The 60,948-nt window shown below is 44.7% G+C and overlaps 2 protein-coding genes across 3 annotated transcripts; one reads left to right on the top strand and one right to left on the bottom strand.

Annotated features, from left to right (window-relative positions):
• Positions 1 to 5,694: 5,694 nt before the first annotated feature.
• On the top strand, positions 5,695 to 23,233 carry ROM1 (retinal outer segment membrane protein 1). The gene is made up of 3 exons (XM_063438144.1): positions 5,695 to 6,434; positions 12,901 to 13,147; positions 22,571 to 23,233. Exons 1-3 carry the CDS (start codon positions 5,854 to 5,856, stop codon positions 22,757 to 22,759), a joined length of 1,017 nt encoding a protein of 338 aa, XP_063294214.1. The 5' UTR covers positions 5,695 to 5,853; the 3' UTR covers positions 22,760 to 23,233.
• On the bottom strand, positions 23,222 to 48,009 carry B3GAT3 (beta-1,3-glucuronyltransferase 3). Of its 2 annotated transcripts, XM_063438146.1 has the most exons (7): positions 47,931 to 47,997; positions 33,511 to 33,617; positions 32,794 to 32,914; positions 31,315 to 31,450; positions 30,110 to 30,440; positions 25,002 to 25,292; positions 23,222 to 24,519 (listed from the first exon to the last, which is right to left on the bottom strand). In XM_063438146.1, exons 3-7 carry the CDS (start codon positions 32,873 to 32,875, stop codon positions 24,421 to 24,423), a joined length of 939 nt encoding a protein of 312 aa, XP_063294216.1. In that variant the 5' UTR covers positions 32,876 to 32,914; positions 33,511 to 33,617; positions 47,931 to 47,997; the 3' UTR covers positions 23,222 to 24,420. The 2 variants fall into 2 exon arrangements, with proteins under 2 accessions (XP_063294216.1, XP_063294215.1); XM_063438145.1 differs by lacking the exon at positions 33,511 to 33,617 and having other exon boundaries at positions 47,931 to 48,009.
• Positions 48,010 to 60,948: the final 12,939 nt, after the last annotated feature.

Below are 60,948 nucleotides of genomic sequence, written 5' to 3'. Positions count from 1 at the left end.
ATTTTTATTTTATTTTATTTTATTTTGCTTGGCGCAGCTTTTACCTTTATTTTATCTATCTGTGTTCTAAGGGTTTAGAGGGATTCCCTTTTTAAGCTGCTGCCTTGTTTTTTTCTGTTTTAAAGCGCTAACCCTCTTTCATTTATTTTAGAATGAGCACTGTGCCCATTCGCAAATACAGGAAGGGTCTAGGGCAACTTCACGTGCCATGGTGTCATCGACCATGTAAAATATCTGGACCAAAGGCCCTTTTTGTTCTACTTCTAGGAGTCACAACCAATGTAAGATATAAACTGGTTTCATGGCAACCTTTTCCAGAAAGAATGTGCCTTGGGCATGCCTTCCTCTCGAAGGGTTTTTGTAACTAGTAGTAGACATAATGGGCTAAATGATCAGGAAGTGCTCATTCCAATGATAATCCGAGGATCAAATAGGTGTTATCCACTCTTGTTGTAGAATTATTAACCCCTTATAACCTATATCCATTATTAGGCCCCTTATAAACTATATACCGTATTTTTCGCTCCATAAGACGCACTTTTTTCCCCCTCAAAAGTGAGGGGAAATGTCTGTGCGTCTTATGGAGCGAATATGAAGCTTTACTTACCTGTCTTGCAGCGTTGGCCGGCAGCACAGGGCGCACCGCGGTAGTGGAACTTGAATTTCATGTTCCGGTTTCCGGCGGGACTGAAAGGAAGTGTGCACAAGCTGAGTGCGCACTTCCTTTCAGTCCCGCCGGAAACCGGAACATGAAATTCAAGTTCCACTACCGCGGTGCACCCTGTGCTGCCGGCCAACGCTACAAGACAGGTAAGTAATTATGGGACAAGGGGAGGGGGACAGTATGGGAGAGAAGAATATGGGGAGGGGGATGAAGTCTATGGGGAGGGGGGGATGAAGTCTATGGGGGGATGAAGTCTATGGGGGGGGATGAAGTCTATGGGGGGGTGAAGTCTATGGGGGGGTGAAGTCTATGGGGGGGGATGAAGTCTATGGGGGGGATGAAGTCTATGGGGGGGATGAAGTCTATGGGGGGGATGAAGTCTATGGGGTGGATGAAGTCTATGGGGAGGGGGTGGATGAAGTCTATGGGGAGGGGGTGGATGAAGTCTATGGGGAGGGGGTGGATGAAGTCTATGGGGAGGGGGTGGATGAAGTCTATGGGGAGGGGGTGGATGAAGACTATGGGGAGGGGGTGGGTGAAGACTATGGGGAGGGGGTGAGTGAAGACTATGGGAGAGAGGAGAAGACTATGGGAGGGGGGGACACTATGGGACAGGGGAGAAAAAAATATTCTGTACAAACTGTCCCATAGTAAGAAACACTATGGGACAGTTTGTTCAGAATATTTTTTTTCTGGGTTTCTTCCTCTAAAAACTAGGTGCGTCTTATGGTGAGGTGCGTCTTATGGAGCGAAAAATACGGTAATCCTTACTGGGCCCCTTTTAATACTATATTCTCATATTCAGCTCTCATGCCTCGTAGTTTAAACTTTACAAGATTCCTTTGTTCGTAGAAACAGCATGTCAGCAGAAAATGCTAGAATCTTCTGATTCAAAGAACACACTGTAGCAGATAGTATTGATAGAGTGTATAATTGCCAAAGAGGCCTTGAGAATACTGAGGATACTAACCTTGAAAGACTAAAGGTACCAGCTACTCTTTATGGATAGCTGCCAAAATGCCCCCTCCCATCGAGAGAACTCCTCGTGCTAGCAAGATGGCGCTGAAATCTGGAGGAGAACTTTATGACGTCAGTTATGATGTAAGACGTAACACCCAACAGGGAGGGCATTTAACTAACCACTTCTTCTCTAAGCCAATTGACAATGTTTCCTTACTTTTTATCTTGATTTTACAATGATGTAATTTTGCCTTTAAAAGAGCTTGCAAAGCCTGCTTTTGTTGAGATGCTAATAAATTTCCTGAAGTGCTTTTAACCTGAACTCCGTGTGTCAGTGTGAATTTACTTCTGCGTATACGCAATTTAAACATCTCTAATTTGGACAGGAACAGATAGTCATTCAAACTTCTTTGTTTGCTTAAAAGATTCCCTTATCACTCTCATCCAAGAAAACCTGCTTTTCAGTAAAGAAAGAGGATAGCTGTGAGTCGCCGAGGGTATGAGCATCTCCCACCATTGATTCTTTAAAAATATGTGAAGTCCTTGTATGGATAATCATCAAAATCTAGGTCCACATTGAAGCAGAGTGGTTCTCTTCTCTCCATTCATCTGTGATTGACAAGGGTGGAGGACTCTCGTGTGCCTTAAGCATTTTGGTGTGTAGCGCTTTCCAATGGTATTTGTGTGAGACTGCTGCAATGTTAATCATGACCTGAAATTCCTGTAGCTTATTTACAGAATCCTACATGACCAGGGAACATCACATGTTGCAAAACCTGTCTAAGGATTTTTGATTATGAGTCAATATATAATGGATTATGTTTAATATAATGAACTTGCATCTCTCAGGTACTATAGAGGCTTGTCAACACAGCTGCAGTAAAAATAGGACAAGTGAAAGGAGAACAGAGGGAAGAGTCACATTAAGCTGGAGTGATGGACAGTAGGAGAGAGCACACTAAAAATAAGGCAAACAAATAAATGATAAAGGAGAAAACACTGTTCTAATAAATCATGTTCAAATGTAATCACATCAAGTCCTTGACACCATCGCATCAGAAGAACTGTCTCACTATCTTCAGAGACTGGTTGCATCTATCCTCCCACCGAATCAAGCTAAGAAACTGAGCTTTGATTGGGGGTACTGCTTTGCCAATGTGTTATGAGATGTAGTTGCCAGATTCCCGTCCTCCCACACCAAAGTTCTCATCATGTCTGTCCTACGGGGCAAAACCCCATACATCTTCGAAGATCTTTCCTTCACTTTTTACCAGGACCTCACTAGGTCTACACTACAATGGCACAGAGCTTTCATTTCTGTCCACAAGACAGCTGCAGTCAGTGGGTCTGGAATATCGCTGGGGTGCAACTAGATCCCTCAGAGTCAGCAAAGACGGGAATGTCTGTAAACTGACATCGGCATCAAAAGTCACCACTTTCTTCAATGTGCTAGATCTCCATGACCCTGACACAGAGATAGCCACACAAACCCCAACCCATACATGGGATCCTGCCGTAGTGATGCCATTTGTCCCGAGAGGGGATGGGGAGGCCCGGGGAGGAACCTGGCTAGGGTTATGGACCAGGATGTTCAAAATGTTTGATGTGCACCACATCTTATGCCATGTTACTTGACCTGACTACTACTTTATTTTTGTTTTGTTACATCTCTACTTTACTTTTTTTATTTCTCAGGTTATCTTGTGTGGCACTCCTAAGAATGCCTTGGGGATGAGGGCTCAATACCTCTTCATATAATGAATATTCCAGCCTCTCTGTGATCACTATCACTGATGAAGTTTCATATAAGATGGCGCCAGTGGACACTGATACGAAGAGGTTATAGTGTCAGCCTTTAAAGGGCATCTTCTGCTTATTTAGATTTGGGTATGACGTCTGAAGCATGATGTCTGTCTGGATTCATATGAATGTCAAGCTGGGAACTCTGGGATAGTTGTGGAAACATGAGTTCTCGAGATTCCATGTCCAAAAATTACTACCCAAAATCCATCTTCAGATGTCAAGGAGATGCATAATGGTATTTTTTGTGTTTAGGTTCAACAATATACTACATTCTATGCACACACAATGGGTGTTAATAAAGCGTGTAAAAATATTTAAACATTAACTGCACAGATTTAAAAAAGTGACATTATGTAGTCAAAACAGCAAGAGAGAAAGTGATAGTTTAAGGGGTGTGTTAGAGATGGGTGTGAAACTGACTAGCTTTTAACAGGGTCATTAAGGAATTAGAGAGCTGGCATCTGTTAACTGGATTGTCTCTGAGATAATCACAGAGGAGATACCTGTCAGGCAAGAACTAGATTCTAATAATTGGATGAGAGAGGTGGGGAGTGGAGAGAGCATAAAACTAAATGGAGAGGGATAGCAGATGGTAACTGCATTCAGTGACTTAGATAGAGACAAAATACACTCTATTTATAGGTTGAAAGAACAAAAGTGAAAATTTAATTCTGAATAATGGAGTATTTTATTTCGATTACCAACATTTTTATTGAGGCACGCAAGAAAGATATACATGAACAATACAAGCACAATCATGTCTGGAACTGTTGTTAATCTATATCCTTTATTTCCTCTTATAAATATACAGGTATAAACAATTAAAACATTTCAAAACTCCCTTTCTCATGAAACCACACATTTTTGCAGTGAGATCATTTTATAAGGCAATAAGGGTTTGTCTCAACAACAAACTGCAAAGGATGAACTTTTTAAAAAAATGTTTTTATTTATTTTACATTCTGTGAATTCTAGGATTGCAAGATCAGTGAATCACAGTCATGTGCGTGCCGAATATTGTGGTTTAATTATGGAATGCTTGGTCCAGTTTAGAAAAGATCCAGGGTCTTATTTATACTTCTAAGAGCATACCAAGATGTGTCCGAAGACCACTATTTTGCTAGCTGCTGCTTAATTCTGCCTTCACTCTGAATTTAACTCCTGCCAGATCAAATCGATTATTTAATACAGGTTGCAATTCCACGGACATTTATTATTTTCTCTGGGAAGCATGTGAGTGCTACAGACTTATGGACATGTGGGACTGATTAGATGTTCATGAAGGAACACCTGGCCAAGGTGTTAAGTCTCCGCACATCTCATACCTTCTAATATAAACCTTTAAGTTATGTCTTGTTTACCGATAAATGTAGTAAATGTAGATATGTACAGTCACAATGTTATTTACAAAAGTGTGAATTAGCAGGAATTCAATTTGTGTTCACGTGTGTTGGAGGCTGGTGAAGGTTTTGGATGGTTGGACATTAGACCAACCCCTCTGGATCTGGCCTCACTCCTATTCTTGTAAACCAATCCTAATTCTTGTAAATTGCCCTTCTTTGGGTGCTACCCCAAGATCCTTTATGGAAGGGCCTCTATTTATGATGCTTTTGAGTGAAAATAGAATGTTGACTGGTACCTTTCTACTAACTGCAGTCTACAGAATGCCACCAGTCTAACACCACAAAGGATGTACATGAGACAAGTGTTATATGGCACACATCCAAAGAATATGTGATGTGACAAATGGGCTTCTTAAGATAAATAAAAATATATATCTTGCACTCCAGTTACTGGTATTAGTGCCCGGTGCTTGTCAGATCCAAATAGGTAAAGAGAGCACTCCAAGGACTACAGGATAATTAAATAAAACGTTGCTTTTATTTCTCAAAGTTTGAAAGATCAACGTTTCAGTTTGCACTCCAAACTTTCATCAGGATAAAAGCTAAGTTGTATTTCATTATCCTGAAGTCTTTGGAGTGCTATCTGTACCTATTTGGATATTAAAAGAAAATAACTAATGTATTTTATTAAACTACTTTATTCACGCTACCTTATATTTGATAAAAAAAAATGAGAAAAGATAAATAGAAACATGACTAGGAAGATGGATGGTAATGTAGATACAAAAAGTATATGGAGTGAGAGAACGCCTGCCAGGATAGAAAGGATAGTTTTTGCGAAGAAGGACAGAAGGTGTGAAAGGGGCATGCAGGGCTAATGAGCGATTGAGAGGAATAGACAGATGACTGCAGGATTATTCTCTGGTTAATCTGATTTTCTCTCCACCTCGCTCTCTCTCTCTGCTCCCTTCTCCTGCACCGAAAACGTCTGGATCTCTGTTCCTTCGCTAACCCTAGGTCCCACCCCTGCTGGGGTAACAAAAAGGGGTTCCTGGCTCCCTTTTCCTTGCCCCTCCAGTCAGGATGGTTCTCATGAAGGCCAAACTCACTTTCCAAAAACGTGTAAAGCTTGCTCAAACCCTATGGCTACTCTCCTGGCTCAGCGTTTTGGTAGGTTGCCTAACCTTTGGAATGGGGATCTTCCTAAAGGTGCAACTTTGGATACACAATGAAGTGATGGATAACACGGCAGCACATGCTGTCCCCAATACAGTAATAACAGCTGGCCTGGTAGCTATCCTGCTCAGTCTTTTTGTGGGAAAAATCAGCCAGGACTCACTGGATATGACCAAGTACCCACGCTGGAAGCCCTTCATGACTGCCTATTTCGTTATCGCTGTCCTGAGCTGCTCAGTCTGTTTAGCTGCTCTAGTTCTTAGTGTGGCAATGCGAGGAAGCCTGGAGGAGTCACTGAAGATTGGGCTTCGGAATGGTATTAGATTCTATAAGGACACAGACACCCCTGGCCGTTGCTACCAGAAGCGGACCATAGACAAGCTACAAATGGACTTCCAGTGCTGCGGGAACAACCATTACAAGGATTGGTTCGAGGTACAGTGGATCAGCAATCGATACCTGGATTTTAGCTCCAAGGAAGTGAAAGAGTGAGTCCCAATTTCACTATGCAAACAAGCTATATAATGTTTCTCCTAATAGGAGAAAACAAAATGAATGTACGAATAAGTATATGAAAAAAAAAATTAAATAAAAATATGGACTGGGGTTTATTCACTAAACAGGACGTTGTGGTGAGTAAACATCTAATTTTGTAAAATGTAGGACAAAATAGCAGGAAAAATTATCCTACTCTGAAATTGGCCTCAAGTTTGCATCATAGTTAATAACTGTTTAAAAATAACAATTATAATAATTTGAAAGAAAATAACAACCCGATGATTAAACGTAAAATTTGAAAACCCTTTGAGTAAAATCTGTCTTTTGAAATTAAAGTTTTAAACCATGCTGTATACCAGATGGTATGCAGCAATGGGAATGTATACAAAGCATCATACGTCATATTGGTTCCATGTACTTCTCTTCATTCTGTTGTTCAAAGCATTCGAAAGTATGCTGGTAATCATAAAATAAGCACCTAAAACATAACATATGTGATTACTTTAGATAATGTCAGGCATGTGTTGTTTACTAAAGTAGGGAGGGTCAACTGTCCTTTATATTCTTCAGGAGGCAGCAATATAGTATTTGCAGAGCGAATGCTGTAGAATATATTATGTTAAAGGAAAAACTGGTATACATGTTAAAATAAAATAAAAGATATACATGTGATATAACGTTGCTACATATTATTGTGAAATTAATACATGTACATTAAAATGACTCTATAGGCACCCAGCTGATTCAAGTAGTCTGGACACTCTATCCCTGTCCCCTTAACCCTGCAATGTTAATTATTGCAGTTTCTGAGAAACTGCAATAATTACATTGCAGGGTTAAGATTGCCTCTAGTGGCTGTCAATCAGACATCCAGTAGAGGCACTTCCTGGTGGTTAGGCGACTTTTAGTCGCCTAAGTGACGCTGGATGTCCTCACGCTCTGCATGAGGCCATCCAGCGTCAGTCAAATCCCCATAGAGAAACATTGCAGCAATGGGGAGGGCCTAATGCACTTTCGGCGCTTGCACATTAGTGCCCCCAGCATCAAGGGAGATCGGCACTGAAATCAGGTTAGTGCAGTAAGGGTTATTAACCCTTACATTGATAATACAGGTTTGCTATGTGGGGGCTGCCATCTTTAGCCTCTTTTATCATAAGCACAGTATATCTGCTGAGATATCATTTGAAAGTCTGAAACCATCCCAGAGTGCGTTTTTGGGATGCCCAGTGCTTGGGAGGGATATCAAGTTTTGGTTGGTTAAACAGAGCTTCTAACCAAAGAGGACTTATGTTGCTTGCCACATAGAGAAACGGTAAGCCTTTAGATGCACTAAAATTATATATTTATTTCTATATAAACAATATAAAATAATACACACAGAGGGTATAATACATTATTTTATGTTAAAGGAACACTATAGTACACATTTGTATTCCTGACCCTATAGTGTTAAAAAAACCTATTACGCCCCCTGACCCCTCTTTTCCTTTAAATATAGTAAAAACTCACCTTATTTCTAGCGCAAGTTCCGTCCTTCAGAATTGACGATCTCAGCCAATCACAATGCTTTCCCATAGAAAATCATTGGATTGACTCAAATAGTCAATTCTGATTATCTCAGCCAAGGAGGTGGGGTGGGGGCAGAGCCAAATGCCATGCTGGCCATTCAGTATCTCCTCATAGAGATGAATTGAATCAAAGCATCTCTATGGGGAAAGTTAAATATCTTAGGCCTTAAGGCGCCCTGTGCGAAAAATCTTCACAGTGCCCCCCCCCCATCATACCCCTTTATCCATGTACTGTGTGTGTAGTGTCTGTATATAGGATTTATTAAATTAATAATTATTTAAAAACAAAAATGATTCCCCCTTCCCTGTTATTACCTTGCAGGGAGGTGGGCATGCTGATCTCTGGTGATCCAGTATGCTGGGAGTCTGGTCGGCGCCTCCACCGGGTGCAAGACCATGATTAACTGTCTTGTGAGATCAGGCACTTACAGTGACAAAGCTTTCCTGTGGTAATCCGTGGCAACTTTCTCATTGGCCGGAGCTCGGAGGACAGCTACATATTGTATTTTGTATGAGAGAGCTCTGCTGTAATAAATCTCATAATAATATGATGTAGTGTGTGGTGTCTGTGTGTGATCTGTATGTATTTGTTGTATTGACTGTGTGTATTGGATGTGTGTGATATGTTTGCTGAGATGCAGAGCAGAGGTCGTGTACTGGTAGGTGGGGAGCAGGAGGCATAGTGGAGGAGGGTGGGGGAGCAGCGGTAGTGTAGTGCTAGGTGGGGGAGCAGGGCAATGTAGTGGTAAGTGTGGGAGCAGGGGCACAGTGGTGGTAGGTGGGGTCACAGTGGTGGTGTATTGGTAGGTTGGGGAGCAGGGGCCCAGTAGTGGTAGGTGGGGGAGCATAGGTAGTGTAGTGGTAGGTGGGGAGCAGGGTTATCAGTGGGGGAGCAGCGGTAGTGTAGTGGTAGCTGGGGAGCAGGGGCAGTGTAGTGGTAGGTAGGTGATCAGGGGGCACAGTGGTGGTAGGTGGGGTCACAGTGGTGGTGTATTGGTAGGTTGGGGAGCAGGGGCCCAGTAGTGGTAGGTGGGGGAGCATAGGTAGTGTAGTGGTAGGTGGGGAGCAGGGTTATCAGTGGGGGAGCAGCGGTAGTGTAGTGGTAGCTGGGGAGCAGGGGCAGTGTAGTGGTAGGTAGGTGATCAGGAGGCACAGTGGTGGTAGGTGGGGGACCAGGTGGCACAGTGGTGGTAGCTGTGGGAGCAAGGGTAAAGGAGTGGTGGGTGGGGGAACAGGGGGCACAGTGGGGGAGCAGGGGTAGTGTAGTGGTAGCTGGGAGCAGGGGCAGTGTAGTGGTAGGTAGGGATCAGGGGGCACAGTGGTGGTAGGTGGGGGACCAGGTTGGCACAGTGGTGGTAGCTGTGGGAGCAAGGGTAAAGTAGTGGTGGGTGGGGGAACAGGGGGCACAGTGGGGAGCAGGGGTAGTGTAGTGATAGGTAGGAGAGCAGGGGCACAGTGGGTAACTGGGGGAGCAGGGGTAGTGTAGTTGTAGGTTGGAGAGCAGGGTCACAGTGGGTAACTGGGGGAGCAGAGGCACAGTGGGAAGGTGGAGGAGCAGGGGACAGAGGGTAGCTGGGGGAGAGGGGGCACAGTGGTAGTACCTGGGGGAGAAAGGGCACAGTGGTAGTAGCTGGGGGAGAGGGGGCACAGTGGTGGTAGCTGGGGGAGCAAGGGGAACAGTGGGTAGCTGGGGGAGCAGGGGCACTGATAGGCTAGGTGGGGGGGCAGGGGACACAGTTAGGCTAGGTGGGGAGCAGGGGAACTGTGTGCAGCGGGGGGAGCAGGGGCACAGTTAGGCTAGGTGGGGAAGCAGGGGGCACAGTGGGTAGCTAGGGAGCAGGGGCACAGATAGGCTAGGTGGGGGAGCAGGGGGCACAGTTAGGCTAGGTGGGGAGCAGGGGCACTGTGGGTAGCTTGGGAGCAGGGGCACAGTTAGGCTAGGTGGGGAAGCAGGGGGCACAGTGGGTAGCAGGGGGAGCAGGGGCACAGATAAGCTAGCTGGGGGTGAGAGGGCACAGCAGTGGTAGCTGGGGGCATGGGGGCACAGTGGTGGTAGCTGGAGCACAGTGGTGGTAGCTGAGGAGCAAGGGGCACAGCGGGTAGGTGGGGGAGCAAGGGGCACAGTGGGTAGGTGGGCGAGCAAGGGGCACAGTGGATAGGTGGGGCATAGTGGGTAGGTGGGGGAGCATGGGGGCACAGTTAGGATAGGTGGGCAGCAGGGGCACAGTGGGTAGCTGGGGGAGCAGGGGCACAGTTAGGCTAGGTGGGGAAGCAGGGGGCATGGTGGGTAGCTGGGGCGCAGGGCACAGATAAGCTTGCTGGGGCGAGGGGGCACAGCAGTGGTAGCTGGGGTAGAGGGGGCACAGTGGTGGTAGCTGGGGGAGAGAGGGCACAATGGTGGTAGCTGGGAAGCAAGGGGCACAGTGGGTAGGTGGGGAAGCAAGGGCACAGTGGGTAGGTGGGAGACAAGGGGCACAGTTAGGGTAGCTGGGGCACAGATAAGCTAACTGGGGGTGAGAGGGCACAGCGGTGGTAGCTGGGGGAGTGGGGGCACAGTGGTGGTAGCTGGAGCACAGTGGTGGTAGCTGAGGAGCAAGGGGCACAGAGGGTAGGTGGGGGAGCAAGGGGCACAGTTAGGCTAGGTGGGCAGCAGGGGCACAGTGGGTAGCTGGGGGAGCAGGGGCACAGTTAGGCTAGGTGGGGAAGCAGGGGGGCACAGTGGGTAGCTAGGGCGCAGGGCACAGATAAGCTTGCTGGGGGGCGAGGGGGCACAGCAGTGGTAGCTGGGGTAGAGGGGGCACAGTGGTGGTAGCTGGGGGAGAGAGGGCACAATGGTGGTAGCTGGGAAGCAAGGGGCACAGTGGGTAGGTGGGAGAGCAAGGGGCACAGTTAGGGTAGCTGGGGCACAGTGGGTAGGTGGGGGAGCAATGGGCACAGTTAGGGTAGGTGGGGAAGCAGGGGGCACAGTTAGAGTAGGTGGGGAGCAGGGGGGCACAGTTAGGGTCGGTGGTGGGCAGGAGGCACAGTTAGGGTAGGTGGTGGGCAGGGGGCACAGTTAGGGTAGGTGGGGAGCAGGGGGCACAGTTAGGGTAGGGGGAGCAGGGGGCACAGTTAGGGTAGGTGGGGAGCAGGGGACACAGTTAGGGTTGGTGGTGGGCAGGAGGCACAGTTAGGGTAGGTGGTGGGCAGGGGGCACAGTTAGGGTAGGGGGGAGCAGGAGGCACAGTTAGGGTAGGTGGGGAGCAGGGGGCACAGTGAGGGTAGGTGGTGGGCAGGGGACACAGTTAGGGTAGGGGGAGCAGGGGGCACAGTTAGAGTAGGTGGGGAGCAGGGGGCACAGTTAGGGTAGGTGGTGAGCAGGGGGCACAGTTTGGGTAGGTGGGGGCAGGGGGCACAGTTATAGTAGGTGGGGAGCAGGGGGCACAGTTAGGGTAGGGGGAGCAGGGGGCACAGTTAGAGTAGGTGGGGAGCAGGGGGCACAGTTAGGGTAGGTGGTGGGCAGGGGACACAGTTAGGGTAGGGGGAGCAGGGGGCACAGTTAGAGTAGGTGGAGAGCAGGGGGCACAGTTAGGGTAGGTGGGGGCAGGGGGCACAGTTAGAGTAGGTGGGGAGCAGGAACTCCCTCCTGCTTCCCCTAACTTACCAGACAGAGGGTTCGCCTACCTGAAGCTCCGCCCAGCTTGCCATGTAGCTCCGCCTCCGATCGCCGTTTAACCCCGCCCCCTTTCTCTCACTGAGATCCGAGTGGGCAGTCTGGGGACTATCAGTGAGAGCAGCGTTAAGAGGCAGGGCAGCGGAGCGCGGCCACACTACACAGCGCAGCCTGTATTAGGGGAGAGCTCTGAGCTCTCCCTCACAGGCTGTTACTAGGAGACAGTGCGAGCTGTGTCGGCCACAGGGCGCCCCCTGGTCCATGGCGCCCTGTACGGCCGCACAGCTCGCACACCCCTAAGGCTGGCCCTGCCTACTACTGTCTGAAAGTGGCAAGAGATAAGCTGGTTTAAAAACAGCATTGTTTAGTTTCAGGGCTGGTGGAACCTAAAATTATTGCCAAAAATGTGCTTATGTTAGGGGAGAGTCGACTCTACACAGTACTAGATCAGTAGGCATGGTATCCATCTAATGTGATCACAAATATTTATACAAAAATGTTCATAGTCTGTATAATATTAATTAAAAAGTGGTCTATTTTCTTATCTCTAAATTAAACAATTCTGTGAAAGCTTAAACATCTCGAAGGAACGCTTTTAGAACTGTATTGTTTTGTTTATATAAACGTTAATCCCCCTTTTAAGTACATCTTTGCTTGGAAACACCATATGTCTCAAGATCACGGACAATTTGAACAGCTGACGCAGCACAGAGCACATTTTATGAGATTCCTAGCGCTGTAGGTCTTGATTGTCTGCATGGTCAAGTGGTTCTTCTGACCAAAGAAACTTAAAGATGGACATTTCTACAGAGCAATTGTAGATGTGGAGTGGATATGGAATGCACTGAATGATATTATTTATATATTGATAAGTATATCAATATACACAGAGAAGATATAATACATCTAAAATTTAAATCACTTTACTTTATATCTTGTATTTTTAATAAATACTGATGATAGTTTTATTTTATTTAACGCTATTGCATTTTTTGAGAAAACCCAATATTGTTCGCTTTCATGCACTGAAACTTTACAGAGCCATCATTTAGCTTAGCTGTAGAACTAGAGCTTTGTTGATATTTATGGACATTAATGTCCATGAAGTTCTACAGACTATAGAGAGCTAACTGTTGGCTACACCTGTAGGAAAAACATATTAGCATTTTGGTTTTCTTCCTGAACCTTGCAATTCATCTTCACTTTTCTTCTTTCTCTTTGTCATTCAATCTGTAGCCGTATTAAAAGTAATGTAGATGGACGGTACCTTATGGATAGTGTTCCATTCAGCTGCTGCAATCCAAGCTCTCCTCGGCCCTGCATACAGGTCCAGATTACCAATAACTCGGCCCATTACAGCTACAGCTACCAGACGGATGAACTAAACATCTGGGTGAGGGGTTGCAGAGAAGCACTGCTGAATTACTACACAGGAATCATGGCAACCAATAGTGCAGCTGTCTCCATGTCTTTAATTCTGCAGGTGAGTGATGTCACTAGTGTTGCATAAATTAAACACATTTCTGGAAACCCCACAGTCACCTGAGCTGTGTCCTCACATGATGGACCAAGCCCATGGTCCTTCAAACAGATCTTGAACATTTCATGATTATGGAAATAGATATCTCTCTTACGTAGGTAATTTACTGGTCTATGAAGACTATAGTTCCTAGGTGGTTTATTTATATAACTCCCACTAATTTCTCAGTGTTTTTTTAATTATATGGAGAAGATGTATAACAAACTATTTGACAGACAAAATAAATGTTGACAGATACAAGAGATGAAGTGGGGCCTGTTTAAAAGAAATTACAATGTTCCACCAGCCTTAAATGGACACTATAATCACCAAAACAACTTTAGCTTTATGAAGCAATTTTGATTTATAGATCATCTCCCTGTATTCTCACTGCTCAATTATCCTGCATTTAAGAATTAAATCACTTTGTTTATCCATCCCTAGTAACTCCTCCCTGCATGTGACTCACACAGCCTCCCTAAACACTTCCTGTAAAGAGAGATCTAATGTTTACACATTCTGTTTAATTTAGAATGTATTATCTATTGCTTTGTTAATAACCTTCTTTGTTAATAACCTTTCTTAATAACCCTGCAGGAGCCACCTGTATGTGATTTAAGTGAAATTTACAGAGCAGAATATAAAAACCTCTACAGCATTTGATTAAAAATGAAACCATTTATTATGTAGGTGGTGTCAGTCACAGTCAGTGGAGATGTTGCTAGGGCTGTGTAAACAGGTGACTATTGTGTCCCTTAAAGGATTGGTAGAGCACAGTGATGGCTGGTAAAGTTTAAAGATGATGGGGCGATTTAGTGAAGGTGGGATTTGCTATGCGGAAGCTTAAGGCAACACACTACGCCCAGGGAAATAGAGCGAGCAAACTGCTGGCAAGGAGATTATGTCACAGAAACGCACAATCAAAAATCCCATTTATTATAAATTTGAAAGGGGAAAAAAAGGGTTCCGCCCAAGGACATCAGTGATGCCTTTGCTGAATATTATGAGACACTGTACAATCTAGGTAAGGACCCGACTACCCCCCAACCGTCACAAACGACCATAGAACAATACTTAGAGGGAGTAACTTTGCCTTGTCTAGATGAGGCACAGATAGGGAGCCTACAAGCTTCCATTACGGAGGAAGAAGTCCTACAAGCCATTGTACACCTCCCAAACGGGAAAGCCCCAGGACCTGACGGGCTCACCAATACATACTATAAACAATTTGCATACTATACTTGCACCGCACCTAGCTAATCTATTTAACTCAACCACCCAAAAAGCAGAAGCACCGGCAGATATGTTAGGGGCCCACATAATAACGCTTCCCAAACCAGGGAAACCACCCACATGTAGCCAAAATTTCAGGCCAATTTCGCTACTCAACACAGACACGAAATGATATGCTAAAATTCAGGCGACTAGACTAAAACATATCATTCCTATATTGATACACGATGACCAGGTGGGCTTTACCACTGGTAGGCAGGGATCGGACAATACGAGGAAAGTGTTAGACCTCATGCACAGCCTACGCAGGGGACAGGTAGAGGGCGTTCTGCTCTCACTGGACGCAGAAAAGGCCTTTGATTGCCTCAACTGGCCTTTTCTGGAGGCAGTACTCCAGAAATACAAATTCCCCAGGCAATTCATAAACGCAGTGAGAGCATTATATTCACGTCCCACAGCGAAGGTCCTTAACGCGGGGTTTGTATCCAAACAGATCACGATAACAAATGGATCTAGGCAGGGATGTCCCTTATCCCCGCTACTGTACATTTTAGCATTAGAACCGCTGGCTGCATCCATCCGAGCAGAACCATCCATTCATGGCATCACCCTAGGCGACAGAGAGTATAAGCTTAACCTCTTTGCCGATGATATTCTGGTCACATTACCACAACCCCTGATATCCTTGCCAAACCTGATGACGCACATAAATACATATGGAGCGGTTTCCTACTACAAACTAAACGTAACTAAGACGCAAGCATTGGGGATGCACATAGCAGAAGATCTCATGACCAGACTAACCACGGCGTTCCCCCTGGACTGGAGACACTATTACCTGACATTCCTGGGCCTTAAACTTACAAAAAAAAACTCCCAACTATTTCACCACAATTACGCTTGTTTACATAGGGAATTCACAGACTCCATGCAGGCATGGAAGGGGAAATTCCTATCGTGGACTGGCCGCATAGCAGCGGTAAAAATGTCGCTTATTCCCAAAATCCAATACCTTTTCCGTATTTTGTTGGAGGTGTGGGAGTGAGGCGGGAACGATGTTAAACATTTGGTGGTCGTGCACCATACTTGATACATTCTGGAAGGAGGTAGCCCAACTACTACGTAAAGTATTGCCATCTCCACGGTTAGACAACCCACAAACTTGCGTCTTGTTCATGTTGCCGAGTGGTACACCGAAACACATCAAGACGATAATATACCACACCATTGTATCAGCAAACTTGCTGATATCTAGACTGTGGAAAACAACGACACCTCCCTCTGTGGAGGGTCTGATAAAACAGATAGAACAAAATTGGGAGTATGAACTTATGGCGATGACGCAATTCGGAACACGAACACATATTCACAAGGCACACGAAACATGGGTTGCATGTATCAAGCCCAATGTTACAGAACCGGTGGCCACTAATATGATTACAGGATAGCGGGTACATCACTTGACAAGAGATACTGCGAGTAGTATCGACAGAAACCACCAGGTGTGAGGGCTCACACCCCATTTAGCATGGAACATACCATAGAGCGAGGTGTGGGAATAGAATTGTGTACTCCATGCTCCTAGATAAAGGCAAGGGAAACCACTAACACCACGCATCCATAAATGAACATCCAATGCAACCAGGTAAAATGCACTTATGTGATATTCTGTAAAATGCTGTAGAAAACTGGGTTCCGGGCACTGAAGACCCCCAGTCGGCAGTAAACCGTGTAGACAAATGTTAAAAGTACCCAGCTGCATATGTATAATTGTGACTAACTGTAACCTGTCTTTTCCCCTACCCATGCACCCCTTTTATTTCTGTACCCCAACCTTCCCCAACGTTAATTGCCTCTGAAAAAAGTAAATAAACTTTAAATAAAAAAATAAAAAAAAGATGATGGGGCACTGCCACCCCCCATGAGAAACCAGCCATATTACCAGTCATCAACAAAGGGGTAAATGGAAACTGCAGATATAATCATGGCATAGTCATGTCTTTTCTAACACACACTTATCAGTAGTCCTTGCCTTTAGCCTAAGTCTTGTGACACTGCATATATCATGGGCAACAATGCAGGTAAAGGCATAGTGATTTTACTTTCCTGATACTACAATTTTCAATATATTGCCCACATGAAACTCTTCCTCCAATAAATAAAATTCATAATAACATCTACATCAATCTCATCTCTGTATGTATTACTGTTATCTGTCATCCCCAATACCATTATCTCATTTTCCTTAATCACCTCTAAGCTTGCCTTTCCCATGTCCATAGTCTGAATTTACTCGGTGACTACAACATCCCTTTATCATCTCTAAAATCTCCAATTTTTTCTTTATTACACGCTCATTTGGTCTTTTTGCTTATCTATGCAACTTACGTCTTTATGTGCCCGTCACCAATCTTCATAAAACCAACCCAACACCACATAGAATAAAACTGAACTTTATCAGTCTGTGACAATACTTACTGGTCTACAGTTTGTCTCATCCATATTTAAGGGAATCTACAGTGCCGGGAAAACAAAGTGACGGCTGGTCAAACTGACAAAAATTGAGAGTGGTAGCTCCTACTTTTGTTAAAGGACCACTATAGTGCCAGGAAAACATACTCGTTTTCCTGGCACTATAGTGCCCTGAGGGTGGCCCCACCCTCAGGGTCCCCCTCCCGCCCGGCTCTGGAAAGAGGAAAACTTACCCCTCCCGCCCGGCTCTGGAAAGAGGAAAACTTACCTTTTTTCAGCGCTGGGCGGGGAGCTCTCTGCCTCCAATCCTCCTCCGTTCCGCCCCGTCGGCTGAATACGCACGCGCGGCAAGAGCTGCGCGCGCATTCAGCCGGTCGCATAGGAAAGCATGTACAATGCTTTCCTATGGACGCTTGCGTGCTCTCACTGTGATTTTCACAGTGAGAATCACGCAAGCGCCTCTAGCGGCTGTCAATGAGACAGCCACTAGAGGATTAGGGGGAAGGCTTAACCCATTTATAAACATAGCAGTTTCTCTGAAACTGCTATGTTTATAAAAAAATGGGTTAACCCTAGCTGGACCTGGCACCCAGACCACTTCATTAAGCTGAAGTGGTCTGGGTGCCTAGAGTGGTCCTTTAAGTTTTGTCAAACGTAGGGAATATCCTAAAGCAAAATAGTCCTTACTTTGTCTTAGTATATCTTTTAACCACGTTGGAATTTTCAGGGAAATTCCAACACAGTCAATGTGAGTGTTTCGTAAACCTTTTATCTTCATGAAATACTCATTTTGGAGGGAGTGGTAGATGACAGAGCCGCTTTAACTCGCATCCTCAATCTCTCTTTATCTCTCCCCTTTGATATTTTCCCAGCTGTCCTCAATATTACTTCCATGCTGTCCTAATATTCCTGGAATGAGGAAAGAGAATACAAATTTGTATAGAGCCTTTGTGAATCCAACAGCTCTAGCTACCATCCCCTATTTTACTGCCTTTAACCACCAAGTGTTTTGTATATAAATTACTGTCTAACTTTCTTGATTTGTACCTCTCAAACTTCCTGTAACTGAAATTTGCTCTAAGAAATGTGACCGCCAATTTAATCAATGTTAAATATAAAGATCATGACTATTTATTAATCTGTTGCTGCTTTCTACACTGCTAACCAGTTCATTCTCTCCCTTACCAACCTTGATCTTTATAACATGTTTTTCCTCATCTTTTCCCCAAAACATCCCCTTTTTATTTTTACTTTAAACTACGGTATGTCTTTTAGTAGCTGTACCTTTTTGAATGAAAGCAGCACTAATATGTTACGTCGCTTAAACTTTCCCTGATCGCTCTCCTTCTCTCCTGGCTCTTGACACTTAAAGGGACCCTCCAGGAACCAATACAACTTTAATGCATTTGGTAGATTTTGGCCTAATTAATATGCTGTATTGTTTGCATTCTCAAATCTTTTTCGTTTTTGCAAAAAAAAAAAATATATATATGTTTTGCAGAATGCTGCACCATAAGTCTGCATCTATAGCCAGACAAAATCAATTGTATCCTCTTGCCACCTGGAGGGATCTGGGGCTACAAAGCCCTACATTTTGGGCTTTAGCCCGTAAAGCTACCCCCTAACTATGCCTATACTGATTACCAGGGACCCACGAAGTCCTCATGCCAAAATTAGTTCCATTGCAGTCACGGCCAAGTACCGGTGAGGACCATTCGTGGGTTTGGTTCATGCGAATGGCCGCCAGGGAGCTAGCGTTCGGTTCCATTCGAATGAAGGGAAAGTGCTGAACCAGGGGCACCCATGGAAAGCGGCTAATGGCGGCTGTGCGGGGTGACTCCTGAATGGTATCACTAACCTGGACCATAGTCGGTGGGCCGGAGGCCAGCTTCCACACTCCTCCAGGAGTTTGGGGCAAACTTTCAAGGGAAGCAGCGTTTGTCACAGTGTCCCTTTAAGTTTAAGCTCAAACCTATTGTAGAAAATGTATGTTGATAGAAACTGTTTAATATAGAGGAATAAACTAACAAAATGGGGTACTGGCACTCAATGAACCCAGTGGTGCTGGTATAAGGGACACACACTCTAAAATATTGCTCTAAAAAAATGTATACAAAAAAACCCCAAAATAATTAATTTTGTTTCTTTAGGGTTTATCTAATCGGCAATTTGTAATATATATGGAAGCAGTTATCTGTATGATGTGAAAGTATATAGCGTATATATCAGTGTGAGACAATTTAGGGGTTAAACCTGTTTTTTTCTGATATTTTTCAGATGTTGGATATGTAAAGGTTGGATTTGGACCCAAACTATTTTGTTGGCGAAACTGTTTTTTTCTTTTTAATAAGGTGTCTCTAATACAAATCTCTTATTTGCCAAGTAATGAAAAACTACTTATGTCTTTGAGCATTTAACTTGTGAGTGTTTTTAATATAGAGGGTGGACAGGGACATTAGAAAGGAGAGCAGGAGCTGTAGAAAAGAGGGCAGGAGCTGTAGAGTAGGGGACATAAATTGTAGTGGAGGGCAGGGGCTGTAGGGGGGAGGCAGGGGCTGTAGAGTGGAGGATAGGGTCTGTAGAGGGGGAGACAATGCCTGTAGTTGGGGGAGAGGGGATGTAGTGGGATGTAGGGGATGTAGTGGGTGCGGGGGCTGCTGTAAAAAAAAACAAAAAAAACTAAAGTATATTCCCCCCCCCCTCCAAGGCTCAACTTGGGCCAATGAGGGGAGAAATCTAATCCTGGCAGTTAGGTAGTACAGGACAGGAGCTGGAGGTAGAATCTTGTCTGCTGGGGCGTCTGACATTATCAGTAGTAGCCGGCTGACTTCACTGCTTCACAGACATTTCACTTCACTGCTGTGTGCTGGCTGCAGGGAGAGTGTGGTAGGCTGCAGTGATTTAGAAAATTCGAGTGCCAGCCAGAAGCAGGTGATTTTTGCACCCCCCCTCTCTGACACCCTAAGGTGGCCATCTGTGCCACCTTATGGATGCGCCGGCCCTGCCCCTCACGCCCACCCCATAGGCGGCAATTTTGGGCTCTAATAAATTAAACCATGGATGGGAACCTAATTAAATAAACAATCAGATCACTTTTACTCAAATTACATATTGTGGGAAATTTTCCAAGCAATGTAATAGCTGACATAGCGTGGAAAAGCCTATAGAAGGTATTTCCCATGCTATAAAAAGCTCCGTCTGCACCTAACCCTTCATGGAAGAAGAAGGATTAATTAATTAACAATAAGCTATATATGGACATGATTAAATACTGTAAACAATGTCCAGATTTTGCAGGCCAACTGGCGAAGGGTTCTGCCCCATTTTGACTTTAGTAAATAACCCTGTATCTGTGTTTGGGGATAGGTCAGTGGTTATTATACCAGCTGCAGTTTCCTGGCTGGGCCAGATTTGCAAAGGTCCATAAAATGAATACTTCAAATGATATCCCTTCTAGTTACAAATGTACTATTTTTGGTATATTTATGTATGTTCATAGTGTCGTTATACAAACACAAATACTGTATATTTGGGGATTAAAACCATCAATAGCCTGAAATATACTTTAAAGCAACACTTTACTCACTGTAAAACCTTTATCTAATTGAAGTTTTTATAGTGCTTGCACCTTGTCTTTGCAAAGTTTTATTTTATTAGTTTGAAGGCTTGGATGTATGGCTTCAAGACACACCTCCAAACCCTCTAAATAGAGAACTGGGAGTTAGCTCTCAAGCTCAGGAATAATGTGATTTCACATGGGAAAGCACAATACTGTCATAGCATTTAATGGATTGGACCGTCATCTTGGGGGAACACCTCCAGGATGATATCATGTATGGAGGAGTGGACAACAGTGTTTATTTTGGTGGCAAATTTTAATTTAGTTTTAGTCGGTCTTTTAACTAAAAAGCCATATTAGTTTGTCGTGTTTTAGTAATCTTAATTGTTTTATTGTTAGTCTAGTTTTAGTTGACTAAATCGCCAGTAGATTTTAGTCGACACTACTAAAATATAATGGGTTAAGTTAAAGCCTCTATCTGCCTCTTTTGTCTCTTCTCCAGCCCTCTGTGTCTTCCCCCAGCCCCTCTGGATGTCTCCCCTCCAAGCTACTATCGGCCTCTTTTGCCCCTTCCCCAGCCCCTCTGTGTGTCTCTTTCCCTCCATAGCCCCATGGGTGGGTCTCTTCCCCCAGCGTCTTATCTCGTTCTCCCCAGCCCCTACATGTTGCTTTGTTCCCCCTTCCCAGCCCCTCTATGTATTTCATCTCCCCCAGATGTCTCAATTCCTCCCACAGCCCCTTCACATTTCATTCCCCCCAAGTGCTCATTTACCACCCAGCCCCCCCATGTCTCATTATCCCAGCCTCCTCAAGTGTCTCATTCGCCCAGCCCCCTCATGTGTCTTATTCCCCGAGCCCCCCCATGTGTCTCATTCCCTCAGCCCCCCATGTGTCTCATTCCCTGAGCTCCTCATGTGTCTAATTCCACCAGCCCCCATGTGTTTCATTTCCTATCCACCCCCCCCCCCCCCTGCCCACATGTGTTTTACTCCCCAGTGTTAATTTTGGTGGCAAGTTTCAATTTAGTTTTAGTCATAGTCTTTTGACTAAAAAGCCATTTTAGTTTCAGTCATATTTTTGTCATCTGAATTGTTTTAGTCGACTAAATCTGACTGAAATTGTTAGTCGACAAAATTAACACTGGTGGGCAAGAGAGACTCTGGGCATGATAAAAGGTAACAATGTATTTTTCTAGTACAGTGCACTCTGGTGAGTAGCCTGCAACAAGCTAGGGACATGGATACCATAAGTTGGGAATACAGATTTGTATTCCTTGCACTATGGTGTCCCTTTAAAACTAACAAATTATACCCCTTCTGGTTAAAGGAACATTGCAAGCACCATAACCACTATAGCATGATTTGACACTTTACCTGGGTTCCACCAGGTACCCATCAATGCCAGAAAATAAGTTGGGTACTCAGCTAACCCTAGGTAAATTGTTAAACCGTTCACAAACGGTCTGACTACTTACCCTTGGAAGGCACCATAACCACTACAGATGGGTGCAGTGATTATGCTGCATACATAATTTGTGTAACACCTCCTTCATTTTAGGAAGCTATGCTGGGTGATAACGGCTCTTCTGGCGAGTATCTTAAAGGAACACTATAGGGTCAGGAACACAAACATGTATTACTGACCCTATATTGTTGAAACCACCATCAAGCCCCCTATAGTAAAATCTTGCTTTTGATCCAGTCTACTGCTGCTTACTCTGCCTGCTTGGCTGACATCATCGCAAAATGCCTGAATGTAATGATTGTACTCAGCAGAACAAATACATTAAGCTGTAGTTGTACTGGTGACTATAGTGTTCTTTTAAGTTTAATCTACATTGTATACACTACAATGTAGTGTATTGTTTGTATGCACTTATTTGCTGATTGCACTTATTGTGTTTTTTCTTTTGTGTACTGTTGATTGTATACACTAGATCTACACTTACCTGAAGGTAAACTTGTAATCTACATAATTTGATGTACTTGGTATAGTTATATATAAATAATAAACTTATACAGAAGTAGCCCAACTTCATATAGCATCATATGAAGGCATCGCTAATAGGATCAATACAAAAATCAGAATTTCACTGAATTATTGCATCTTCTGCTCCCTTTCAGGTCTCGGTTCTGGTCAGTCTGCGATACCTTCAGACCTCTATGGATAAGATCACTGGTGTGGAGGACATGGAAACAGATTCAGAAGGATTCCTTCTGGAGAAGGGAGTGGGAGAGACCCTTAATAGCACAATAGAGAAAACAAAAGCCCTTTTCAAATCCAATCAGGTGGAGACAGAGGGGGGAGGGTAAGTTGGTGGCAAATAGAGGTAGGAATGAAGGAATAAAGTTATGGGGGGTATAGAGACTTTAGAGATATTCCAAGGCTGCTTGTATATTAAGTACCTGCCCTCTATAACCAAGAAACTGGTGTGCGTTATCCCTATGTGTCTGCCCTAAACACGTATGAGAGGGAGGACTGTCTATAGAAGGTGGTGGTATACCCAAATGTAGCTTCCATAATGTAGATTAAGCAGAGACATGAATAAAAAAGAGATACTGCTTCAAGTGTGTGTTGTACAGTGGGGAGTATGGGATGGGAAAGATACCCGGGATGTATTATGATGAAACACACACAAAGGAAGAAGTACAATGACATACACAGACATGGCTGTACAGACTGTGCAATGCACAGACAATGAAACCAGTTTTACAATAACCCTGCTTTAAATTGGTGTGTCTTCAATGTAAACATATTTAATAATGAATACAGAATTTGTTGTCACAGTTTGTTTATTCATATGATACACCTCAGCCTCCATATAAATAACCCTGAATTAAATAATGGAATACCATGAACACAGTTTCATAAAATAAACCCTTCCAATCCCCGAAGTAATAATGTAGTATCAATGTAGTAACTTAATCCCCATGTACTAAAGTTTCTCTTCTCCAAGATATCATGCCTTGACAGCACAGAAAATAAATGGAGTGCGTAACAAGGAACTTTCTATGAGAAGAAACCCACCCTACTGTCCTCATATTTAATTGACTTCCATAATAAAATTACATATGTACATCTGACCTCAATCTTAAGGTCATGTTATTCTGTTGTATTTTGCTGGCCTCTACCAAGACCATAACATTTTAATTAAGGATTTTTAATACGTGCAAGTCTGACCAATGTATTATGGCTTTATTACTTCTCAGACGTAACCTGTAATTCATAGACTGGCTTCTGCCGTATGGTTGATTGGGTGCTGTCATCACTATTTCACAAGTGGGATTGTACCTATTCATAGTCAGTACATTTCAAACCAATATCTGTGAAAAGATCACCAAAGTCTAAACTCTCCTTGAGGTCACCGCTAGTTATTTGGTCCTTACAGTCACGTTGAATTACTTTTTCAATACTGCAATGACTCTGAGTACTAGAGAGACACTTAATACTGCATACTTCTATGTATAGCACAGATAGGGAGGGATATAAGGGAGCACTTGCAGGAACTACTGTGGAAATAATGCCCGAAGAGTAATCCCCAAGTCTGTTTTCCTTGTGCTAGGGCTAGCTACAAACAATGGCACTATTCAGAAATCCTAGTTTTTTCCAATGTGAGGTTGAGAAATCCATTTGCTACAGAAGTTGAAATGGGGTAACTCTGCTTTGGAGCTGTCTTGGGTGAGAGCTCTGCAATAAAACATACAATGTACACTGGTGACTGACCCATGTGACTAGGTGCATAATTGTCCATGAACTATTTTTTACAGAAATCAGAGGTGATGTGAATGAAGATCATCAATGTACATTAGCATCTGACCTGACCTCAGTGTTAAGGTAATATCTGTACAGTAGGGTCTGACCTCAGTGTTACGGTAATATCTGTACAGTAGGGTCTGCACTACGATCATGCCGGCACATTGGGGTCTGGCTTCTACATGAAGATGATATCTGTACATAACATTCTAAATTAAGATCACACAAGTACATTGGGGTCTGATCCTCTTCCTAGTTTCTCCAGCGCTTCTTCCTGTTTGAGCTTTGGTTTTTCGGTTCTTGTGTGCCAGACCCAAATCTGTGGAGGAGAGAACAATACAAGAGTTACACGACAAGACAAGCAAGAGGAAAGATTTTATTATATATATGGTGTTGGTTTCGGAAAAGCATAAATATATCCTAGAAAAGAAAAAAAATGAATGGCAGATGAGGAAAACACAACCTGTTTTTTCTATCTGCTATACAAGGGCATTGAGGTGGGAGGTGATTCTATAAAACATTACAGTAAATTGCTAACTCTTCATGCTTCATGTTTTCATGATAAATCAGCACTGAGACCATTTGTATAATTAATAATTATTTTCTTACATGTTGGGCATATGTGGAAAGGGTTTCTGCCCAAGACTGACCAGGTATATGCCAATAAATGATTATATGCTCACCAAATAAACTATTTAGTTGCTTGAATGTGAGTGTGGAATTTACATGGTCTACTCAAATTCACATTCTGTTTCCCTAGTAATACAGAGTAAATGATTACTGAATCATATCAAAACACACCTTAGTACAATTATCTGCTCGAGGTTCCAGATCTTCCACTGATACTAGCTGTCCCAAAAGACTGCTTTCCAGAAAGCCCCTCTCTGCATTGGGGTCAAACCGAGCCTCTGGATGCATTAAGAGCAGTGTCAAAGACACTGCAAATCCCGCCATGTCTATGGGAAATGGTCTGTGTGTCTTCCAAGCGGTGTGAAATCCAACAACTCTGCCTTTATCTACCAGTGGCCCCTCGTACCGCAGGCCCCCGACCAACCCAACTGGCCAGACAGAGACTTTCTGCGTGTGACGCATCTGTAATAAAGAGGAACAATGTCTGTAAAATGGCTTAACGACTAACTTCGTCATAATAACTTTGTTAAAAACAATTAGACACACAATTAAAAGACAAGAGATGGATGAACCAGTTGACTCACAGTATAGAAAGTGCACACACATAAACCACGAGCAAGGGCACAGACAAAGCATTAGGATAGACAAACAAGAACCTGGACATAAGAAAAGATGTTGGCAGTAGACACACAAGAGCTTGTAAATTAAAGGGACTTTCCATAACAATTTAATCGAAATTAAGGCGTTATGGTGTGAAGAGGTCCCTGGGCACAGACTTACATCAAGGGGTTAAACTGTTAACGATTTAACTCCAAGTCTTGAATCTATCTCCTGTCAGATCTGCACAGCTACTTCGGTTGCAGACTGAGGCTTGAATCGGGGATCCTCTGACTGGAAATCACTGACTGTAACATGTTCAGCCTCACCTTGCGGTATTTGCAGTAGTTGCCTTCCTGATAAATGCAGAAGTGCCGCTCAGCGGTCATGCGGCAAGATATCTGACTCCTGCGACATCACCAATATGTAGCCCCACGTCCACCCACGCTACTGACGATGTCGACGTGCGTGTGACGTCACGTAAAGGACGTGCAAGCATGTCCTGGGGGTCAAAGGCCGGGTACGGTCAATCGGATCTGAAGGAGGCTTATTTAAACTATTTTTTTCCTTTTACTCATTGCCCTGGCGTGGTTTCCCTTAGTGGTTGTCTCTGAGCGTTTATTTCTTGTTACTGAGTTTGGCTTCGTTTTGACTTCCCTGTATTCTGGTATCCCTGCCTTTTGGTTTTCCCGCATCGTTGTGTCTCTTTCTGTGTCCCGGACCTCGGCAAGTATTCTGACTATCTCTGGTACGTTAAGTCCGGCCATTCTAAGGCCCGGTAAGACGTTCCCTTTAGTCCTAGGTGTGATACAGTTCTGCGTGCTGGATCAACTAGTAATCCGGACACTGATTTCAATAAAGTTGTTATGGTGCACAGAGTGTTCCGTTATAGAATACAGACAAAAGAGAAGGTAGACACTTGGGTCTGAGAATAGTCGAAGATGTCTGCTGTAGAGACACCTGAGGTTGGGAGTGAAAGTGTCAGGATTATAATTGATCCAGCACACAGAACAATATCACACTTAGGACTAAGGATAACGTTTAACGTCGTACTCGCTGGGGACCGGAATGGAAGGAGGTCGGGCAGCGGTTTGCCGCGACCAAGGTAAGTATACAATATCTCTGTCGGCGTGGCCGCTTAGTTTATGTGCAGCCACACCGGCAGAAGAACGGGGAGCCATGACAGAAAGAAGCTGATGGTATACAAAGTTAAAAATCTGCTAATTAGTAGGGACATGATGAAGACAGAAACATGGCGAATGGGAATGAAAAACAATGCTAGAAAGAAACACATGAACTGGGGAAGGAGTGAGTGCACTCAAAAAAATACAGAAGTTGCAAAATCATCTAAGAAAAAAAGAGAAGATATAGCCATAGTCTAAAATTGGCATACAGGAATCAGAAGGAGAAGAATTATGTGGTAGGATATCGACACTTGCAAAGGAGGGTAGCACTGAAAATAAAGAGATGTTGCATAGATTATGGGCAGGGTGGGGGGGGGGGGGGGGGGTTTAGTGGTCTGGAAAGAGAGCAAATGGGGAAGTATAGAAGATTTTACGATAGGAAAGCAAAAGACGGTTGGGGACAGCAAAACCAAAGCTGAACAGAGTAAATAAAACAAGATTAAAGAATTAAAAGCAGCTAAGGGAGATGGGTTATTAGAATGAAGACAGAATCTATACAATTAAGAAACAAATTAAACAACAATGCTAATAAATAATGAATTAGGAAGGAGTTGAAGGAGGCATGTAGTGAGTAGCTAGAGATTAAAACAGAAGATAAAATTGTTACAATCTGATTACAGTGAGGTTGTGGAGACATGTAGAAGTAAGAATAGAAGTAAGTAAGTGAAAGTTAGGGAATGGAAGAGGCGGAGAAAACATAGTACGAATGAGTCAGATAAAGGCAGGTGTGGTACCCAGAGACATGCACAAATTGAAAAGGAATGAGGTAGGAGCTCAGGATGATCAAGCTTCTCTCTAAAAAATCTCACAAAGTCTGATGCTTGTTTAGAAAGTTGCATTTGATAGGTTTTGGCCTCATTCATAGTATATATATATATATTCTGTGAATGAATATATACTATGAGTGTCTACATTCTTTAATTTCCATTATTTGTCAAAGCAGATCTCTGAAGTCCTCCTAGAAGCCCTGTCAATCATAGTGCTGCAATGTGAAAGAGACCTTGAGCCAATGCTTCCCGGAGCATATGTTTGCAAATCCCAAGACTGGGGGTCCCAACGCATCAGCACTGATGTACCAACGTATGGAATGAGAGGTGAGAAGTGTTGAAAATCAAGTTTTATGACAAAAAAAAAAAATGTGAGAATACGCAGAGAATGCATTCCCCAAAGCGGTCCATATTCATATTAAGACTAACATCAATCGCTAGCATATGGCGAGGGTTATCCTCACAATTTTAAAGCTTAAAATTAGACTGATCTACTAGTTACTAATGTCCACATAGTCTCAGGTAGGAAAGTGGGTGCATCAATTTATGAGTCGTGTGGTTGGCCCACCACAAATGGGGCTGTGAATCAAAGCAAGGAGAGACAATAGATATGAGAACCAGGGTGGTGGCTAAGGTTTTGTGAAGGGATACATTATCAGTAAAGAAAAGAAGTTAAAGAGAGGGGAAAAAATAGATAATAATAAAAAAAAAAATACAAATCTCTCCAACTTACATGGGGGCCATGGACAAAGAACTACTAACTTATTTGGAATTAGAGTTTTGTAATAGTGGGAGCAGCTTTAGCTGCATTCAAAAGAGGTTTCATTAAAGATTTCTTGTACTCTTTTTAATATCACTTCAATGGACTGGCTTTACAACAGAAAGTTGCATCAATCAGCACAATAACAATAAAATGTTGCTAGACAGACAGTTCCTAAGTTGTGGCCTCCCCACTAATGAACTGACACCAAACAGACACTCCAGTGGTGTCTTGGGGCTTAACCCCTGTCAAAATGATAACAGTAGAAAACACATAATCTTCTCTCCATTTACTATTACAATTTACTACCCTTGATTTAGATTAAAGAGATAGCTCTCTCTGTATTACGCTGCTTATGCTAGGAGCTACCTTCTGGGGATAGGGGCTTATTGATTAGTACTGTCTGGACATTCTTTTCTCTGCTTACACACAGAATATGTTTCCACTTCAGACATTGACCATATTTATGTTATTAAAGTCTATAGTAGAGTCTGGTGAAAAGGGGAACTACTAAGCGGAGCAATAGGAGGATTAGCCTTTTGGCTTTGGTTATGTTTTTTCTCTTTTCTGTTCTTGACCATCACATTTGTTATAGAATGAGTTTGATAAGAATTTATCCATTTATTTTTTCATTCAATATTTTTTCTAAGCGATTAATAGGATATCCAGTTATCACTCTCCTGCTGGGTCATTAGTCCAGCAGAAAGAGTGTTTTCTACCGTTATCAATAACAATAAAAGAAAACAAAATATCTTTAATTTCTTCACACAGAACTCCTACTAAAACAAAGAAGGGGGATGAAGCACTGAGCTGATGATGTTTAGTTGTTTTGTGGTTTAGTGTCACTTTATGAGAGACTGGGGAAGATACTGACCGTTAAGTGTTATTCCCGGCACTCTGATTCAGTAACGAGATTATACCCCAACACGCAGGATCCAGCTAAACAGAAGACAACACAGAGGGAAGATACGTCTACCGGTCCTTAGAGTGGCCGGACTCGACGTATAGAGGAGAAGTACAGAGTCAGGAACGATCCGAGGTCAAGGGCACAAAGAGACAGCGTAAACTAGGACTAGCCGGGGTCTGGTACACAGTAAACAGCAAGCCGGCAAACAGAACAGATAAGGATAAAGAGAAAACGAAGTCAGAATACAAAGCCAAGGTCAAATATGAAGGAACACAACTGAACACCACAAGCGCTAAAGGGAACTGTAGCAGAAACCACGATAGGGCAAGGAACTAAGGGAAAGAGGTAAGTATAAATAACTAAACATCTATTTTGATTGGTCCCTGTCATATCCACCCCCCCCAAAAGGTAATTGTATGGGGAGTGTGGCATGACAGGGACCAATGGGAGACCTTTTCTAATTTAGGCTCCCACTGTCCCTTTAAGAGCGCGCCCGAGACTCGCCGCGCTTTTAGAGTCAGGCGGGACACGTGACCGCTTCTCGCGGTCACTGCCCGCCTTCCAGTTCCAGCCGTCGGATGAGCCGCGCGCGGCTTGAATAGAGGACCCCGGCCGGCACCCGGAAGGGTAAGTACCGCTACAGATTCACAAGGCTTCCAGGCCTGTTTTTTTTTTTGTTTTACCTGACAGAGGTCCTGGCCATCGAACAATTCTTACAGGGTGAGACTGGAGTGAATTGTTTAACTAGTGGATATAACGTCTGTTTCCAAAGAGCCTACGTTTATCTTCTACTACAGCGAGTTTGGGGTTCCGATCGTGGAGCACCAGATCAGTAATTCTGATTGCGAGTATCCTTCTACATTTGTTCATTGAACAATTCTAGACAGCTTTGATGAGGACGTTCTGAACATTAGGATCTCTAATCAGTGACTTTCATTATAAAATAGTATGAGGGATATATAAGACAACTATTTTTTTTTAAACAGTGATCCTCACGTTATCCAAAGGGAATTCATATAAATCATGTGTGTAAAGTATATAAAACAAAGTTTTTGTTTTTTTACCTCTTTGAAGATATTGACACTGTAGGTATTGTCATCATCAGCAAAATATACAACTCCTCGGTCCATGGGTGACTGGTGCACCCTTAGCCAGCGGAGAGCCTCATTACGCTGCTCCACACCCCGGGGCTTTAGCCAGTTTGGCTCTCCTTCCTTAAGCTTCATGGGTGGTGGAGTCTGGACATTTAAGTGAGTGTAATGTAAACCACTCTGCGCCAGCAAATCTGCTACTAAAGGTGAGCGTACTGAAGAGTCTTCTACAAGGATCCAGTGCAGAGCAGGTACCAGAAGCAATGTTTGAGACAAGCGGGTAAGTTCTGCTCTTTGGTGGGGACTGGAAAGGAGACAGGAGATAGAAAAAGTGAAGGGAACAAATGTGGTAACAGGAAACATAAAAAAACAAACAGAAGAGAATTCACAATAGTACACCATGAGATGTATTGTTTCTCAAATGAATGGAGGATTAATAAGGACTATATAGAAGCTATTTCATGGTGGTTATGTTAAGTTTTTTTTAAAAAAAATATTGAAATATTGCTAACCATAAAGAATCTACCCCTGTAGTGCAATGGCAGACATACACAAAATCCTAGTACTGCTCACATATGAGAAATATTTATCACCAGCACCATATATTTTGTTTTTAATTTAAACCAGGGGTTTCAAACTCAGTCTACCTGAGGCCAATACATCTTCTCTGCCCTCTGGCCAATACGTTGATCCCTACTCCCCGATGGAGACATTCACCCATGCAACCTGAATGAGGTCTTCTAAATGATGAAAGCCTATTTTTGGTGAATGCCAGTGTTTTGGGAAAGAACTAGCTTGACTATATTGAGCAGGTAAACAGTCAAGTTAAATTTGTTTTGGCTCATGTTACTGGAACATTTAACCAAGTTTGTCAAAAGCCAAAAGTTAAAACCAACACATGAGGGTAAAGAGTAGAGAAAACCAAGTAAAACCACAGGAAGTGTTGGCACATGTCATTAGATAAAGGCAAACAGTTTCGGGAGGAAGGTAATGCATTAGAAAACAAGCAATAAGTACACACACATATGTAATTATAGTTGAAGCAAAAAGAAAGATGAAGGATGTATGAAGAACCATATCTGCATAGACATGTGATACTTAGCACATATTGGAAGAATTTGCTGCAAACTACAACAGCAAGAAGATATGAAACTTGATTATTAAATGATACTACTAACCGTTCATAGGTTGGTGTCACTACATATATAATGGGCAGTTGGTCTACTCCACCTTGGTTTCCAGGTTCTTTGGGGCTTACAGGATTATGCCGCCCCCTGCCTTCCCGCAAAATTTGTGAGCAATTACATGGCTGTCCTGTCACAAAAAAACAATATATATATTTGGTTAAATATGATTACACCCCTTAAAACCTTTAAGAGTCGTACAAAGCCATCTCACTGACTGACCCCTGCACTCCAGCCCAAATTCCGAATGACACATCTGATCCCTTCTGTTTCTCAATGCTACGTTTTTCCACATCCACCTAGCCTTTCTGTACAAAAGGGTATCGCAACATGCAACCTTCCAGTTGCTGTAAAATGCAATACTCAGCTGAGGGTTCATCAATCTGAAGTCCTCAAGCTGCCACAAAGCTAGAACATGCACTCGCACAGCACTGGGTTAAAGGAACACTACAGGCACCTAGACCAATTCATCTCAATGAAGTGGACTGGGTGCCATGTGCTCCCACTTCTAAACGTAAAGCTGAAGACATTGCTGTTCTGCAAGAACAGCAATCTTTTCTTTGCCTGGTTAACCTGCATGTAGTGGCTGTCACTATGACAGCCAGAAGAGGCGCTTCTGTAAAATAACAGGGTAAAACTCTGCTATTTTAGTCCGATGGTCTCAGAGAGTCTTACAAAGCTTAGCTATGGCAGCTACATCAAGGAGAGCAGGGCATGGAGGGGAAAAAAGATGAGTTAACTACTTTTGTTTTTTACCTTGGAAGTATATAGAGTTAGGAATACAAATATCTATATTCTTAACACCACAGTGTTCTTTTAAAAGGATACTCTAAGCACCAAAACAACTTTAGCTTCATGAAACAGTTTTGGTGTATAGATTATGCCTATGCAGTCTCACTGCTCAATTCTCTGCCGTTTAGGACTTTAATCACTTTTGTTTCTGTTTGTGCAGAACTAGCAATACCTCCCCTGCCTGCGACTTACGGTACACAGACTGCCTGAAGAAATTGTTTCATTTTCAATCAGATCTGACAACACTGTTTGTTTACTTTAGAAGTGGTCATCTCCTGCTCTGTTAATTGCAATTTAATCACACACGAGGCTCCAGCAGGCTCTTAACAGAGGAGGAGAAAATAAACTCTAAATGAAACAGGATATTCAATATAGGAAGTTTAAACATTAGATCTCTCTTCAAAGAAAATGTGTATGGAGACTGTGTAAGTCATATGCAGTGAGGTGTTCCTAGGGCTACATAACCAAAGTGATTTAACTCCTAAGTAGAAGAAAATTAAGCAATGAGACTGCATGGGGCATGATCTATACACCAAAACCACTTTATTAAGCTAAAGTTGTTTTGGTGTTTCCTTTAATCCTCTCTACAGAGCCCTGACTAGATGACATTTAAATAAACGAAAGGTGGAGGGATGCAGATTGTCTAGCCCTACTTAGAGACCATGACCCTAGATCACATACCAAGTTGCAGAACAGCATACAGGAGACCAAAAATGGAGACCACAAAGTAAACCAAGAAGATATTTCTGAGCTTCAGCCTCATGTTGCTGAGAAAGAGGGAAAGTGCTCAGTCAACGAACACCTGCCAGGGAGAGAAGGAAAAGAAAAGATGATGTGGGGAATTCCACTTTGTAAAAGGTCAATTCATGAACACATTTACTGGTTTATAAGACTGATTGGCTGACAGTAACATATAATGAGAAACAAAGAGAAAAAAATCCCAGAAAAGACCAGATTAGCTCTGGGCATCCCAGCTGTTTTAAAAGAGGTAACAATCAAGAATTAGCAACCCCAAAAGATCCCAGACACCGGGGAAGGCTCCCTCTGGGAAACCTGGAGCCCTAACAAAATTGTTCAAAGAGTATGCTGAACGTATACCGGAGAACACAGATTCCAATATGGCGCCGGCGGCCCTCCTTCCCGAGTCCGCACCCTCTGAAAGTGCCTCCAACTATGCAGACCCAGACATTAGAGAGATCCTGAAAAATCTCCCCTCCCGGTCTGATTTTGGTGGCAATGCTCGGCAAACTCGAGACCACCTTCCAGACCAGGCTAGAAGGCCTAGAAAAGGAATGCAGCCACGTGGGTCACCGGGTCCAAGACTTGGAAGAAGATAGGGATCTGATCCACTCACAAATACAAATGCTGACTTCCAAGGTAGAATCACAAGCAACTCACCTAGCACACTTACAGAGATCATTGGACGATATGGATAATCGGGGATGGAGAAATAATATCTGGATCCGAGGCCTGCCTGAGGCCAGGGGGAAGACCTGCACAGTATCCTAAAGGAGCTATTCAACTTAATATTAGGTAAGGCCGCTGACACACCGATATTATTTGACAGAGCACATAGCTAACTCAATCCTAAAAAGACTCCCACAGAGATATAATATGTAAATTACATTATTTTCATGAAAAAGACGAGATCCTGCGGGCGCTCCGATCCACAACACCACCACTACTTTACCATGGGCATGAGATCCAGATTTTTCCAGACTTATCGTTTCACACCCTCCACGCCAGGAGATACCTAAAACCCGTCACGGATCAACTGCAAACCCGAAACGCCAAATACCACTGGGGCTTCCCATTTGCCCTCATCATGGCACATACGGGAGCCACTCACATCATTGCCACGCATCAGGATGTGCACCCATTTATTAGAGCACTGGGGCTGAATCCAGTACAAGTCATGGACTGGTACTCCTCCGACCCGGCACAGAACATTATCCCACTGCCACAACGCCAAAAGGTGAGGACACCTTTTAAGAAGAGACGGTATATGGCAGAAAACACACAACACCCAGCCAGTCGAGATGGACCCCAGGACCAATAGACTTCTCTAAAAACTGACCATACAGCAGTCATGCTCCCGAACACTCACCAGACTCATACACCTGTTCTCTGGACATTGAAGGGACCCAGAGGTTCCGCCATACCTTTCCATTACAAGCCTTTTTGAGCGGTCTTGCATCATCCTTGGTGAAATCCAAGCACCGGCAATACACTGGAAAGGAACTATTTCCAATCACCACCTCACAACAAGACCAGCAGGGAAAATGGAGAAGTTCAGGGTTCTGTCTCTTGTTCACCACTCAATAGGTCTCACCACTATCCCTGATAGGCCCTCTCAGATACAGCGATTCTGAGAGTAACCCATCCCTGCCCCTAGCGGTCGGGTACGGGTCACCTGGCCAACCCCAGGATTCTCATCCTCACACTTTGTACCTTCCCACCAACGCCCCCATTTGGGGGAACCCCTGTACCGTGGTCTACAGACCACAGTTCCTTCACACAAATCGCAGTCTAGAACACCCAAACCCAGATGGGGAGCATACAGACTTAAATTTTGCTACTGCCTAAAATCTTTCTGCAACTCATACAGATTTACTCCTGGTGGCCCGCCCGCGTTCACTATTGATTCACCTTCACACACCCACCAGTTTGTTAGGTACAGTGGACGACATGGTCTCTACTTCTTTAACCATCCCTCACAAATAAATACGCACTAACCTCAAGAATCGTTATTCGACAAAGTTTATATAACTAAGTCACACTGAACCCTCTAACTTTCACAGCAGTGTCAGTGTAGAGTGTTCCCTGCAGACTCAGGTTAATCTCAGGGATCTACATCAGCGCTAGTACCTTTATACATAACTACACTACCTAAACACTCCTGAAAAGAGGCGAATAGCACTCCAAGAAGCACATCGCCTTAATGCAGAGGTGGTCTTTCTCCAAGAGACTCTGTACCGACCATACCTTATAGGCGCTATCCCATAGGATACTTTAGTAATTACACCATATCCAAATCAAGGGGGATGGCGATCTTTCTGGGGCCACTGTACCAATTGCCTACAAGGATCACAAAGTAGACTACAATGGCAGGTACCTATTTGTGAAGGGGCTAATTGGCAACACCCTTTAGTGACTTTAGTGAATATATAACTCCCGTACAGAAAACAAGGATGCTCACTGAGTAAAATACTAAACACTCTAGAACAATTTACGGAAGGCCTCCTGCTTATAGGGGGGATTTCAATATATCTCTGGACAGCTCGCTAGACTCCACGTCTGCCTCACATGCGTATCATATTCCCACACACAAACAAATACACACTCTCCTCGACACTGCTCAACTCTTTAATTGTTGGCGGACACTACATCCAACAGCTAAAGACTATTCATTCTACTCCCACCCAACAGGCTCCTACACGAGGATAGATATGTTCTTCCTACCACACCGCTTCCTCAACCTAATATCACATTGCACATACGGCCCGATCACGCACCCTTGTCTCTTACCGTCCGGATCCCATCGCTCCACCCTTCGAGGGCCAATGGAAATTAAACAATACCCTCCTAAATGACAAAGACCTCCTAACACAAATTAAGCTAACCTTAGACCAATACTTTACACAAAACTCTACTCCTGCTTCCACTTACCCTATGATCTGGGAAGCACACAAAAGCATCATTAGGGGCAAAATTATCCAATTAGCATCAGCCCAAACACGTAAAAGGGATGAAAAGACAAAATCCTTATTAGCCGACATACGGTCACTAGTGGACAGTCACAAAACTGATCTTGACCTATCATCTACATACAAAAAGTTAACAGACAAGAGATCGGAGTTGGCTATCCTTAATGGAGCCCAAATCAAGAGGAAGCTGCTCCTCACTAAGAGCCTGGAGGTAAATGTGGATGCCTCTTAGCGCAAAAAACAAAGACAAACTACGTTCATGCCCTCTATCGTAAATTCCAAAGGCGTAAAATCAAATTTAATGACGGACATAACCGAGGCATTTCACGACTTCTATCATAAATTCTACAACCCTAGGGAGACCCCACCATAAAAGGGTGGAACATAAAGTGTCGGCCTTTGCAGATGACATGCTATTCACAGTTTCTGACCCTGCCCACTTCTTGCCCCACATACTGCGTGAAATGTCCATGTACAGCGAGGTCTTGAACTTCCAGGCAAACTTAAGCAAATGCGAGATCCTGACATTAAACATACCAGACCTAGTAAAAACACAATAACAATCGGCCTTAGCGTTCGCTTGGGCGAAGGGGTCCATCAAATATCTAGGGGTCTTACTCCCCTCAACACTATCCCAACTTTATGACTGCGGCTTCCCGCTTTTTATTCAATTAATATCCAAAGATCTCACCATAAGCTGTGCTAGCTCTCTCAAGTGCTACGAACTCACCTGAGCACTATATAGGTCGTCAAACATGGGCGCTGGATGTTAGGGTCCTCAACACAATGGTTGGTTAGATTCTCACTGTTTTACCTTTTATCTAAAAACCTGGCGGGACACCACTGAAGAACAATCTACTGCAATTGACACACACCAGTCTCATGCACTTGAAGTTTGATTTTATAAAAACGCACGTTTGTTCAACTTGTGCAAACTTGGATATATCTTTAGGATTCTGTTTCTAACTGTGTTGCAACATTTGATTTTATGTGGTGTATTGCCTTGGAATAAATAAAGAATTAAAAATATATATATATATCCAAAGCTCTCACAACATGGCACACACCGCAATTTGGCTGGTTCTGCAGGATAAACATACTAAAGATGAATGTCCTACCCTGAATCTTATATTTACTCCAAGTCCTTCCTATTACCCTATCGAAAACATTCTTTGCTACCATACGCAAACTATTTACAGCATTAATTTGGTCACACGAACACCCGAGACTAGCATACTCACTACTGACTAGACCAAAGACAGATGAAGGACTGGGACTCCCTAACGTGGAGACATACCACGATGCAGTACTACTGGCCAGAATATATGACTGGACAGAGGTTGCCACAGACAAACAATGGGTGGCCATTGAAGACGCGTTCTTCCGCGTCCGCATCTACGCGGTGCCATGGCACAAATCGGGACAAGCACTAATCACACATTCATAACACCTGACCGACCATAACTCCCACATTGAGACTGTGGTTGCACAACAGGCATCATATGGATATCTCTCCATATCCATCCCCACTCTATCCAATCTCACATAACCCACTCTTCAAACCAGGTGAAGATGAGACCACTCCACCCCTTACCTAACTTTACTCGCGTTACTAGATGACAAAGGAATTAAACCCCTAGACTCCTTACTACCAGATAGAGAACATACGACACTACAAAATTTCCAATACCAACAACTAACACACTTCCTACAAGTGGGAAAGTTTACTCTCAACGACAATCGTACACTCACATGATTCGAACAACATACTCTGAAAAGGAAACGGATAGCCACCATGTATACACTATTACAAGATACACAACTGCCACATTCCCTCCTGTTTAGAGCTAGCTGGGAAAAGTGACTAAACCTCACACTCACGGATGCAAATTGGCAACAGATTTTCTTGTCGACCCACAAATCCTCAACTAATTCAGCAACACAAGAAAGCAATTACAAGAGGATAGTCAGATGGCACTATACCCCTGCCAAACTCAAACGATTATACACAAACATGTCTGGCCTATGTTAAAGATGCCTACAGGCTGAGGGGAACTCAGTGCACATTTGGTGGTCCTGCCCAGAAATCCAAAAATTCGGGACCAGTATGTCCAGACTTATCCAAAACATCACGGGGTGCACTTACAGTTGACAACCGAAACCTTCATATTCCACATACTCCCCACCCCGCTACCAGAATTTGTTACCATGCTCCTCAGGCATCTGCTCACTGCAGCGTCCCAACTCATTCCAACACACTGGAAAAAAGCTAACTCTCCATCTATCAGGGAATGGATACAAAAAGTGGAGGGCATTAGGATAATCGAAGAGATTTGCTTCTCCCTTTCCAAGAACCACCAAATATACTCATACACATGGGAGCCCTGGTGTATATTCTTAAAAAATGGCCAGGCAGAAACCGACATCTGCCCCATGTGAGAGATCTCCAAGGGGAGGCTTATTACAATGCAGCCATACCCAGGACAGTCAGACACAGATGATGGCGCAAGTGGCCGAGTGACCGATCCGAAACCCAACCCCATTGCCCCCTCCCCCATCCCCCTTGTACACCCTCAACAGGTAAAACCAGATAAAACACTTACACCAATTAGCAAACGCAATGACTTGACTCTCTCCGGAGGTGGAGCAGGGGTCATGACATGCCTAAATATCTCTCTCATGCCTCGGGCAACGGTACGTGACCGAGGACTGTGGGAAAAGCACAGTACCACCCCCCCACCTTGGGGATATCCAACGAGTAGCATGAACCCCTGAAGGCAAAAGCCAGACAAGTATCCCTGCCTGGGGAGGCTTACTCCCTCTACAAATACCCCACTTCTTTTCCACTTCGATTACTGGAATAAAAGGGAATCATAACATGTCACGTGTCCTTAAGGGGTTAATTCTGAACGCTGAGTGAAGTGCTTTGTTACGCATAATGACTTGTGATATGCATAGTTAATGTGTGAAAATGTTATAATTAATAGAAAGAAAAAAAAAACCATAGTTCGCCATAGGCTTCCTCACAGATGACGAGTGGGTATGACAAACTGTCAAACAGGAAAGTTACTAATTATAATGGTCTCCAGTACAATGCAGATGTCAACAGGTGTTAACCTGTAGGAGTAATTACTATCTGCAAATTTCAAATGTACCATCTGTATAATGCATATTGCCAAATCTTCAGTCCTAACATGTATACCTTTTACTCGTATGCTTTCTGTCAATAAAGAACTATTAAAACATTTTTTTTTTTAAATTGCATCAGAGAATACAATGTGGCACAAAAATCACAATTGCGTAAATAGTGTCAGTAAAAAAGTGCTGTAAAAAATAGCATGCAAATTTAAAATATACGCTTTCTTCTATTTTATAGTATACAATAAACAAGCACGATAAGGAAATAGCCTTATACTGTGCTTTGTGGACATTGTGCAATATAGATAATGATATGTGGACAAAGCATTTCCATACAGTATAAATAAAGGTGCAATTGCAGAAAAGGTTTTTATCAAACAAAACTACTAATGCGTCATCGGGTTCTGGTGTCATAATGTGCACTGTTCAGTATGAGATTCCAGACTTACACTGTACAATACACTATGCAATATTAAATCCTGGTTTTATACCGTAAGAATCCCCATGTTGTCCTTATAGTGTACATCACACAGTGAGCGCCACATCCTGCTCTTATAGTGTACATCACACAGTGCACCTCCACATCCTGGCCTTACAGTGTACATCACACAGTGCACCTCCACATCCTGCCCTTATAGTGTACATCACACAGTGAGCGCCACATCCTGCTTGTATAGTGTACATCACACAGTGCACCTCCACATCCTGGCCTTATAGTGTACATCACACAGTGCACCGCCACATCCTGCCCTTATAGTGTACATCACACAGTGAGCGCCATATCCTGCCCTTATAGTGTACATCACACAGTGCAGCGCCACATCCTGGCCTTATAGTGTACATCACACAGTGAGCGCCACATCCTGCTTGTATAGTGTACATCACACAGTGCACCTCCACATCCTGGCCTTATAGTGTACATCACACAGTGCACCGCCACATCCTGCCCTTATAGTGTACATCACACAGTGAGCGCCATATCCTGCCCTTATAGTGTACATCACACAGTGCAGCGCCACATCCTGGCCTTATAGTGTACATCACACAGTGCAGCGCCACATCCTGGCCTTATAGTGTACATCACACAGTGCAGCGCCACATCCTGGCCTTATAGTATACATCATACAGTGCACCGCCACATCCTTCCCTTATAGTGTACATCACAGATGCAGCGTCACATTCTGCCCTTATAGTGTACGTCACAGATGCAGTGCCACATCCTGGCCTTATAGTGTACATCACACAGTGCAGCGCCATATCCTTCCCTTATAGTGTACATCACACAGTGCAGCGCCACATCCTGGCCTTATAGTGTACATCACACAGTGCAGCGCCACATCCTTCCCTTATAGTGTACATCACACAGTGCACCTCCACATCCTGCCCTTATAGTGTACATCACAGATGCAGTGCCACATCCTGGCCTTACAGTGTACATCACACAGTGAGCGCCACATCCTGCCCTTATAGTGTACATCACACAGTGCAGCGCCACATCCTGCCCTTATAGTGTACATCACACAGTGAGTGCCACATCCTGCCCTTATAGTGTACATCACACAGTGAGCACCACATCCTGCCCTTATAGTGTACATCACAGATGCAGCGCCACATCCTGGCCTTTCAGTGTACATCACACAGTGAGCGCCAAATCCTGCCCTTATAGTGTACATCACACAGTGCAGCGCCACATCCTGCCCTTATAGTGTACATCACACAGTGAGCGCCACATCGAGCCCTTATAGTGTACATCACAGATGCAGCGCCACATCCTGGCCTTTCAGTGTACATCACACAGTGAGCGCCACATCCTGCCCTTATAGTTTACATCACACAGTGAGCGCCACAACCTGCCCTTATAGTGTACATCACACAGTGAGCGCCACATCCTGCCCTTATAGTGTACATCACAGATGCAGCGCCACATCCTGGCCTTATAGTGTACATCACACACTGCAGCGCCATATCCTTCCCTTATAGTGTACATCACACAGTGAGCGCCACATCCTGCCCTTATAGTGTACATCACACAGTGCAGCGCCACATCCTGGCCTTATAGTGTACATCACACAGTGCAGCACCATATCCTTCCCTTATAGTGTACATCACAGATGCAGCGCCACATCCTGGCCTTATAGTTCACAACACCTAGTACAATGAAGCATCCAGATACTTTTTACAAATCTGCACAGAATCAGATTTGGTGGAATATTCCACTATTTTGGGCAGAGAAATTCACTAGTTTACAGTTTAAATTGTCAAGAATCCTTTCTTTTGCTGTAAGTGAAATCTACTTTCCTTATATAGAAATAGGTTACATTGTGCCCTTTGAACAGGCCTATTTATAAAAATGTTAACAGATAGCTTTTTGTACTTGCCCTACATATACATATATATATATATATATATATATATATATATATATATATATATAATATATATTAGTGCAATGTTATTTTTTTAGTTAACAAGTTCAGATTTTCCAAACTTTCTTCAACTCTTCCATTCCTCTTACTTATTTTTTAATTCATCTGCACACTTTCTAGTTCCATAACACCCTGCTTTATAATGCCCAAAAACAACGCATTCAAGGTGAATATGATATATTAATTTATAAACATGTGAGATTATGTTTTTTGTCCTGTGTCTTAGTACTTTTATTTTTATAAATGGCTATCCCATACCGGCCTAAGCAACTGCTATGTGACATTGCACATTGTTGCCTGGTCTGTTTTATATAGCTATTCGCAAGTCTGTATCATTTGTTGATTTCCTCAAATCAGCACCTTTTAGGGTACAAGTTGCTTGTGCATTCCTCACAAAACGCCAGGGTTGCATTTATATACATTAAATCTCATCTACTATTTGGCTGCCGAGACCCCTAATTTGTTCAAATCCCTCTGCACCAAATTAATGTCTGCTCGTACGTTATTACCGTTATTACCAAGTTTTGTATCATGTGCGAAAACTGACTTGCTTACTGCAAGATCATTAATAGAATATAATAAACAATATGGTGAGAGCACAATGTTTTAACAGAATATAATAAACAATATGGTGAGAGCACAATGGTCATTAATACAGGTTGAAGAGAAGTGGAACCAGGACAGACCCCTGAGTGAGTCCACTTACCACCCTTAACCTTTTCCGAGGAATCATATAGAATGCCTTGACAAAACCCAAATAAATCACATCGACTGGAATACCTTGATATATACTTCTAGCTGGGAGTCGGTGACAGACAGAGAGTTACTAAGTCACTAGTAGGGTTCCCATTATGGTCCCGCAAAATTTGCAGGACCAATGTAGAGTCTTTTCACACTCAGTATGAAGACACCAAATGCTTTAGTACAGTGCATCTCTATGTGGAGAAGCTGCAGTGCGCCCCCGAATGCTTGCCTACGGAGGATGATGATGATCTCAGCCAGGGGTGCAAAGGGGGATGAAAAGCAAGTAATGAAAGATAAGTGAAGCATCTTTATTTTAACTTTTAATAGAGTAGGCTATATCTAAAACTCTAGGAAGAAACTGTAATGTTAGAAATACATGTTTGTATTTCTAACGTTAGAGATTCAACTGAAAGGACAACTTTCTCCTCGAAACTATTTTTGAATATAATTATAATTTCATCAAGTTTTAAAAGGAGATATATTTTTTACATTAAGTTTTTGTAAAAACAAAAAACAAAAAAAAAACGAGAAAAATTCAAGTGTATGACATTCAGTATATGACAGGATCTTTCAGCCATTTACATACACCTTGGGTCAGACAGTGTTTGAAAACTACAAGTTAGTCTCTATGGTCTTCATTGCTTCTGTGCAGTGACCGAAGCAGGGAAAACCACAGAGATGAACGGTCATTTATTTATTTTTTAATCAACCCCTCCTCTTAATCACCTCCACTACATGCGAACACAAATGATTGAAAATAAAAATAATGCAGATTTTTTAAATTGTTTTCAGTACTTGCCTTTTTGTTGTTTTAGATTAAATACAAATCACAATTCTAAAACCCCATTAGTTCCAGCAGAGAGGAGTCACATTGAGCAAACTATGTACGTTTCTGCTCTTGCGTTATAAAGGTTAAACAGAAAACCAAACCGGCTAAATCAATCAGTCCCTCCCTTAATTACCTCCAGTAAATAGCACACAAGTGTGTGAAAAGGGAAAAATCAAAATAGCTTTATTAAAAAAAAAAAAAAGTGTGACTAATTTCATGCCTGCGCCAAAGTTGTTCCTGATGCGCCACATTCATTATAAATCGCATAATGTGTCCTTTATACATGCCACATTCATTTTGGAAAGCTCAAACATTGTCTGAGACTCCACCACACAGGAAACGGCAGAATAATCGGATGTAAAAAGAGGCGCCTTTTTTTTTTAAAAACACAGCAGGTGTAATTTTTTGGGGATTGGTAAATTAACCCAGAAAAATAGGCGCAAATGTGCCTGAAATGTGGTGAATAAACTGCCACACCACCCTTTTCTCATCACAAAGTTGTCTTGGGATAAACGAACAAACCAGCCCCATAACAATGTCACTGAGATTAAATTGTTGTGGGAGCTGAAGGTCCAGTATCAATGGACAAGGCTAGGCTGACAGCGTCAGTTGATGAACTCAACCTGAGTTCATGTGCATTAGGTCCCCGATGCTTCTCTATGAGGAGCAATAGATGGGACCATCACAGAGGAGACAATGCCTCATCCGTGATGTTGCTGCAGGAGAAGAGGTGAGCAGCACCAAACGAGTCTCAGTACTGGAAAAAGCAGAGTAAAACCTTTATTTTGAAAATTTTATAGTAAATGGACAAACCTGAAAAAGAGTAGGGACAGGAACACTGTAGCGTTAGAATTACAGATCGCACCTGGCATCTGTAGGTTAGAATGTTGGTACCAAGCGCTGTGATCCATTTGCACATGTTCAGTTGTTCGCCTTGATCGCATTGGAACGCAACCTCAGCATGCATTCAACCTGTAAGCCCCTTATTGTTACTCGGCTCAGCGGAGGAAAAATGCAGCACCCGACATGCAAGGAGAAGGAGTCCCTCAAACAACTGTTGACAATAGCAGACAGGCAGCAGCAGAACCTGATTAACTGTTCTGGGCTAAAATGTCCTAAACCCACGAGGGACAGGAAGATACTGGGGTGTTTTGGGTCTGATACTATCTTATAGTAGCCAGAGGTGGAGTTAAGGTTGTGGATACTAATTGACAGGAATATGAAATCTTTTAGACCATAACTGTCCTTCCTGAGGAACTTTTGCAAAACCCACGTTACAACTGCCACCAAATAAAAAATACCTTAAAAGGTTTTTAATATGACTGACATTTCTAATGCAAGTATCAGTGGCAGACAGAACCATTCCTCACTAGGAAAAGGCTCATGTCACTCCAGGAGCTTCTATTTCTGGTTTATGGGGTCTGTTCTTATCCAATAAATTCCTGTCAAGCAGTGAAATACGGGATAAATGTAGTTAATCCCCATAAATAATTTCATTACTCCCCAGATGAGTGGAAAAGCTCTATAAAGTGAATAGCGGCCATACAGTAGCTTCAACCTGAAGTTCAACCTTAAAAAAACATTCTTTTATGTTGTTGATCCATAAGAAGGCAAAAAAATTCAAATGTACCTATTTCCAAATATGCCACAAAAAGGGGGGGAAAATCCTTCTTGACTTCATAATGGCAATCAGATATCTCCTTGGATCAACAACCTATGTACATATATATCAATTAAATTCTTGAATGTTCAGTTTTTGGAAAGAAAGCACCCAAGTTATCTATAGAATCTGATACGACATCCTCTTTAATTAGTGAATTCCCCATCTTTATGGCTCTTACTGTAAAGAATCCTTTCCACTGCTGTAAGCGAAAACACATTTCTTCCAGTCTCAACGGATGTCCTCTTGTCTGTAGTATATTCCTGCTAATGAACAGTTTAGCAAATAGTAGTTTGTACTGGCCCTGTATACATTTGTTATTTGTATAGTGCTATCATATCCCCTTTGAGATGCCTTTTTTCTAAAATGCATTTTTCTACCACTCCTTCATAATGTTTTCATCCCCCTTATTAATTTTGTAGCTTGCCTCTGGGTTTTCTCTAGTTTCTAGAGACGTGGACTGTGCATCTTCTTCTAAGGGCTTACTCCTAGTTCTACAATATGTGTGGCAGGACCTACATTGTATGCCTAAATATTTATCTAAAGTCTACATCGCTCACCCTGGCTTTCCCTACCTTCTAGCGGTACCAGGGAGCCAGAATAAGCCATTAGTACTTCAGCGGGACCTAGCTGTTTTCTCTGGAACTGATTTTGTCCAGGGTTCAGCGAAAGGCCGATCAGAACTTTAACCTGGTTGCGTTTCCCAAATTCCTCGAGGATCTGAGCGCTCTTTTGCCAGAATGGGCGCTCAGATGAGACCTTTCCAACAGTATATTGCTTCAGGGTTGTTTTATTAATGCTTATGTTTTTTTTCATGTTAGACGTTCTATATCCAGGAGATAATTTATTTAGCGAGAGGTGACTTTATCTCCCAGACACAGAGACGCCAGAGAGTGACTACCTATGTGAACAATGGAGACCCCGTATATAAAAGACCACCTTGTCCCATTAAACGTTGTCATTGTCCCAACATCAAGTCTTCTAAAGTAGTGTGGAGGGATTAAGGGCTATAACACTGAAGAGCACTTTCTTTTAGCTCGAGGGATATTCCAGCAGAGATACCCAGCCAGGGTATAGGAGTTCTGCTACAATAAGGGCAAAATAAGTGTAGGCAGCTCATAAATTATTAACCCAGCTGGTTTACAGCTGTAGTCAATTTAAATCACTAGTCTATATTTAAATTGTGATTTTTAAACATAAAGACTCATTTTTGCTGGTAATTATGATCTTAACATTTTGCAACCATTTAAAGATAAATTTAGAATATTAACTTTTCAGATTAGTTCAACAGTTAAACTAGAACTGACTTTGTAATACAGGTAGTCCTCACTTTACAACTTACGACCAGCTGTGTAGCGCGAGGATTCAAGAGATTACCCACGTTAGAGAGCTGGTCTTTGTTAAGGGAATTTTCCACAAACACAGATTAGAGGGATTCCCTGCTCTGGTGCGTTTGTCTATGTTTGGGAAATTTTCATGCTACAGAACTAATCCAAATTCCATGATGAATAACCTTTGGACTATAATGCATCTTAAATAGAAACTATTTTAGATAGACTTTCTTCCAAAAGCATTTTATTAAAAGATATCCAGTTTAATTTAAAAAAAAAAATCTGATTTTTTTCTCTCTTTTTTAAAAATCATAGATTGGTATCCACCCTTGTTATATGTCACTGTCAGAGTTGGTGCAGGGTAGTAATATTGAAAATCTTGAGAAGTGAAACTCTTTGGGATGCTCTTTTACCCATCTACATGTCAGATGTGGCCCCTCCAAACATAGAGTTTAGTATTGTTTAATTCAGTCCTCTCTGCACTCAGGAGACCGTCAGTGATCATGATCTCCCTTCCTTTTTGGATGAAAATCTAATTGCGACAATTGCGCCAATAAAATGCAGCGATCGATTCATAGGGAAGCAGAACACTAGATTCTAAGCTTGTCGTCATCAACCTATTGTTCCTGTACCTGTTTATAATTGTTTAATTTATTGTTAAATTTCCCCCTTTATAATATTGCCAATAAGTTGGTGTTCCATAAATGCCAATAATAGCGCATCCATTTGGACGTTTTCAACAGTGTTCAAATGGAGTGAATGAAGCCTTCCTGGCTGCAGTGTGACAGCTGGAGGGTCTTCATAAATCAATTCATAAAAGTGCAGATTTCTCTTGACATAGGTACTTTTTTTGAATTGGGACATGTGAGTCCAGACTGCGCGGCAGGAGGGCTGCACGGTTCAAGGGACGTGAGTCTCCCTCAATGTGCCGCGCGGAGAGGTCGGACCGGGCGGCAGTAGGCGGTCTGCGCGGTTCGAGGAACGTGAGTGCCCCTCAATGTGCCGCGCGGAGAGGTCAGACCGGGCGGCAGGAGGAGGTCTGTGTGGCTAGGTGGAGGTAAGTAATGCCACAGTCTATTTGCTAGGATCATGTAATTAAACTCCAACTTTCTAGGCTACAGCGCATGTCATGTCATTCAATATAAAGCGGCACTGTCACCGTCTGGAAACTTTGCAGGCTTTGTAAAGACCCCCAAAAGTGACATTGTCGCTGGGGGTCCGGTGCCTGGGGAGGGCAGACAAAGGTGAGTTCTACTTATCTGAACCTGTCCCTTGCAGGCGCCATCATCTTCTTCATCCAGTGGGTCCCTTTTCAGCTCTTGGAAATTCAGCTCCAAGAGCTGACATCACTCATTTACTCTCGCACATAGGTCTATGGAGGATCCTGCAAGACTCTCCATAGATAAAACCAATTCCCTTCAGCCGTCGAGATGGTGTTAGCTCAACCCAGTCAGACTTAGGAAATATACTGAGGCACAGTTGAACCTTTTTTTGTCTCTGTATATCTAAAATCCAACAAAGTCAAGATGAGTATTTCATAAAGATTCTATCATTGAGGGAAGTGACAGTGCCGCTTTAACACCTCTATCTAGCAATAGCAGGGTGTGTGTGTGCTTTTGCCAGTTTCATATTTAAAAGAACACTATTAAAATATTACAGAAACAACATAATTAATTAGGAACGAGCAATTGGCTGCAAATCAAATAATCACACACCTTAAACCATATTCAGCTAAAACATGAAACTACCTGCTTTCAGCCAAAATATGAAATTACCTACTTTTTGCTAAATATTAGGGTCAAATTATATAAACAAGTGAAAGGCATTCTATAAATATACATTAAAACAGGCACTGCTTTGTAGGTGCACCTTTTATAATGGTCCCTGTTACTTGCAAGCATTGTCCTATATACGTTTCAATGTGTACAGTAATAAACAATACATAATAATAGACATGCATGCAGGGGAGAGCTCAGTCATCACCTCTCTCCTCCGCTACCTCTCTACTTCCCAGTCCATCCCCGTACACACGGAACCATGGAGTGGGGAGAGAGAGAGGGGGGACGTTCCTGCCACGTCACTTCCAGTCTGTGGCGCAGCTCGCCGAGACGGAGGCGCCAGGTTGAGATAGGGTACTTTCACAATGACATAATTTCCTGTCTGGTGCGGCTGCCAGAAAACGGAAGCGGAGCAGAGACAGGGGACTTTCAAACGACGCCGCAGAGGTTTGGTACAGCCAAGTGGAGAAACGTGCTTCCTGCAGAAGCGCCACGTGGTCCGAAATTACGAATGGGCTTGTCATAAGTTGTAATTGGAATTTAGTGTTTTTTTTAGACAAAGCTCTATAATTTTGCTTGTTTTTCCTTTTTCCCAGAAAGAACACCGAGTTTAAGATAAGGAAAGAGGTTGCTTGTCAGTAACCTCAGTATTGTGGCATTGTTTTACAATGTGAGACACACACACACACATGCATACTGTGAGATGCACAGAAATACACACTGTGATACAAATACTATAAGACACATTCTACCACAAATGCACTGCCATGCACAGATATACACACTTCCATACAGAAATATACAGACAAACGCAAACACTGTTAGACACACACACACATGTATAGATAGATAGATATTTGTATATAAATACTGCCAGGTACACACTAATTCACACAAATACACACTGCCAGATACATCCAGGCACTCACTGATGGAAGCCCTGGAGAAGTCTAATTAAAATTTGAGAAAGAGGGTCTGATGCCAAATTGTGATGGGAGAAAGGAAGGGTGATGTCTAATGGAGATCGGAGAGGGTGGGGGTGATACCTAATGGTGATTGTTATCAGAGCGGCACGTCCATAAGGCGGCACAGGCGGCCGCTTTAGTGCTCACGGGCTCTGGGGGCGCAATATTTCCGTGACCGGCAGGAGGCAAGTGCTCTGTCCTGCCAGGCCACCATCTCGACCCCCGGCGCGGCAGTGGTGTGATCAGACGCGGCGAGGGAACTCTAACCTTTCTGCTCTGCTCCCTCGCACTTTTTGCTGATGCCGCGGGAGCCGGAAAATGACGTTTTCCCGCGGCATCAGTAGGCAGCCCGCGAGGGAGCAGAGCAGAGAGGTTAGAGCTCCCTCGCCGCGTCTGGTCACACCACTGCCGCACGTCACCCAGCAGCCCCAGGGACAGATCCATCATCCACACCAGCTCTCCAGGTAGGGAGGCTGGGTGGAAAATGCGTATTTATAAAATAATAATTAGTGAATGTATGTAATGTGTGTCTGTGAGTGACAGAGTGTGTGTCTGTGAGTGACAGAGTGTGTGTCTGTGAGTGAGTGACAGAGCGTGTGTCTGTGAGTGACTGTGTGTGTGTCTGTGAGTGACAGAGTGTGTGTGTGAATGACAGAGTGTGTGTGTGAATGACAGTGTGTGTGTCTGTGAGTGACAGAGTGTGTGTCTGTGAGTGACAGAGTGTGTGTCTGTGAGTGACAGTGTGTGTCTGTGAGTGACAGTGTGTGTCTGTGAGTGACAGAGTGTGTGTCTGTGAGTGACTGTGTGTGTGTCTGTGAGTGACAGAGTGTGTGTGAATGACAGTGTGTGTGTCTGTGAGTGACAGAGTGTGTGTCTGTGAGTGACAGTGTGTGTCTGTGAGTGACAGAGTGTGTGTCTGTGAGTGACAGTGTGTGTCTGTGAGTGACAGTGTGTGTCTGTGAGTGACAGTGTGTGTCTGTGAGTGACAGAGTGTGTGTCTGTGAGTGACTGTGTGTGTGTCTGTGAGTGACAGAGTGTGTGTGAATGACAGTGTGTGTGTCTGTGAGTGACAGAGTGTGTGTCTGTGAGTGACTGTGTGTGTGTGTGTCTGTGAGTGACTGTGTGTGTGTGTGAATGACAGAGTGTGTGTGTGAATGACAGTGTGTGTGTCTGTGAGTGACAGAGTGTGTGTCTGTGAGTGACAGGGTGTGTCTGTGAGTGACAGAGTGTGTGTCTGTGAGTGACAGTGTGTGTCTGTGAGTGACAGTGTGTGTCTGTGAGTGACAGAGTGTGTGTCTGTGAGTGACAGAGTGTGTGTGAATGACAGTGTGTGTGTCTGTGAGTGACAGAGTGTGTGTCTGTGAGTGACAGAGTGTGTGTCTGTGAGTGACTGTGTGTGTGTGAATGACAGAGTGTGTGTGTGAATGACAGAGTGTGTGTCTGTGAGTGACAGTGTGTGTCTGTGAGTGACAGTGTGTGTCTGTGAGTGACAGTGTGTGTCTGTGAGTGACAGTGTGTGTCTGTGAGTGACAGAGTGTGTGTCTGTGAGTGACTGTGTGTGTGTCTGTGAGTGACAGAGTGTGTGTGAATGACAGTGTGTGTGTCTGTGAGTGACAGAGTGTGTGTCTGTGAGTGACTGTGTCTGTGAGTGACAGAGTGTGTGTCTGTGAGTGACAGTGTGTGTCTGTGAGTGACAGAGTGTGTCTGTGAGTGACTGTGTGTGTGAGTGACAGAGCGTGTGTGTCTGTGAGTGACAGAGTATGTGTGTGAATGACAGTGTCTGTGAGTGACAGAGTGTGTGTCTGTGAGTGACAGTGTGTGTGTCTGTGAGTGACAGAGCGTGTCTGTGAGTGACAGAGCGTGTGTCTGTGAGTGACTGTGTGTGTGTCTGTGAGTGACAGAGTGTGTGTCTGTGAGTGACAGAGTGTGTGTCTGTGAGTGACTGTGTGTGTGAGTGACAGAGTGTGTGTCTGTGAGTGACAGTGTGTGTCTGTGAGTGACAGAGTGTGTGTCTGTGAGTGACTGTGTGTGTGAGTGACAGAGCGTGTGTCTGTGAGTGACAGAGTGTGTGTGTGAATGACAGTGTCTGTGAGTGACAGAGTGTGTGTCTGTGAGTGACAGTGTGTGTCTGTGAGTGACAGTGTGTGTCTGTGAGTGACAGAGCGTGTATGTGAGTGACAGAGCGTGTGTCTGTGAGTGACTGTGTGTGTGTTTGTGAGTGACAGAGCGTGTGTGTCTGTGAGTGACAGAGCGTGTGTGTCTGTGAGTGACAGAGTGTGTGTGAATGACAGTGTGTGTGTCTGTGAGTGACAGAGTGTGTGTCTGTGAGTGACAGTGTGTGTCTGTGAGTGACAGAGCATGTGTCTGTGAGTGACTGTGTGTGTGTCTGTGAGTGACAGAGTGTGTGTCTGTGAGTGACAAGAGACAGGGAGGGAATGGGAGAGAAACACCAAGGGACAGGGAAAAGAGGGGGGAGGGGAGAAGAACACTAAGGGACAGGGAAGGGAGGCGACCACTAATGGTCGGGGAGGGGAGAGGGCCTGGTTAAGAGGCACATAGGTGAAGATGTTTTTTTGGGGGGGAAAGGGGGGTGGAAAAATGCATCTACCCAAAAATCCTTGCACCGGCCCTGATTGTTATCAACAGATGCTTCACCCCTTCCTCTCCCACCACCATTAGACATTGCCTTCTCTCATCATCATTAGCCATCACCACCCTCCCTTTTGCATCACAGTTGGTCATCATCAACTCTCTCTCCCACCATCATTAATGGGTCAGTCTAAGCAATATAACAACTTCGCATCATTGCAATATTGATGGTGCATAGAGTACAGCTCTGTGAATGGATCTCCAATAAGCCAGCCCCACAGATCTCTCAGTTTCAGCAGTTGGAACTCTCAATACCAACCGTCGTATATCAATGTAGTCTACATTGTGCATATGGCATGCACTCACCGCATGCACAACTTGGACTAAGCTCTCACTACAGTGCTTGGAGGAAAAAAGATGTTGTAACATGTACTCTCTATTTTATTGTTTTTTATTTTGTTAATTTCATTTGTTTGCATTATTTTTTTCAAAGGATCACCACATGCACCAAAACTAATTTCTCTTGTTATTTTTTTTTTTTTTTTTTTTTATAAATTCTTTATTTTTGTGGTGCATTCAATGGATACATACTCTTGTAATGCCACAACAGCATTGACAAGAACGGTGGAGAACATATTTGTACATACTTATGGCATAGTTGATCACTGCACACATTTTTATAGTAAATAACACATGACAAAAAAGTGTCTAGAGTATATGGAACAGTGTGTCATCGTTAGCGAACTAGACATAATGGAAATCATACTGAAGTGCGTTACGTAACAGGTATTTAACTAACAAGCTTTTGAATTCAAAACGTTTATCTACATCTACATGTGTGTATTGAGATGTCTTAGGGCTACAACTCCTAAAATGCTCTGCATATTGAGTAAGGTGAGCGGTCTATAAGGCACAACAAAAATCAGTTATTCAGACCTTTAGGTCTGTTCCTGTGGGGAGACTAACCAATCTTAGGCGGTTGGTGTGTCTTGAGGACAATGTTGGCAATCACTGCCATGGAGTATTGGAGGTCTTTCCCAAGCAAGAGGTTTTCTGCCCTCTATAGACAAGGATTAGCTAAAAGTTTGGCCCGTCCCCTTTCATGGGTAATAGCTTATATTCCTCAGGTATCCTGGCATTATCACATTATGATCAATGGTGGTGGAAGTGCAGAGTCAACCATCCCGGAAAGCCCTGCTCCATTCAGGGGTTTCAAACCAAGCTGGGTTACCGCTCGTGAGTCCAGGATCCCTTTATGTAGGGTATAAATTAGCAGGCTAGGTCCTTCCCACTTCCATTGCTACACAATTTCTAATTTCTAAGCGCAGTGCGTGACCTAGCCACAAAAATCAACTGTCAGGATTGAGATGCCATGGCCAGAACCTGTACATCCCTATTAACCGTCAAAAGACGCCACTAGGTATTATAGGGGCCCTTTTTAAAAACTTCGCACGTAATCAGTGAATCATTTTCATTTTACAAGAAATGCTAATTTCAAGGTATTTGCGTCCTCTCACAGAAATGGATTGTATTTTTATAAGTTTGCTATAGTATGTGCCTAGAACTTGATATTTGTCATAGCCCTTAAAGAACACGTTTCACCTCAACACATTTTTTTCACAACAAGGCAATCTATACACTGTAAAACATAATAGTGTCTCTAGATTAGTCTGTAGGCTGAAATCAAGGACATTTTTATGTTGCGCTGTCGCACATTTCAAGTGTGGTACAAGGTAGTAGATAGTAGCATGTGTGACAACAGGTGTGGTGACTGGTGGTAACAGTTTTTAGTTGTCGTGTTTATGGGTGATGGTGTGCCAGGGTGTCCACTATTTTGGGTGGTCTAGTGAATTTTGTGTCTGTCATGGTCAGGCGTGTGTGGTGCTGTGCGGCCCAGCTCCCTGTCGAGGATGTATGCGGCGTGTTGTGGTGTTGTGTGGCCTAGCTCTCTGCCGAGGTTGTGCGTGGTGATGTCGCTCAACATGTCTCGCGTGTGCGGATCTTAGGTCGGGGTGTCTCGGTCATGTTGTCCGTGTGTTAGTGTTTCCTTGCGTGTTGCCAGGTGTAGGGAACTCTGAGACATGTGTCAAGCTGAGTAATATCATTCTAGTGATAAATAATAGGAAAAGGAGAAGAAGAGAAAAAAAAAAGAAAAAAAGGGATACAAAGGGAAACTATCGTTCCAGCAAAAAGTTAAAAGTCCGCTGTGGCTCCAGGGACTATGGATGGTATGTGGAAATTCTGTCCAGTCGATGTTGTTCAAGTGTCCCGGTTTGTCGGTCCCGTGCTTCTCGGAACGAATGGCACAGTGTTGTCCGGGTCCCATCTCTGTGCAGTGGACTCTGTTGCATCACTTCTGTCCTGTAATCCCAATTTGGTGAGCACTGCAGGTACTTCTGTGGTCGTGGAGACCCTGTGTGTAGTCCCGTTGTGGGTGATTAGCAGGGATCTAGGTGTCCCCCAGCGGTATGGCAACTTCGCGGAGCGTAGCAGGCTCGTAAAGTGGGATAGTGTCCGGCGCCACTGAAGTGTGGCTCTGGTTAGATCCTGGTAGAAAAGCAGCTGTGCATTTTCAAAGGCCAAGGGGGTCTTGTCCCGTACTGCCGACATGATGTTTGCTTTGTCCTGTGTGGTGGCACAGCGTAGGATTATATCCCTGGGAGTTGTGTGAGGCATTGTGGTTGAGGGTGGGAGTCTGTACAGCCCGTCGAGGAGTGTCTTCCGTGCTGTCGTTGGCGGCAGGATAGTGGCCAGGAGCCGTCTCACATAGTGAGGTAATTCTTCAGACGTTATGTCAGAGGGTACCCCACGTATTTTGACGTGGTTACGACGAGCTCGGTCTTCGTGTGTTGCCAGTTGTAGGGAGAGACCCTGTTGGGTGGTCTGCAATTGTTGTATTGCTCCCTTTATTTCAGAGATATCTGTGTGGATGTTCATGATGCTCTCCTCTGTCCCCCTTACTCTCTCAGTTACTTTCTGTACTTCCCCTTTAAGCAGGCCCACATCTGCGGCCAGTGTTTCCTTAATGTCTTGCACCCAGTTATGTAGGTCTTGTTTAGTGGCCAATGTGTTGTCTGGTGGTGCCTGTGTTGGTGTCAGAGTGTACTCACATTCATCTTCCGTTTGAGCCGGTGTGTGAGACGCCGCCCGGGTCGTTGTCGGAGTTTGTGGGGCCTCCGCGGCCATCTTGGATTGTACCTGCCTCTGTAGTAGAGCCCCAATGTCGGTCTGCTCTGCTGGGTGACCGGTAAGTACCTTTTGTGTTCGTCTTCCCATGTTCGTTGGGGTATCGTTGTAGTTCGGCAGAGGGTTGCTTGAGGGTGGGGGCTCTCCTCGGCTGTACACTCCGTCCAGGAAGTACTCGAGCCCGGCGGCTGTCGGCGAGGTATAGGCCTTGAGCCTCCGTTTTACTTTTCCCGATCTCTGGGGTTGAAAAAAAGGCATCAATGTGTGCGTTTTGTCACCCTGGTGTCAGTTTCAGGATGGTTCTGGCGATCGGTTGGCTCTGTGTCTCGATGTTTGCGGATTTAGTTCAGGCTTGGCAGGAGCAGGCAGGGATGGCGTCCGCTCCGGTTCAGGTTCAGGCCACGCCCCCTAATTTCTCTTGTTAAAGTAGTTTGGGTTCAGGGACTCTATTCTTTCACTCTCAGTTTTTAGATCTTGTTATCTTTTGAGATTTCGAGCATGAAGCTCCACCTTTCTCCGGCTGTCTGATTGATGTCTGGTTAAAGGACCACTCTAGGCACCCAGACCACTTCAGCTTAATGAAGTGTTCTGGGTGCCAGGTCCCTCTAGGATTAACCCTTTTTTTAATAAACATAGCAGTTTCAGAGAAACTGCTATGTTTATAATAGGGTTAATCCAGCCTCCAAATCCTCTAGTGGCTGTCTCACTGACATCCGCTAGAGGCGCTTGCGTGATTCTCACTGTGAAAATCACAGTGAGAGCACGCAAGCGTCCATAGGAAAGATGCGTACTCCCAGAGACACTCACATATTCCTCCATGACTGACACTCACACATACAAGCATGGATACTCATGTACAAAAAAATATCAGGGCACCACTCTGCAATGCTGGTCAGTTGGTATGCAGCCTGCAGCTCAATTAAAAGACTGTCAGTTGACTGTCAAGTGTTTGGTGTCTAACCAGACAGTCTGGAAATGAACGTGAACAATTGGATGCACTACCCATGCTGGGGAGGCACCACTGAAGCAGTCACAACCCCGAGGCCCGTCGGCCAAGGAGGCGCTGGACACCATATGCGGCCTACTGGTGCTGAATCTAGGGCGGAAAAGCCGCTCGCCTTTACCCAGACGGAACCAGGCACGCACACCAGCACCCCCCCCCCCCCCCCTTTTGACCGGCGGGGGTTATCCCGGTCCACACGGGAAAGCCACACCACAGCGGACGGCAATCTCACAGGCCTCACTGCCCGCGAGGAAAACGCACCGCCAGGACCCTACCAAGATGGCGGCTCGGCGGCAACCCGACCCAACACCCTCACACAAGCCCAGACCAACGACAAGGCCCCTGGAGGCCTTTGACGAACATTGCAGGAGCTTCTTGTGGCAAAACTAGCCACTTCTGGACTGTAGTTATTAAAGGTTGTCCGTAGGCTGAATATGTACTGTGTATTTTATCCTGTGTATGTACCGTATTGTGGCCGTTCGCATGCTGGCCGCCGTATGCGGCCAGCGCACCAAGCATTCATACGACGAAACACGGCTATCCTGGTCGTTCGCCGTACGAATACGGGCTCCCCAGGTCGACCACACATTCCCAAGTCGTGTGGTACCAATTCACCGATTGCAACATTGTTGCAATCGGTAATTAAGGGCTCTCCGAGGTGGCCGTCGATCCACTACCGACCATGCGGCGGTCGGCCATCTTGGATCCTTTGTCCCTGCAGCGGTGTTCGGTCGTCGAGAGCCTGGAACTGAAAACGGCTACTCGATGCTTTGAACACCGCTGGACTTCCAGCGCGTTCGGGAGTCCCGCGTTCGGTACATTGTATGTCCCGTACGTATTCGGTACTTTTAAACTCACTTTAATGTTTTATTGTATTATGTGCGGCGTTCGGTCAATTCAGCTGGGATCAGAGCGGTATTCTCCCAAAGTGTGCGCTCCGACCCCAGCTATCTACCGAACGTTCAACTATTGCAAAGTACCGAATATTGTGTAATTTCTGTATTTTAATGTCAATTGTCGGTTTCGCTGCACGAGGAGATAATCCACTTAGTCGTCCATTTTAGTGGGAGTATCTCTCTCGTGCAGCAAGGCCTGTTGGGAAAGTCACAGTGCATGGTGGGAGAAATCCCCTGGAATTACTGTCTGGAAACCCCTTGCATGGGGAACTGTATAAATATACTGCCTGTGAATAAACCGAGTTAGTTGACTCCCAAACTGTGTTTCGTCCGGTTATTGGGAGGATTGGGAATATTGCCTTGCTTTCTACTCTGACTGTGGATTTCCTAGATGTACCAACGGATATCGTATGCTGATACATTGCATTCCGTTACAATTGGTGGCAAGCGACGGGATCCGAACCTTACAGCCGAAAAAGCAGCGTTCGTGGAAACTGGAACGACCGAACAAGGAAAGCAAGGGCAATTCGTATGGAGATTGATTATACCATACTAAAACGACAAACTTTAAAAGAGCTACTGGAAGCCAGGGGTAAGATAGCCAGCAACAAGTCTAAGGCTGTGCTGATCGCTGAACTGATGGAGGGAGACCGAGCCCGCAGCGCTACACCCCCACCAGCCAAGGAAGAGACCCCATTCCAAAAAGAGCTGCGAACCAGGTTGGAGTTTTTACCGCAACCAGTACCGCTGGAAATACTGACCGTGATGGTATCAGATGTACAGGATTATCTGATGGCGACCAGCACATCAGCAACCCCGCCTAGGGCAGAGTCTGTTACTGCCTCCACCTACGGACAGGTCAAGCCCAAAGTCCCACATCACGCCTTTAAAGCGTTTTGTGAAGAAAAGGACGAAATCGATGGGTATTTGCAGGACTTTGAGCGGCTGTGCGATCTGCACGATTTGGAGCCCGCAGTATGGGTGCCGCTGCTGGCAGGCAAATTATCGGGTAGGGCAGCTGAAGCCTACCGTGCTATACCCCGAGAGGACAGTAAGGATTACCCTAAAGTAAAGAGGGCAATCTTGGAGAGGTATGCTATTACCCCAGAGGCATACCGGCGGAAATTCCGGGGCTTGCGCAAGCCTGAGAAAGATTCTCATGCAGAATGGGCGCACAAGCTGGACCAAGCATCGCTAGGCTGGATACAGGCCAGCAACGCCACTAACATGGAGGAGTTGAGGCAGTTAATGCTGCTGGAACAATTTTTTAATGGTTTGTCCCCAGAAGCACAAGAATGGGTGAGAGACCGGAAACCACTCACCCTACCCGAAGCCGCTAAATTGGCGGATCAACATTTTGATGCCAGGAGACATCACGGGGCCCAAAATAAGGCTCTCCCTCGGATTACAGGGCCACCCAATAATTTTACCCCTACCGGCCCCACCGCACCCCTGCACAGGCCGGCACTGAATACTCCACCAGCCCCCTCCCGATACAACGGCAGAGCTAACATTCAGTGTCACACCTGCAAGCAGTGGGGGCACATTTCTCGAGAGTGCACCCAAAACCGGAGCCGGCAAGCTTGGAATCAGGTGCGACAAAATTTGGCACCCAGGGCTGCTGCGCACCATTATCAGGTAGCACCCACCACCCAAGACGTGCTGAGCGCTCAAATTGAGGAGCCTCTAGGGGTGCTGCACGAAGTAATGTCAGTCCGAGCCACCGACAACCGACAGCACCATCGGCAGCTAGTGACCCTTGAGGGAAAGGAGGTGCAAGGGCTCCGGGATTCGGGAGCCACTTTAACTTTGGTTGCACCACATTTGGTACCAGGCGCAACCCACACTGGCGGCTCCGTGGCAGTACGGGTGGCCGGGGGAGCAGTATACCGGCTACCTACTGCCAAAGTTCATTTGGATTGGGGTGTGGGAGAGGGGACCGTAGAAGTAGGGCTGATGCAGAATTTACCTGCCGATGTTGTACTGGGGAATGACTTGGGCCAAATGACTTCCGCTTTTATTCCCCAGACTCCGTACCAGGAGGCCCTTCCCGTAACCACCCGGCAACAGGCTCGCACCACGGCTACACCAACGCACTCTGAGGCTCAGGTAAGAGACCATGTTCCCCAACTGACCCCCATGCCCTGGGATACCCCGACTACCTTTGCGACCGAAGTCCAGACCGATCCCACTCTCCAAGTATATAGGGACCGGGCACAAACCGACCAAGCAGGGTTAGAGGGGGAGCGGTTCATCTGGGAGAGAGAGCTGCTATACCGTGTCACGGCCAAAGATGTGGGGGGGTCTGTCACCTTAACTAATAAGCAACTAGTGGTACCCCAGAAGTATAGACAGGAGCTGCTGCGAATTTCTCATGACATCCCCTTGTCAGGACACTTAGGGATGACCCGTACCCGGTACCGTTTGACCCATGCCTTCTTCTGGCCCGGGATCTCTCAGGACGTGCGCCAATATTGCACCTCCTGCGACGTCTGCCAGCGGGTAGGTAAACGAGGGGATCGCCACAAAGCCAGACTATGCCCCCTGCCCATCATAGCCGAACCCTTCAGCCGAGTAGCAGTGGATATCGTAGGACCCCTGCCAAAACCCAGCCCCTCTGGCAAAAGGTATATCCTAACTGTAGTGGACTACGCCACCAGATACCCCGAAGCCGTGGCCCTCTCTAATATTCACGCTGAGACCGTAGCCGAAGCTTTGATGAAGGTATTTTCCCGAGTAGGTTTTCCCCAAGAGATAATCTCGGACCGAGGTACCCAATTTACGGCCGAAGTTACTCAACATATGTGGAAGGTGTGTGGCATTAAGCCAATCGTTAATTCCGCCTACCACCCCCAGTCCAATGGACTATGTGAGCGGTTCAACGGGACGCTGAAGCAGATGCTTCGGACGTTCGGGGAAACCCACAAGGACTGGGAGAGGTTTCTGCCTCACCTACTCTTTGCCTATAGAGAGGTCCCCCAGGAGTCGACAGGCTTCTCCCCGTTTGAGCTACTGTTTGGGAGGAGGGTGCGAGGACCCTTGAACTTGATTAGGGAACACTGGGAGGGAGAGAGTACCACCAGCGAAACCCCTATCGTATCATACGTCCTGGAGTTCCGGGACCGTCTGGAGGCGCTGACTCAGGCGGTACACACCAACCTCCAGGCGGCCCAGCAACGCCAGCGACGCTGGTACGATAGAGGAGCCAGGGACCGCAGCTTTCAGGTGGGACAGAAGGTTTTGATCTTAAAACCCGTCCGCACAGATAAGCTGCAGGCCATCTGGCAAGGCCCATACCAGGTAGTAGAGCAGCGATGCGACACTACCTATGTGATCGGCCCCTGCTCAGGGGTAGGGAAGAGACGCATGCTTCACGTGAACATGCTCAAGCCCTACCATGAGAGGATAGAGGATGTGACGGCAATCTGTGCCTCCTCCTTAGAGGATCAGGAAAATTTACCCTTACCCGACCTACTAGAACCCGAGGAGCAGATAGAGCCCTCCCGGGGAGTTCAGCTGGGGGAGCGGCTAAGCCCCCAGGAGCGTGCCCAGGTACAGGCGCTGATTGTCGCCAAGGGGACTACCTTCTCCAATTTACCTGGATACACTCCGCTAGCCACCAACCGAGTGGAGACCCCGGGGCAGCTCCCTATGCGCCAGGCTCCATATCGGGTTCCAGAATCCGTCCGTACCCATATGAAAGCCGAGCTAGACGAAATGTTGCAGCTAGGGGTTATCGAACCCTCCGATAGCCCCTGGGCATCGCCGGTAGTCCTGGTACCTAAAAAGGATGGCACCACCCGATTCTGTGTTGACTACCGGAGGCTAAATGACAAGACGGTGTCTGACGCCTACCCGATGCCCCGGATAGACGAGCTGTTAGACAAGATGGCCCGGGGCCAGTATCTCACTACCATTGACTTGTGTAAGGGATACTGGCAAATTCCCCTAGCCGATGATGCCATCCCCAAGTCGGCGTTTGTCACTCCGTTTGGCCTGTACCAGTTCAAGGTCATGCCTTTCGGAATGAAAAACGCTCCGGCTACCTTTCAGCGGATGGTAGATCGGCTACTGGATGGTTTTCAGGAGTATGCCTGTGCCTATCTAGATGATATAGCCATTTTTAGTCAGACCTGGGAAGACCACATACACCACATAGGGGCGATCCTAGATCGCATTGGGGAGGCTGGGTTAACCCTAAAGCCTAGCAAGTGCCACATAGGTATGGCCGAGGTACAGTATCTGGGCCACCGTGTAGGGTGTGGGCAGCAGAGACCCGAGCCAGCCAAGATTGAGGCCGTAGCCAAGTGGCCTACCCCCAGGACTAAGACCCAGGTGCTGGCGTTCTTAGGGACAGCCGGCTATTACAGAAAATTTGTCCCTGACTATAGCACCCTCGCCAAACCCCTAACCGACCTGACGAAAAAGAACCTTCCCCGACTGGTTGTCTGGGCCCCAGAGTGTGAGCAGGCATTCCAACAACTCAAGACTGCTCTCACCAATGCTCCTGTGTTAACTGCTCCTGATCCAACTAAAAGATTTCTTGTTCACACAGACGCTTCAATGTTTGGATTGGGGGCAGTA

This window comes from Pelobates fuscus, chromosome 12, assembly GCF_036172605.1.
Source record: "Pelobates fuscus isolate aPelFus1 chromosome 12, aPelFus1.pri, whole genome shotgun sequence".
Classification (NCBI taxonomy): domain Eukaryota; kingdom Metazoa; phylum Chordata; class Amphibia; order Anura; family Pelobatidae; genus Pelobates; species Pelobates fuscus.
This window is presented reverse-complemented; position numbering and strand designations above follow the sequence as displayed.

Coding starts and splice junctions, on each gene's coding strand:
- ROM1 (XM_063438144.1), top strand. CDS start 5,854: ATGGTTCTCATGAAGGCCAAACTCACTTTCCAAAAACGTGTAAAGCTT. Junction 6,435..12,900: donor AGCTCCAAGGAAGTGAAAGA/GTGAGTCCCAAT, acceptor TTCAATCTGTAG/CCGTATTAAAAGTAATGTAG. Junction 13,148..22,570: donor CCATGTCTTTAATTCTGCAG/GTGAGTGATGTC, acceptor GCTCCCTTTCAG/GTCTCGGTTCTGGTCAGTCT.
- B3GAT3 (XM_063438145.1), bottom strand. CDS start 32,875: ATGAGGCTGAAGCTCAGAAATATCTTCTTGGTTTACTTTGTGGTCTCC. Junction 30,441..31,314: donor GTGACACCAACCTATGAACG/GTTAGTAGTATC, acceptor TCTCCTTTCCAG/TCCCCACCAAAGAGCAGAAC. Junction 25,293..30,109: donor GTGTCAATATCTTCAAAGAG/GTAAAAAAACAA, acceptor TCTTTATTACAG/ATGCGTCACACGCAGAAAGT.